This window comes from Phocoena phocoena, chromosome 2, assembly GCF_963924675.1.
Source record: "Phocoena phocoena chromosome 2, mPhoPho1.1, whole genome shotgun sequence".
In the NCBI taxonomy this organism is placed as follows: domain Eukaryota; kingdom Metazoa; phylum Chordata; class Mammalia; order Artiodactyla; family Phocoenidae; genus Phocoena; species Phocoena phocoena.
Genome location: NC_089220.1, coordinates 14,603,014 through 14,663,961, shown reverse-complemented (window position 1 = coordinate 14,663,961; position 60,948 = coordinate 14,603,014). Strand labels below are relative to the sequence as shown.

Sequence of the window (60,948 nt, the reverse complement as noted above, 5' to 3'; positions counted from 1 at the left end):
TTTTTTTTTAGCTTTTAGTTTCCATCATCTCTTTTCAGAATTTAACATGGTTGAAATGCCTCTGCTTTTTTGAAATTCTCTCTGTGCTTTGGCTTCATGAAGCCACACTCACCTGGTTTTCTTACATCTGCTTTCTTACATCTCTGACTGTTTCTTCTTGGTATGGTTCATCTTTCCTCTTTTCATTAGCTGTCCCTGAATGCTGGGGGTCTGCAGGGTACTTTCTTTGGCTCTCTTCTCATTCCACACACTCTCCATGGTGTATCTCATCCTCTCCATTGCCTTCAGTGAGCAGACGTATGATTAGATGAGTCTCAAATTTTCTCTCTCTCCCTGACCTCTTTCTATGGCTTCTGACATGTATCTGTCTCCAGTTATCAACAGAACATCTCCATCTGGCTGTCCCAGAGACACTTAAAATCATTATGTCCCATTTGAAGTTAATCCCTTTTTTTCTCAACTTATTCTTTCTCCTTCATTCTGATCTTGGTGACTGGCGCCCCCTCACAACCTGGAAACCTGGGAGCTAGCTTAGATTTCTCTTTTTCCTTAGCCAAATGCCCTCCACATATCCAATCAAGTGTCCAAGTCCTATGGATTCTACTTTAACATTTTTCGGCCTCTTCTGTCCATTCTCCTTACTCCCAGCTTCTCACACCTTGACTCCTGCCATATATCCTAAGCAATCTCCTGTCCTTCACTCTTAATTAGTCAAGTTGCTTTTATTCCCCTATAAAACTTCTCTGGGGGCTTTTCATGCAAACTCCACTGTATCATGTGTCACATTCAGCCCACCTTTGCCTCTTCTTTCCTTCCACACTTTCTTTCCTGGTCACATGGCTCCATGCTGTTGTAAACCTTTTCCTGAGCTGCTGACTGCAAAGCCCTTCACCAACCATGCGTGCAGAAGTAGAATTGCCCAGTCCTGTGTCTTCACTTGTATCCATTACCCAGATAGGTTTTATTGAACTTATTTGTTTACATGCATTATTTATTCTGTATCTCTGGCATCTCATAGTTTGTATTTAAAACCATTTTTTTTGCATCAACATCAATATCAACAGATATTTATCAAGCACTTCCTCAAATGGGAAAATGAGAACTACCTTCAATGTCTTTGACATTGTCTCAAAGTGCTCTATCTCTAGCATGTAATAAATCTTTTCTGACTGAAAATTGATGTGATCCCTGGTTGCATATATTGTTGGTTTCCACTCCAATGAGTCTGTATGGTCTTTGAAAAGACAATGTAGTTATGCCTTACTTGAATTAAATTGACTTGATCTTTACAACCTTCCCATAAAATATTTACTATTATCATCATCATTGTCATCATAACCCTGCTCCTCAGCAGCATCATCACCCCCATATTATACGTAGTAGGGAAATGCTATGGTGGCCTCTAAGTATACAACCTAGCAGGCTATCCCAGAGGTCCTGGAACTGAAATGCTCATAAACCAAATTAAGATGCTCAAATCATTTAGTTTGTTAAATCTACTTAAAACATACAGTGAGAAGCAAGAGGAAAGAGAATAGGTAGGTTAAGACATTTAGTGAAAGCAGGTAGAATGACCACACTACTTGTGGGTCACTTAAGGCTCCTATATCCTGACTCTTTGCCTCAACTGCCTACACCACAGATCGTGTGGTTATAAGAACCAGAGTTGAGGGCAAACAAGCAAGTTCAGAGGTGGAAGGTTCATGGTCCCAAAATGCTTGTTCTACCGGAGAGATGAAAAGGCAAGTATGCATGGCCACAGCTATAGCTCGGTGATGACTTGGTGGGCAGCAGTGCATGCTTTAACCACAGGATAAGTGGGCTAGAATGGGTAGATACTAGTGGGTGGCCAATTTGAGTTAGGTAAAGCTGAACCATGCTTTGTGAACATTTAAGGTTTTGCTTTCCATCACTATCTACAAATTAACACTCTCATTTGTTTCATCAGTTTAATCTACATTTAACACATAAGTGTCTATTATTTTTTCTTTTTTTTCTCATTAAACTTTTTTAATGGGTCTCAAATTCTGTGACAGATTTTTGGTCAAGTTTTTTCCATTAAAAAGTACTGAGTTTAAAAACTAATAACTTAAAACTGCCACACACAAAACAAATGGTCCACAGCACATTCTCCTTTCCTTCTGAAGGTTTTACGATGCATTGTTATCATTAACCAGTCTTTTGCTATTAAACTTAAATGGCCAATTGGACAAAGTTCTGGGGCCGTTCTTCCACCACTGATTAAGACTGGGGTGGCAGGTATTGGGGATAACATTCATTTAGCCCTCTGAGCTTTCTGTGCAGACTTGGTGACCTTGCCAGCTCCAGCTGCCTTCTTGTCCACTGCTTTGATGACACTCACAGCAACCGTCTGTCTCATGTCACGAACAGCAAAGCGGCCCAGAGGAGGATAGTCAGAGAAGCTCTCAACACACATGGGTTTGCCAGGAACCATATCAACGATGGCAGCATCACCAGATTTCAAGAATTTGGGGCCATCTTCCAGCTTTTTCCCAGAACGACGATCAATCTTCTCCTTCAGCTCAGCAAACTTGCAGGCAATGTGAGCTAGGTGACAATCCAGCACAGCTGCACAGCCAACACTGGTTTGGCCTGGATGGTTCAAGATAATCACCTGAGCTGTGAAGCCAGCTGCTTCCATTTGTGGGTCATTTTTGCTCTCACCAGCCACATTGCCACGACGAACATCTTTGACAGACATGTTCTTGACATTGAAGCCCACATTGTCCCCAGGAAGGGCTTCACTCAAAGCTTCATGGTGCATTTCAACAGATTTCACTTCAGTTGTCACATTGACTGGAGCAAAGGTGACCACCAGGCCAGGTTTGAGAACACCAGTCTCCACTCGACCCACAGGGACAGTGCCAATACCACCAATTTTGTAGATGTCCTGGAGGGGCAAACACAAGGGTTTGTCAGTTGGGCGAGTTGGTGGCAGGACGCAATCTAGAGCTTCAAGCAGTGTGGTTCCACTGGCACTGCCATCCTTATGGGTGACTTTCTATCCCTTGAACCACAGCATGTTAGCACTTGGCTCCAGCATGTTTTCATCATTCCAGCCAGAAACTGGCACAAATGCTGCTGTGTCGGGATTGTAGCCAATTTTCTTAATGTAGGTGCTGACTTCCTTTACAATTTCCTCGTATCTCTTCTGGCTGTATGGTGGCTCGGTGGAATCCATTTTGTTAACTCCAACAATTAGTTGTTTCACACTCAGAGTGTAGGCCAGAAGGGCATGCTCACAGGTCTGCCCATTCTTGGAAATACCTGCTTCAAATTCACCAACACCAGCAGCAACAATCAGGACAGCACAGTCAGCCTGGGATGTACCTGTAATCATGTTTTTGATGAAGTCTCTGTGTCCTGGGGCATCAATGATTGTCACATAGTACTTGCTGGTCTCGAATTTCCATAGGGATATATCAATGGTGATACCACGCTCGCGTTCAGCTTTCAGTTTGTCCAAGACCCAGGCATACTTGAAGGAGCGCTTCCCCATCTCGGCAGCCTCCTTCTCGAACTTTTCAATGGTTCTCTTGTCGATCCCACAACATTTGTAGATCAGATGGCCAGTAGTGGTGGACTTCCCGGAATCTACGTGTCCGATGACAACGATGTTGATGTGCGTCTTCTCCTTTCCCATTTTTGCTTAGGTTTAGCGGTGGTTTTCACGACACCTGTATCCTGGCGGCAAACCCGTTGCGAAAAAGCCATTAGTGTCTATTTATTCTATCTATGTTTAACGTGTCTTATAGGTTAAAGATGTACTTACTATGTATTCTTAACATTTCTTATGAATTTCATCCATCCCATTGTTCTTTAAAGCAGAGTCTAAAATTCTTAAAGCAGAATCTAAAATTCTTAAAGCATACAGAAAACACTTATTCTGTTATGAATGAAGCACATTTCTGAGGTACAGGGCCATTAAACCACTTGCCTAAGATCCTCACATTTAGTGCATGGCAGAAACAGGGTTTCAAACATAGGAAATCTAGCTCTAGAGCCCACTTTTTAATCACCATCCTATCTTGATTCCTAATTTGCCTGAGAAAACACAGCTAGCAAGTCTAATCACAAGCCCAATGCTCTTTCCTGTAACTACTCTTCATGTATAAGTACCCTTGGGGCAGATCTGTCTTTTTCTTCTCTGCATTCTTATCACCAAGCATAGGAGCTGTTGATCAAGAGAATACCTCATGTTACATTTCTATTTTTAAGTTTAAATGGCCTGAGTGATTCCAATTTAACATTCAAGAAAATTTAACCTTTTGCATTTAAAGTTACACTGTCTTCCGTATCTGATTTTAAACGGAATTAACCTAAAGAGATCCAGTTGCTAGAAAGCAAAAGATAAGGATCCATGAACTGAGATCTAGCTCTGATTGTGAAATTGACCCGTTCAAAGAGGTTAAGTTGTTTCTCTATGCTTCATTTTCTCCAGTAGGAAAATAGCCCTAGTAATTCTTATCCACCCCCTTCACCAGGAACTGTTACATCTACTATTTTTCCTATCACTAGAATGTCATTAAAAAAAATAATGGTTGGGAATTCCCTGGAGGTCCAGTGGTTAGGACTCCACGCTCTCACTGCTGAGGTCTCAGGTTCAATCCCTGGTCAGGGAACTAAGATACCACAAGCCACGTGGCATGGCCAAAAAAACCAAAAAGGTTTCTGCATTATGGATTAGTAATTATAAAATATGTAACAAAATCTATCTATATATTCATAAAATTAACTATACACATATTAATAAGATTAAAAAAACAAGTGTTTATAACCTTTTAAAGTAACATTTTATGCCACATTTGGACATGCTTAACAATCTGCAATGTGCTAAGATTCTACAGTTTTTCTCGTCCACTTGACTTTTCTGAAAGAAAAAAAATTAACAGCCTTCTGGAAGAAGCTAAGATGAATTACATGTTCTTAAAATTATATATATATATATATATATATATATACACACACACACACATTTTTTTCTCTAGGAAGTTGACGATAATCACAATGTATACAAAACCATTTAGAACTTATCACAGAGGTTGTTTAACCCTGGCTGCCCATTAGAATTACATGGGAAACAAAAACAAAACAAAACAAAAAAACCAATGCTCCAGCCCTATATCAAACCATTGAAGTCAGACTCTCTAGGAATGGAATGTGAGCAGCTGTATTTTTAAAAGCTCCACAGACATTCTACTAAATACTTGACCAGCCCTCTTCAAAACTGTCAAGTCATCATAAACAAGAAAAGTCTGAGAAACTGTCACAGACCAGAGGAGGCAAAGGAGACATTGATGACTAAACGTAATATGGTATCCAAAGTGGGATCCTGGAATAGAAAGAGGGTATTAGGGGAAAACTACGGAAATCTGAATAGATTGTGGAGTTAATAGTAATATACCAATGTAGGTTCCTTTGTTGTGACATATGTACTGTAGTAATGTTGTTAACAATGGGAAACTGGGTGGAGAGTAGATGGGAACTCTCTGTACTATCTTTGTAACTTTTCCATAAATCTAAATATATTCTAAAATAGTTTACTTAAAAAAATCTATCTAATATGGAACCAGGGTTGAGAATCACTTACATAGATTCCACTTACATTTTACCAGAAAACAAAAGGACCCTGTGAAATATCAAGCCCAAGTGCCAGTTCCAACATGTATGGTCCTAAAGTCCTGACCCCTAGAAACAGTGGGCTGCTGCATTAGAACCGGTTACATTTCTAGAGGCACCTCCAGGGAAGCACAAATGGACTAATTGTAATAAACGTAACTGGAATAATCACAATCCTGATAATTAATTGCTTCCAAGATACAAAAATTCAAGAATGACTGCTTAGTAAAGGAGAAAAAACTACTCACAACCCATTTTTTATTTTAGAAAGCTTTCATTTTGATATATATGAGATGTATATATATCTGGATTCAATATAATGTCTTCATTATGGTACCTTAGTGGTTTGAGAAAATTACGAGTGATTTATCTTTACTAAGAGCTGTTAGTTCGCTTCTTATCTGTAAAGGAGATTTAGAACTGATCAGAAAGTTCTTCAATATCGAGTTAACTTTTCCTCTCCTGCCTCTCTCACTGTGGTAGGAAGAAGGCAAGGAAAAAATATCCCCTAGTCCTCCATAATGAAGTCAACCTGGACTTAGCTTGGTCACACTTCTCTTTTCCTAACCATAAAAGATATTTGTCATCTGTGTAAATCTCTAGAGGAAAGTCAGAATTGTACCTGAAGAAATCACTCTGCACAAGTAAACATTTGACAAACAACAAGTACGTGGAGATGGTGTTTCAAAACCTCCTTAAAGATTTTTTTTTCGTACATTATTTTGTTTGGCAAAAATGTCACCGATTTATAATCCAGAACCCCTAGGCATCGTGGAATTAACAAATGGTATTAACAGTTTGTAGTCATCTGGATTACAATCCAGCTCCCTAACTCCACGCCACACTAGCTTAATAATTTCTCTGAGCTCATCTCAGTTTCTTATCTGTAAAACGAACGGTTTGGACTAAGCAAGCCTCAATGTACCTTTTCATTCGGACACCGAGATTGGGTGAGAGGGATTTAGAAAAACAGACTGGGAGTTTTAGGATTTAGGTCTTTGGGTTCTGGTGGGCGAGATGGTATTGGAGAAACTGTTCTCATGTTTGTGTTTTTAAAGTCGGAGGGATAAGTGATAGGGGTAAGAATGCCTGAAGAGTAAGAGTATGACAACGACCGGGCGTACGTTCAACTCTCGGGATTTCTCTGGGACTGGCAGAGTACGCGGAGAGTTCGGTTGCCAGGCAACCGGTCCTCCTCTGGGTGGGTGGAGGACCCCAGTTGCAGGTGTCTAAGTCACTGCCTCTTACTTTAGCCACGGTTCCTTCTTCTAGAAAATTAATGAAATATGTAGTCTTTAAAAGTATATGATTTTTAAAGCCAAGGTTTGGCAGTGCTATAGCTGAGTTCTACTCTAGGTGGGTTTTCGTTTTCCTATTCTCAGGCGCGACGCGGGGCGCCTCTCTGGCAAGGCCCCTGCCCCCGCGCGTTGCCGGGCAGGGCTGGACGCCGCCTGCTCCTCGCCCCCAGCCCTCCCTGAGCTGGGCCCTGGTCTTTCTCGGAGCCGCCATGGGCTCGGAGATGGATCCGCTGCTCCTGGCCTGGAGCTATTTTAGGCGCAGGAAGTTCCAGCTCTGCGCCGACCTGTGCACGCAGATGCTGGAGAAGTCCCCTTATGACCAGGTACAGGCCGGACCCCGTCAGCCCTGTGGATCCCGGCAATAAGGCTGAGGGCTCTGGGGGATTCCCAGGTCCCCGGGAGGGGTCTCCAGGGAAGAAGGCGCAGGGCGAGGTTGACCTTGTGGTCAGCACAGGCACCTGGAGTGAAACCCCCTGGAGCCTTGGCCGGTGGGTCCTTGCTCGCGGGACCCACGAGTGCTGTGCCACGACCGCCCCCTCCTCAAACTTCAGCAGCCCCTTTCCTTCAGACGTCGCTTAAAGGAACAATTTGGTGACGAACTTTGTTAGTTCCTTTATACTTGCATGTGGATGGGCTCTTAAGCTCGCTGCACGTACGATATTGATTTCTAAAACCATTATGTATAAACATAAAGATCTGTAACTTCCCACTCCCTGTTGAAATAGCTGCCTTTTTTTCTTTTGATCAAACATGTAATCCTTCTGCTTCATCTTAAGACTGTTGTCCAAGAGTGGGGAACCTTCGATGCTGGGGCTTGAGTGCAACTTGAGGCAAATAATGCAAATTAGAGGAATGAGAATCTAGGAGAGGATAAGATACATTCATTATTAGGAGGGAGGGATGGGAAAAAAGTTCCTGTAAAAGAAGGAAAGATGGCATTGATTATAGTAGTTTATTTAGGGTTTCTTAAATAAAGTATAATATTAAGTAAAGTGAGTGAAAAGGCTTTTATGCTAGGTATAAGAGAGGTACAACTCTGGGGGTCAGGTAGTTCCTGGAAGAGACAAAAAAGGAGAAAAAGGGAGAGCAGAACTCTGGTAGCTTGTGAGTACGTCTATTAAATGCAGAACGTACCCATGTAGTTATAGTTTCCCAGCTTTTCCTCTAGTGGTGTTGCCTTGGAGATGTTAGAAAAAAAAGGAAAATTGAGGGGGAGTTCCGTAAACTGAGGCGTGAAAACTGTCACTAGGCTCTGCCTTAGTGCCCAGCAAATGGATTGAGGATAACCTATGAAAGTGAATCTTTTGGCCTTCGGATAGATAGCACATCTCCCACAGAGCAATCTGTGTTAGTAGGAATGCTAAACTAGGTTGTGCTTGTGTTAGGTCACATTGGTTAATAGGACTGCATTTCCATAGACAAGCACGCTTCCAGATATGTTTCCTGGCATTGTAGTCCCACAAATGCTGCTTAAAAAAAAAAAAAAGGATTTCACCCTCAAATATGTTTGGGAACCACGACAAAATATGGACCCCTTTACATTTGTACAACCAAAGTTTGTTACAAGCTAGTGATGTACCAGACATTGTTCTATTTTTCCATTGAGTTAGGATAGTTTCCATTCTGTGTTCCAAAGAACAACAGTCCCAAGAGTGCTCAGTGAAAGAAAGTTTCCTCATTAAATGCATTTGGGAAATGTATATTCCCTACTTAGAGATTCGTACTAAAGGTTCTGAGGAGTTCTGCAGAAAGAAACTTTGCCTAATTTTGATGAATGCAATAGTTCTGAAACTTATTTGATCACTGATTCCTTTTTTGGCAGTGGGCGAGGCTCAGATATCTTTGTTGTTATCATCCTAGGGAGATGTTGTCACATTAGGAAATGTGTTATAGGCAAAGCAGCAGTGTTTTTATTAATGGTTAAGACCTTATAATCTTTTTTAAACCATTTTAAACCATTGAAGTATAGTTAATTTACAATGTTGTATTAGTTTCAGGTGTACAGCAAAGCAATTCAGCTATACATACATATATTCTTTTTCAGGTTTTCTATTATAGGTTATTACAAGATATTGAATATAGTTCCCTGTGCTATACAGTAGGTCCTTGTTGGTTATCTATTTTATATATAGTAGTGTGTATATGTTAATCCCAAACTGCTAATCTATCCACCGCCACCACCCCCCGCACCCTGCTATCCCCTTTGGTAACCATAGTTTGTTTTCCATGTCTCTAATCTTAATGATGTAATCATAGTGACATTCAGTACTGCAATTCAGGTTTAGTTTGTGCTAGACACTGTGATCAGGACTTTACAGTGTTCAATGACCTTTTATTGAGTGCTTGCTACTTGCCAGGGATATATTCTATAAATTATGTGTATTTCTTTGCTTAGAATAACCTTGCAAAGTATGTAACAAAGATAATAGGTAACATTTATTGAGTATTTACTCTGTGTCAGGCTTGATTCAGAGGGTTTTATGTGTTATCTCATTTAATCCTCAGCTATTTTAGGAAGTTGGTACTATTTCCCCCATTTTACAGATAGAGCACACTGAGGCACATGGTGAAGTAATTTGTCCAAAGGTACAAAGCTGGTAAGCCCATTCCCTTTGTCTATCCTGTGCTGCTTCTTTGGTGCTTATGTAGCCTAATTTTTCAAAACTCTGTGTTTCTGAACTTTTTCCAGTACATTTTCCCATGTGCTGTTCCTTTTTCAAGATTTTTAGCTAAATGGGAATTTGACATATCTGTGTACTTGGATTAAAGGCTCTGAGAAGTCCTGAGAAAAGGTAACCTGCCTAATTTTGATTAAGACAGTATTCTGAAACTTACTCGACCACTGACTGATTCCTTTTTTGGGGGAGAGGTACAAATTTATCCTGGGGAGATGTTGTCACTTTGGGAACTGCATAGGCAAAGCATCAGCGTTTCTATTAATGGTTAAGAAGGAGCTGTAGCGGAGATCTTGACCCCTTTCCTTGTACCTAGGGAGAACAGGGTGAACAAATTAAGAACTTCATTTAAAGTCTCCAAAATTAACAGCTAAACAAGGCAGTAACTTGGATCTTTTTATTTGGCCTCTTATATCGTTCCCTTTAGGCCTTGCTGGCCCTCTTGGAAAATTAAGACTTGTTACAAGGAATGGTTAGTGGATCTTATTTTGATAATGGTAGTGAAGAATAAAAGATACAGGATCATACTGGGAAATACTGCTGTTGTCATTGGTTAACCATCTGACATGGTTAAGATCATTATGGCAACAGATCTTGTTAAGTCCTGGCCTCTTCCACTGTCCTATTTATTGTGGATTTGAAATAATACTTCGTAATGTGATACATAATTTTAATATCCTAGAAATGTTTTTTTTTAATGTAATTCTTTGTTACTGTTTTATTGTTACAAGCAGGGGTTGATATGTTTAGCTCCTACAAGTATCAAAGGCTGCCGAGGAGAATCTACCAGATCTAGAAGAAATTTATGACATTTTTCCCCTTTCTAATCCTTTTTATTTGTTATGCTGAGATAGTTTATTTAAGAAGGAACTATATATATTCTCAGAATGACGAGTAGCACTTCACCAGGAACATAAGTTTTGTTTTTGTTTTGTTTTGTTTTTTGTGGTACGCGGGCCTCTCACTTTTGTGGCCTCTCCCGTTGCGGAGCACAGGCTCCCGATGCGCAGGCTCAGCGGCCATGGCTCACGGGCCCAGCCGCTCCGTGGCATGTGGGATCTTCCCGGACCGGGGCACGAACCCGTGTCCCCTGTATTGGCAGGCGGACTCTCAACCACTGTGCCACCAGGGAAGCCCGGAACAGAAGTTTAACTTGATGTTACCTTGCCAAACCGGCCTTTGGTTTCCTGGTTAGGGCCTCTGAAAAGTTTACATGGCTCACTCCTATTAGTTATTCTTTGATCCAGCCTTTAAACACTGCGCTTTTTCTCTGTATGCTTCTCTTAGCACCAATTTGTGCATTTTGTATCCAATTGTTATTTCATTTTGGAAATATTTTCCATTATGATTTCCCCAAGCTTAAAGCAATCCTGCTTTTTTCTTAATTAATTAAAAAGAATTTCAATATTTATGTTAGAGTGCTGATGCATTTAATGAAGAGCTTCAGGAAGCTTTAGGAGGTTCCTTTGATTAAAAGCTTGAAAATTCTCATTCTTTCTCTTAGAATATGAGTCCAGGATGGCAGATCTGTATGGAATGGCACAGAATCTGGCACACAGGTGCCGTCATTATGTATTTTGCTGAATGAGTGCCTTGATCGTATTCATATATGCATCTGGATGGTGTTATTTATGTGTGCCAGCTTCCACTCTGTTTATGGAGATCACCCTAATTGCCTGGTGGTCTTTGCTTCTCCCTGCCCCCCATCCTAATTCTCAGCACCATAGGTTCTTATATGTATTCACCTTTTCATACACATGTAATCGCATTATGGACATTCTTAATTCATTTCTTATCTCGAGGGTCAGTTTTTTTTTTTTTTTTAATCAGTTGAGCAAATTCTTCCTGGATCCCTCCAGGAGAGTGTTTCTGATAGTCATTATCATCATTGGTATTTCTTCACAACGCTCTTGTTTCAGTGGAGGAAGTTAAATGGAGAGACTAGCAATCTATGAAAAGCTAACGGTAATGTGATCAGAGCAGAGGCAGATGACTCTCAGCCCCTGCGGTTTCCCTGGTTTATCTTCATGTACCCCTTTAGCCTCATGGGCTTTTCTTTGAGGCTTCTACATTTTAAAGTAGAATATTTTTCCTCTGCAGCTTCTTGAATTACCATTGCTGTGCCACACAACTGATCTGATTACAAATGAGTGACTTTGAAGCAGTGCCTGGACACATGGAAGAGAAAGGAAATTAAAATATTTCTCCTGAGTGCCAAATGGATTCATTTTTGCTCTTGCTTTTTTTTTTTCTAGAACAAAAATAGCTTTTGTTTTTTATGTTAATATTCACTTTGGGTTTTGCTTATTTTTCTCCCAGATGAGGAGAACCTCTCTAAAGTGATTTGCTATTTGCTAATCTTTTTATAACCTGGTCCAGGGAGCTTCAAAAAGACGTTTTGGTGGTGATACATTAACCTTTTGGAATGAAGCCCACCTCTAAGACTATTTCTTCTACATTTAGTTCTCCTTTAAGAGATACCATTTTGGTATAGTATCATCAAAAATATTTAATTAGTGCCTTGTATTTTCTATTAGGACATGTGGATTTTATTTAGTTTTGATTCTTGCCAAAGTCAGAGTAGTCAGGTTGGCTGGAGAGGTATGATATACTGTGGACCAGCTTGTTTCCTTAGAGTTACACAATTTTATTTGGATACAGGAGGACTGAAGGGTAGGTTGAAGGTAATAACATGATGTTTGGGAAGGGTTCCTGAAAAAGATGGATTCTGAACTGCTTTTCCCAGATGCAGAATGGTGTGAAACAGAGGGCAGGGTCTGTAAGCATGAAGGACATTAAAGCTCTGATCAGTTAAGAATAAAGAAGGATAACTGGTTAATTCATCATCGTAGTTTCCCCATTTGACAAAAGACAGTAGGAACAATCAATTCATAGAGAAGTGCTATCTTTTGTCAAAGTTTTCTCTAAATCGTGACTAGAAAAGTGGTTAAAAGTTATAAGGCATAAAAGAGAGAAATGCAAAATGGCCTTCCATGCAGCAACATGACCTAGAGGGAATGCTTGCTTTTACGGCTCATGTCGGTCATCCTGATTAGTTGCTTAATCTGATTACTGTTCTTTGTGTTCCATATGTCAGATTCATGGCTTTAAAAGCAGCCCTGATTTTAGCTCCAGTATAATTCAACAGTTCATAAAACATAGAGGTAGTCGTTGATTTTTTTTAAAATATACTTAATGAGGTAGATTTCTGATAGATTTTTAAATTGTTAAAATCTGTGATTCTGGGAGTGGGAGGGTTAGCTGTTTATCCGAATGGGGGTAATTCACATTTTTCTTGCCACCCGCAATCTCTGCTTATAATGAGAGAGGAGGGGGTTATTACTGTCAATGGTTTGAAGGTGGAGAAAAGGCTGAAAGCCACTGGCTTAGATGAAAGGTCGAGAAGCAGGGGTCCCCAGTGAGCTGTACGTTAGTAGCTGGTTGAGACAATGATCTGGTGATCCAAGCCAAATAAACATCTTTCTGTATGATTATCTAATTTATTTCCTCATTGGGGCATGGAGACTTATAACCAGGCATTCTTTTGATTCTGTACTCTGCAGAGCAGTTCACGTTGCTGAATTTTACAGATTGCATTCCCACTTGGCTCCTTGGTCACTAGATTTCCCTAAACCCTCTGAAATGCATTCATTTCTCTGTTCTCTTACATTCTTTTCCTTCCTGTTTTTGCTAAATTCTGAATAATGACTCTGTAGTTTAAGAGCAGAGTTGGGCAGACTCATTAGCCAGAGTAAGCATTGGTGGCAATTTGGAAGTTGCATTCAGAATCATCTGGAGATTTGATTCCCTAAAGTAATAGCAACAACCTAAGAGAAAAAGCTATACCCTAGGGAGGAAGGAAGGAAGCAAACTACTGTGAATTGAAGTTTATGCTGGTGAGTTTTTGCTGGTTCTAGGCAGTGCCACTCTACTTTCCCTGTCTTCGTACTTTCACGGAGATTCAAAGGGAAGTTTTAATTTGATGTGCCATAACTGGGAGTCAGTTCTGAGTTCTGAAAAAGGAAGTAATAGGGAGTTGGGTGCTTTTCTGTTCATTATGTACATGTATTTATAAAGAAATTCTGTGTGGTTAATACTTCTTGTTGAAAGTACTACCACCTTAGACTTCATGAACTACTGTGGTATAAGAACTCTGAAAATTATGAAATAATCTTCAAGGTTTTATTTTTAAAGCTATCCTATAAAGTAGGCACTATTGCTCTAATTTGAGAGGAGGACTGGGTAATGGAGGTTGTTCAAGGTCATGCAGCTAAGTGGCTCCCTGTGGATCAAGCCCAGGTTTTCTGACTCTAGGCCTGGGCCTGATGCTTTCTACTCAAACTATGCTGATAATACCCATGGAAATAATTTGCTAGACCAAGTGAACCTAACTTGTGGTTTCCTGTATATGTGGATTAATTTAAATCATAAAAACTATAATTGAGAGAGACCCAGATGAAGGTCTTAGTGATTTAAAAATTAAATCACTAAATTTGGGCTTCCCTGGTGGCGCAGTGGTTGGGAGTCCACTGCCGATGCAGGGGACGCAGGTTCGTGCCCCGGTCCGGGAAGATCCCACATGCCACGGAGCGGCTGGGCCCGTGAGCCATGTCCACTGAGCCGGCACGTCCAGAGCCTGTGCTCCACAACGGGAGAGGCCACAACAGTGAGAGGCCCGCGTACCGCAAAACAAAACAAAACAAAACAAAATCACTAAATTTGCCCTGTCTCTAAATTAAAATATCCTGACTCTTTCCTCCATCGTTCTGCTGCTCCTGGTGGATCTCCAGACCAGCCATACCTGGCCTTGGTCTTCCCACACTCTACAGTAGTCTGCGTTCCGGCCTTGCTATGGTCTCATATGTAAAGCAAAGTGCATGCTCTTGACTGAGAGAGTCTAGGTTCAAATACTGCCTGCACACTTTGACCTCAGAATTATCCGTAAAATGGCCATGATAACATACCTACCTCAAAGGGTTGTTGTGAGGGTTAAGTTCATTAACACATGCTAAGTGATCAAAAAAGTGAGCTGCTATTATCTCTACTTAGCTAGAGATATTTGCAGGTGGGATTCTGTCATATTTTTCTGAAAGGATTGTTGGTAATCTGGAGAGCATCTGTGAGGAAAGTGTCCAGTGAAATTGGTGATAAAATGATGTTGAATATAGTTCATAGATCATTGGTACACAATCATTTCCAGAATAATCTCTCTTTTTACCCTGACTTCCTTACCTCTTATGTTCTGCTTTTCTGTCCTCCATCTAAGTCATCTGTGATTGGTCCATGCTTGAGTATGGCATTTAACACATTGTATTGTAATTTATTTAATTATGTGCCTTCCCACATAGAATGTTTTCAGTGCCTCTCGGGGTTCCAGGGATGCCAGGAGAATGTTGTGGAATTAACGTATTCTCTGCTTACTCGTGGTTAAGCCTTGCCTCCATCTTCCATCCATACCACCTCACCGGTCTCTACACCTTTCCATCCTCTCGCTTCTCGTTTTCTTCTCATTTCACATCAGGTCCCTAATGTTCTTTACCTGCCTGGTAAGTCGTAAGTGCGATCCTGCGGGGCAGGACGAGACACAGAGAGCATGAAGGCGTTCATTGGTGAACAGAGCGCTCTGAGGCTGAGCTGCCGGGGTCAGTTTGGGCCACTGGAGGAATCTCCCTGCAGACTAACAAGCGTCCAGCATTTACTTACTCTCCGTGGCTCTGTCTCCTTTCACTGTTTTCCTTTTCAAACACTGTCTGCAATCACCTCTGGTAAACTTTTTTACCTGTTTCTATATGAAACTTATCTTGTATCTCTCCTACACTTTACCCTTCAATCTTGCCTTATGTATCCAACTCGTTTTTTTTAATCTCCAAGGTGGGCTGGCAAGAAAGAGCTCTGGCTTCTTTGTGTGACCTTGAGCAAATTACATGACATCCCTGAATTTGTTTACTGATCTGTAAAATGGATAATAACACTTACCTGCCTCCCTGAAATGGTTGTTGTGGGACTCAAATGAGATAATGGGGGGTCATTTAGACACGTATACAAATAAACAGAAGAAAGAATAGAAGGGGTTATTTCTTCTGTCATCTCTTTGCCTGTATCAGTGTATTTCTCTAAATATGGATTGTGGGATCTATTCTTTTTCCAGCTCTTTCTTCTGCACGCTGGCATTGAAAACCTCCAATTGCTGTGTCTTCTTAGTTGCTGTTTTGTGTTCTGTTCTGATTGCCAAGTATTCTCTAACTCCCACCCCCTAGGGCTCTCACTTTCTAGCTTAGTTTAGCCTTTTCCTCTCTTGTTGCTACTCTGTGTCATGTGAAATTGCTTATCCTTGCTTGGTGACCAGATGGTTTACACATTGCTTGCACACATAATATATCCTTTAAAAAATATTTCGGGTATTCTTTTTGGATTTTAGAGCTGTAGAAAGCAAGGAAAGCAAGGATTTTTTTTCTTTCCTTTTTCTGTTTCTTAGTAGCTTTCCCAGTAAAACATGCTGCAGATTGAGTGTTCAGAGGCTGCTGACTGTAGATGTGAAAGTGTAGATCTTTTATAAATAAATTTGTTATAAATCTGTGTTTTTAACCAATGCATTTCTATTTAATTTTGGACAGAAAAAAACCCTGAGTTTATCAGCACCTGACCCTGATATATATTACATAGTCTATTTACAAAAATTTCTCGGCAGACATTGCAGTCAGAATTAATTTCTTATCTTTAGCCACTGATCCCATTATGTTTATGGGGAATAGAAGGGTTTATAGTATGTGGATTTTCCTCCTCCTCCTCAAGGGATTAATGTCTGAATGCTTTAACCACCATGAACTTGTTTTTTTTTTTTTTTTATGAACTTGTTTTTGAATATAAAAATAGCTTCCTTGGTATAGTTGTAAAAGTATTTTTAATTCCTGAGATACTGTGAATTCATTAAATATGTAAAGATCTCTTCTCTGTGCTCTAAATGAGGTAACAGTAATTAGAATTTTCTGATCATAGAAAATTTAGCACTCTTCAGTGGATAGGGTGTTACTTGTACAGAATTTGTGAGGGCACTTTTGGGGAAAGATTAAAGTTCATGTTTGGGTTTTTATTGAATGAGTTTGAATCCACCTACAAATACTTGGTTGGTCATTAAGACTTTTAATTTTAGATACTGTATCATCCTAAAAATGTTTACAACCTTCTTAATGCTTTCCAGGAACGAGATCCAGAATTGCCAGTGTCTCAGGTAAAGGTTTAGCTGCAACCTTTAGTTTAGAGAATAGTTTAATTACTATTGCTTAGTTGTTGCTATAGATTAGAAAATTTGCTGCCTATCTACTTGTGCTGTTATAAAATTAGCTATATCTACCAATCATTCTGTAGATATAAACTATTATATTTCTAATACTTTGTGTCGGTGGATGTAAAACTAGGGCACTCTACTCATTAAGACTTGTAGCTTAAATAGAAATGACCAATATTGACCTAGAGGATGAGAAAAATAAAGGCGGAGGCAAGGGGAGTCAGAGGCTTAGAAAGGGAGCCAAGATGTCAGGAGTGTCTGAAAGGACTGTGATGGATTGGATCATAGGTCTTGAGTAAAGAGTAGGCCGACTCTGCTTGGGAAGGTCTTGTTTTTAGAGAGAGGTGCCTGCCACTGTGAGGAAGAAAAGACTTGGTCAGACAGCCACATCTACCAAATGAACTTTGTTAGACATGAGAGGTTGCCAGAGAGACCTGCTAACTGGATGAGACAGTAGATGAGTGGAAAGGGAACCCAGGAAGAGGAGGTCTGGTTAGGGGGCCTCCTGGCCAGTGAAGCTTTTAGCCCAAGAGTGTTTCCAGTAAGTCTGGGAATAAGGAGAAGGGACGAGAGAGATGTAAATCAGAGAACTTAAATATTGTCAGGGGTTTGCCCTGCCAAACAAGAGTGAATTTTAAGTGTTTTTTAGATAAATAAACAATTTGAACCTCATGGGGTTTACATGTGTAATTATCAAACCTTTTAGAAGAAAGTAGTATACAAAATACTCTGATGGAGGCCTGTGTAGTTTCAAACAAACATGGTAAATAGGTTAAAATGTAGTACTCTGTTCTTTAAAAGGATGACATTTGTCATTGGAATGTTCATAATCATGATTTCCAAATTGATAGAGCGTGGAAAACTATTTTTTGTATAATACATGTACAAGTCATAAGAATCACCTAAGGTATAAATAGAGTAAGTAATGTGCCTTTTGTTTTCAGTAATTTTGGAAGATTTTGATTAAAGTTAAAATTAAATTAAAACATCAATAATTTGCATTGTTGGTATGGTTTGAAAACTTTCAGTGGTATTTGAAAGTTTCAGACCAGCACAGGGACTTCATGAAGGACCTGTATTTGACGTTTCCTGCTCTGTTACTATAGACTTAATTGGATAGTGATCTAAAAGAATCAGAAGGGAACAAGGCTGACTGGATTCTTTTGAGCTCACTATTCACACTTTTTGCCTTTCCTCTTTTGCAGGTTTTTATCACTTCAAAATAAATAAGGCTTTACAATAACAATTCAACATTTTGTGCCTAAATTTTCATTTTCATAGAGTAGGCAGAGTGTCACATGTTACTGATTCTCATGATGTCTAAATCAGGTTAGACAGACTGTTCTTTTGGTAGCTTTATTCTAAGAATAACTTAGTAAAATTGTTTCTTACCTGTCTTAAAAGGCTTTACATAGCCTTGCATTCTGTATTAAGAGGAACAAAACAGTGTAAACCTGCTTTACTCAGTCAGTAGAGTTTTAACCTTTTAATTTGTCTATTTTTATCACTGAAATTGGATTAACCTCACAGAAGGTAGCACAGGGAAGTCAGTATTTTCCTGATGTTAGCTGGCAGACAGTTGCCTCAAGAGTAATGTCCTGTATATAGACTAACTCAGCAGGTAAATGAGATGGGATTGTGTTTCGCAGATAAAAAAGGAAATAATTGATGTGATGATTACTCATTTAGATTGGGAGGATCTATGCTTTTCCCTTAAAAAAAAATTCCTAAGCATCTATTATATTTATCGATTTTACAGGACTTCCAATACGTAGGTATTCAAATTTATCTACATAAACTGCATGACCCTGTCATTTATTAACAACTTAGGTATTTCTGATAAAAACCAGTTTATAGTTTTATTCAGATTCAAGTGGCAGTGTAGGGTTACCAGTTTGCTTTGTTATGCATTTTATTTTTTAAAATTTTTATTGGAGTATAGTTGATTTACAATATTGTATGCATTTTATTTTAATCACTGATTAGTTTTGAACTTTAAAAAAATTTAAACAGGCAGAGGAATTTAGGGCTGTAAAACATGCTTGGCTTGCCTCCAAAATAAAATGTTTTCATTAAAATTCCGAGAATTGTTCCTGTTGCCCAGAGCAGTTCTTTGAATACAATCTGATGTTTAATCAAGCAGTGATACATGATTTTCAAGGTCATTTTTTGTTAGGATAGAAGGAGGAAAGTCAGGAAAATTAATATTCTCAAATACTGATGAAATTTAAAATTAAGTAATGGTGCAAGTAGATCTTATTGCAGATCTTTAAATATCAGAAATTCACATCATTATTTCTACTTCTTAATAATGAGGTTTTAGAAACTGAAACAAATATAGATTTACCTTTTTGAAAAAGTGAATTCTTATGGAATAAAATTTTTAAAAAAAGATCTTCCTATTTGGCTTCTGAAGCATATATTCATTTGGTTGGGAGGGAATAGTGGATTTACATTCCTATGTTTTGCTTAGCCTGATGTAAAATAATTTGCACCTTCTTAATATTTGAGGGGTTAGTAGAAGGATAGAAGTCAAGAAGCATGATGGATTGGACTATGAGATAACAGAATGGGTATGAAAATAGTTTTAAAAATATGTGCATGGGTAATTAATATCCAACTGTATAAATGATACTGTAATAATAAAAACTTGACTTTTAGAGAGTCAATTTAACTAGGACTCCAAATCATACTCCTGAAGCTTTATTAACTCCTCATCATGGCATACAGGTGGCATACAGGATCCCTCACTGGCCCCTGCCTTTTTCTCCAGCTTCTTCTTAAGCAGCTTCTCCTCAGCTGAACCTGATTCTTCTACCACACTCTTGTTTCTCCATATGAGCCCTCAAGCTGGCCTTCCTTTGCCCTATGCGCTCTACCTGGCACGCACTCTCCTGTCTTGGTGGTGGGGCAAACTGTCCTCCTTTACCTTTTCTTCCACCCCAAGGCAGCTGCGTGCCTTTCTTTGTCCTTCTATAGCATGTTCCAGGTTTTCGTTTTTACACTTTCCCCATAACACTGAAATTCTTATGAGCTAGAACTTGGGCTGTGACTTACTCATCTCTGTTCCCAGGACCCGGCATGCAGTAGGTGCTCCCTGGGAATATGGGAATGAACTAGTGAAGCCCACATCCTGCTTTACTGTGTGAACAGAGAATGCTGCCGTCCTTCCTCCTGTCCACCGGAGGTGCTCAGCAAAGAATATGCCCTTTTGGAAAATTAAAGCCATCAGATACTTGCAGGGCAATAGGAACTGTGAGGACTTAAATCAGGATTACTTATTTCCATCTTTAAAGTTAAATAAAACCGTTAGTCCAAGCCAGTGATGAGCGACGACTTCCTTGACCCCTGAGAATAGCTGTATCAATCTGGCAACTTTCCTAATCTTTGGTGGCTCCCACAGTTAGATGCAGTTCCAATTGGAACTGACTTTTTAAACAAAAGAATTAGTTCTTTGGGTCCATATTCTTCTCATTCAATTGGGTTAAATTTACACATAATGTTTGAAATATTTTATTCTAAGTTACCTGTTAAGAATCCAGTAAACCTCAACCAGAAAAGTATAAGACAAAACCCCAATAATCTAATCAAATGTAATTTCACTTGAGGAACCTAAATATATTGTGAAGACAGCCTTCTTTTTTTTTTTTTTCCCTGTGGTAGGCTGTCTCTTGTGATGACAAGCTCTGTGGACAGCTGATATTATATATATCTTTTTTTTCATTTCAACATTATTTTTTTAATTTATTTTTTAATACAGCAGGTTCTTATTAGTTATCCATTTTATACACATTAGTTGTATATATGTCAATCCCAGTCTCCCAATTCGTCCCACCACCACCCTTCCCCTCCCCCGCTCCCCCCACCACTTTCCCCCCCTTGGTGTCCATACGTTTGTTCTCTACATTTGTGTCTCTATTTATGCCCTGCACATTCAATCCCCTCTTGGCATCTGCTTCTGGGAGGACCTGGACTCACACAGGGGAGATAATACCTCATGGTGAGGACCAAAGGCAACAATGTAATTTCCTTTTGTTCCCATTAAAAGGAAAGCATGAAGACTTAAAAATTCTTTTTCTTTAAAAATTTTTAAAAATATACATTCCAATTACTTTAGCCCACAAAAGGATCTCTGCCTTCTAATTCTTGTAAAACCATTTTCCATGTAGCTCATTTGTCACATATCGTGCATTGCTTTGCCTTGTTATTTAATCCAGTAGGTGATACGTTCAGGAAAATTAGGATCCATGTCTTTATCTTCTCGCATTTCCTTCTCAGAACCTAGCCCAGTGCTACATAAGTAGGAGGTGCTCAATAAATACACGCTGATGATTCAGTGCATCTCGATATCCTTATGTGAGGACTCTCTGGTCCTCTTGTAGCCTCCATCTTTTCCTCCCTCGGTCCCTTGCCTTCATGCAGCATGCTTCACAGCCAGATTCCGAGTATGATGAGGCCTAACCCCTTTCCAGATTTCCCTTGCTGCTGCTCCCCCTGTAGTATAGAGTCGGTCCTATACTGCTGCCTCAAGTGTTGCCTTCTCCCCAAATCTGCCACAGGACACCAAGCTTTATTGCTCCCTGCTTCTATTGAAGCAGAAAGGTAAACTTTTCTGATAAAGTAGTTTTAAATATTTCACAAGGTATTTAATTGTGCACACCTTTACGTCTAATTTCTCAGGGTAAAGCAAAGCTGATGAGATATTTTCTGGGTTCCTTAATTACCTTTCCATTTTTTTCCCCACTTTCTAGCAGGTTTACTAGCTGATCTACTGGCTAGATCACAAAGCAACCAAGATTGTGTTGATTAGTTATTGGGAAGTGGGAAAAATTAATCCTAGTTCAAGTTAAAATTTTTGGAATACCTATTGTGTACACAAACCATAGGTGTGATGGAAAATTCAGAAGTGAACAAGGTAAAAAAGCTTGTGTTCTGGGGGAAGGGAGGGCAAACATATGCCCAAATAATTATAGTGTTGGTTGAATATAGTAAGTACATAATAATAGAAGTATAAAAGAAAGTGCTTTCTAAGAAAGACAAGAGGGAAGTAGGTTCAGAGTTAAACTATCAGGGAAGTCTTCACGAAGGACTTGGCCCTGAAGGAGAAAGGCAGAAAGAACACGTGGTTGTAGCTTTACTCATCTGTTTTCAAATTATTATTCTAGTAAAATTTTCTATAAAGATCTTCTTTCACTTATAAAAAGGCATGTTAGAAGACTACTAGGTAATTACCACACTTTTGTTTACTAGGTAATTGATCTATTGATTGTTTCTTGATTAATAATGACCTTGCCTTCTTGTATTAGTTCCTGGACATAGCCCTTTAAATTAGTATCATGCATTAAGTATGGTAAACATGTTTGATAAAAAATTAGATAATAATAAAGGATGGCTGATTTCTATAGGCTATGCACTACTTCTAATGCAATTTAAGATATGCTTTATCTTATCTATGCTTTTTAGGCAGCCTGGATTTTAAAAGCACGAGCACTAACTGAAATGGTGTACATAGATGAAATTGATGTAGATCAGGAAGGAATTGCAGAAATGATACTGGATGAAAATGCTCTTGCTCAGGTTCCACGTAAGTACTGGTTTTTCAGTTAAGTAAATGAAAAGCCATTAGGAGGAGGAATACTCTCTATGTGTACTTTTTTATAATAAAAATAAGACACATACATGCATGAAAAAATATTACCTCTATTCTGCCTTATAGTACAAAGGCACAATTATATTCTCTTAAACTTAAGGTGTGAGATTGATGTATAACTATTTTTCAGTAGAAGCTATATTATGCATTTTAAAATATTTTATAAAAAGGCATTCTGGGCTTCCCTGGTGGCGCAGTGGTTGAGAGTCCGCCTGCCGATGCAGGGGACACGGGTTCGTGCCCCGGTCCGGGAAGATCCCACATGCCGCGGAGTGGCTGGGCCCGTGAGCCATGGCCGCTGAGCCTGCGCGTCCGGAGCCTGTCCTCCGCAACGGGAGAGGCCACAACAGTGAGAGGCCCGCGTACCGCAAAAAAAAAAAAAAAAAAAAAAAAAGGCATTCTATCTGAGCTGCTTATCTAATATATCAAAGATTGTTTATCTGAGAGTCTAAACACAGGAAGCATCCAAACAACAGAAGTGTTCTAAAAAAATGATAATTTGAAAACATCACTTCATTGTAATAATTGATGATTTGCTCTAATGCATGATGTGAGGTGATGGAGTGATTTGCTAGGCAGTGACTGTCCATCAGGATCGTCACAGTGGCCTAGTCCCAGCTTGCAGGTGTGCTGCTGTGAATGGTATTGGATGATTACCATGACATACGGTATCTTGCTGGTAATTCGTTAGTTGTGACAGTTATCAGTCATTTATATATGTTTGGAAGGTAATAGCTGTTTTAATGCTTCAGTGGAAATTGAGAAAAAAAGTACATATGTTTCATGTTAAGATGTCTTTTTTCCCTATCATTTTGCTCTTTTGGAGTTAAAATATCTAAATTCCAAATATTGGGGATAACTGATCTTTTATTGGGAGAAGAAGTTTGTATGAAAAATAAACTATGCGTATAGAACTGTCATTTTGATGTGTTGGAGCTTTGGAGCCTGCCTGTCTTGAGTTTGAATGCTGGCTCTACTAACAGGTTGACCTGTTTATTTAAATCTCTAAGCCTTTGCTAAATGGGTTAGTACTACCTACCTTGCAGAATTAGTGTGGAGATTAAATGTAATAACAAAAGTAACATGATAGGTACTCAATAAATATTAATCTCAAACACATTTCTCTAGATACATTTCCTGTTACTAATGTCTTTTTCACCAGGCTAGCACATTTGTGAAAATTGCATTAGTGGACAGTTTTTACAGATCAATAAATAATATACAAATTGAATTTGCCATCTCATCTTATAGGTCCTGGAACATCTCTGAAACTCCCTGGAACTAATCAGACAGGAGGGCCTAGTCCAGCTGTCAGGTATGTTCAGTATACTCCTATTTCATTCCCTTTGCCACTAAATATTGACCAGGCTGCATGAGAATCTTCCTTTATTGATCTTCTTTGTATTTTAACAATTTACAATCTTCACAGGCCAATCACTCAAGCTGGAAGACCCATTACAGGTTTCCTTAGACCCAGCACACAAAGTGGAAGGCCAGGCACTATGGAACAGGCCATCAGAACACCCAGAACTGCCTACACAGCTCGCCCTATTACCAGCTCATCTGGAAGATTTGTCAGGCTGGGAACGGTAAATTCTGTCAGCTTTACCATAGCCTTGTATGACCAAAGTAATTTATGTTATGTTAATCATTTTTCACTATTTTTTTTTTTTTTTTTTTTTTTTTTTTTTTTAGTGGTGTTTTTTGGCCACACCATTCCCTGACCAGGGATGTAACCTGCACCCCCCTGCAGTGGAAGCACAGAATCTTTTTTTTTTTTTTTTTTTTAAGATGTTGGGGGTAGGAGTTTATTAATTAATTTATTTACTTTTGCTGTGTTGCGTCTTCGTTTCTGTGCGAGGGCTTTCTCTAGTTGTGGCAAGCGGGGGCCACTCTTCATCGCGGTGCGCGGGCCTCTCACTGTCGCGGCCTCTCTTGTTGCGGAGCACAGGCTCCAGACGCGCAGGCTCAGTAGTTGTGGCTCACGGGCCTAGTTGCCCCGCGGCATGTGGGATCTTCCCAGACCAGGGCTCGAACCCGTGTCCCCTGTATTAGCAGGCGGATTCTCAACCACTGCACCACCAGAGAAGCCCTTCACTATTTTTATAGTAGACAATTATATGGAAAAATTTTGAAGGTGATTCTTTTTACTTGTGTTGGCTTTATAATTTTATGCACATTAAACTCAATTTGTGTTTCAAGAGAAAGTTTCAGATTTCTTGTTCTATCATTTTTCCCCATAGGCTTCCATGCTTACAAGTCCTGATGGACCTTTTATAAATTTATCTAGATTGAATTTAACAAAATATGCCCAGAAACCTAAATTGGCAAAGGTATGTACTTAAAATTATTTTATGTTATGAAGTAATGTTCAAAATGTTATCATAACATTACAGGAAATGGATAAAAATTTGTGAAGAAAAGACCTTGTCTTGATTGAAATGGAAATGTTTAATTATTCTAATATCTAAAATTTCTCTTAGTATTGAGTTAAGGAAAGTCAATCAGAAATAAAGCATATATACCATTATAATAGGAAATTCTTTTTCTCCTAATAAAGAACAGCAATTTATAACAAAGAAAGCAGATGTTACCCATTACCCACCATCTTTGGGTAATGAAGTTTAGGAGATCATCTGTATGTGTGTGTATTTTTCTTTTTCAGCTTGGACTGTTCTCAGAAAAATAATTTTCTATCCTTGTAGGATTTTAGAACTGTCAAAAAGAAGATAAAAAAATGTTCTCTTTCTAATTAGTAATTAATCAGGCATCTCAATAAAGATTTCTTGAGCCAGACAGCAGCAAGCCAACTACATTAGTACTTCTAACCATTAAATGCTCCTCTAAATTAAAGAGAAAGTGAGAGCAAGAGAAAAAGTGATGAGAGTGAGAAGGGAGAGGGAGAGGGAGAGAAAGGAGGATGTTCGTGACCTTTCCAGTACAGAAAAGTTTAGAGGTGAGCATGGAATAATTCAGAGCCAGGAGCAGTTAGCGTCTGGAAATTGGTGTAAGCCTAGCTCAGGTTTTTAGCTGTAATCTCTATGAATTCTGTGCATGAGTGCTGAGCTCATTCCTATTATCAGTTCTACTGGTGTTTAACATATTTAGTAAATATTAAACACTCTAGGGAAAATGAAAAAGGACACTAGCCATACAGACTTGAAATTTAAATCAGGAAAAGGAATGCCAGTTGGCAAACAAGGAATCAGACTATAATAATGCCAATGATGTTTTTCTTTTTTTTTTAAAAATTAATTTATTTATTTACTTTTGGCTGTGTTGGGTCTTCGTTTCTGTGCGAGGGCTTTCTCTAGTTGCGGTGAGCGGGGGCCACTCTTCATCGCAGTGTGCGGGCCTCTCACTGTCGTGGCCTCTCTTGTTGCGGAGCACAGGCTCCAGACGCGCAGGCTCAGTAGTTGTGGCTCACAGGCCCAGTTGCTCCGCGGCATGTGGGATCTTCCCAGACCAGGGCTCGAACCCGTGTCCCCTGCATTGGCAGGCAGATTCTCAACCACTGCGCCACCAGGGAAGCCCCCCAGTGATGTTTTTCTTAATTTCTTATTTGATAGCAACCCGGTCAACTTCATTTAGCAAAATCATAAACTTTTACTTATTTCCCTTTCCTTTATGAGGAATATCTGATTCCTTATCTTTTTAGGCCATTTATTTGAGGTGGCTGAATGGCTACTTAATACCATTGTTGTTTTCTAACCAGGGAGTGTAGTCAGTAGAGGCATTTCCCTCAAATTAGGATGCTTCCAGGACAGACCTGGTCTATGTTACTAGATTTAGACGAGCTAGATTTTGCACTTATTTAGTGTGTTGTAGAAATAATGCCGGGTTTCTCTGTCTTTGGTCCCCAACTTGCCTTGACTTATCAGGACTCATTTCTAATATTGGCATATTGCTTGGGGTGGCTGGTGACTCCTTGACACTGTCTTGGGTGTTATAACATCCTTTTCATGGGAGTGGTAACACCAACTGCTCTCATAACTTTTTAAAATTTTTTTAATAAGAGAACAAATGGAGGATTAGGAATAGTTTTCTAAAGAGGGCCTCATCCTAATTTCTTTTTTCTTTTTTTGTTTGCCTTCAGGTCATCTCTGTTAATAATCTTGATATCTTTCAGGGGTGCTAGCCTCTTTGCAAGTATAAAATAATGGTATTATGGACAAATGTAGTACCACCAAGAGGTAGTCCGGTAAATGCTCATTTATCCAGATAGGTTGGGGGCAGTATTAGAATAATGATTCTCAGCCCTGGCTGCACATAGAGGCATCTGCATATTAAGGAAAAACTCCCTACTTTACAGTTAAACTCTACTTTGTTTTGGAAAGAACTTCCAGATTTTCCCATGTCTAAAGTGTCATCATTAATATCATAATCACTGTATAATACATGCAGTTTTATGACAGTCCTAAAGTTGGTCTTTTCATTTGTCTCTTTCTGATAAAATAGTGTGTGTAATATGAAAAAAATTGCTGAATTATTTGAGCTTTCCAGTTCGTACTCTGTGAAAACAGGAATCAGTTATAAGTAGCCTTATTTTAAAATGAATGGTTGTAACAAATGGTGGATAGACCCTTTACTTATAAGTCCCAGGCACTTTACAGTACTTTGTTATTTTGGTTCAATCTAGCTGCTGTCAACATGGCCTTTGAGTTTTGATATGACAATAAAGTACCTTTGTCAAAATAAAAGCTAATGCATTTTTTTGCATTTTTTTTCTTCACAGGCTTTGTTCGAGTATATCTTTCATCATGAAAATGATGTTAAGACTGTAAGTTTTGAATTTGCGCTATTTTTTAATGTGATTTTTATGACTTTGGGGATTTAGATTCTGAAATGTTCTATTTCTTACCTTATAAACAGATGGAATTATGAAGATTGGAGATTTACTGATACTTTCAAATCCACTGTCAGTTTCAGTAGGAAACTTTGTATAACTATAGAAGTCATAAGACTTGTGCCTGATCCATAGAGTAGTAGACCTCCATTAAAGGGCAAGATATAGATAATTGAGAATGCTGCGTAGTATGTTTGTGTTAAAGTTTATTTTTGATACTAATAGTTAGCATTGTTGATCCATTTTCTTCTTTGGTCCATATAGTGATTATAGGTTTGCTAATACATGTATTTCTGGTCTCTTTGTAGTGTTCCCCATCTCTTCCCCTTTAACATTTTATGATAGAAAATTTCAAACATGTGCAAGTGGAGAGTATAATGAGCCTGTATCAACCATCACCCAGCTTCAACAATAATCAATAATCAGTCGTCTTGGTAGCCTTTCAACGGAGAATTTTAAGGTTACATGCTCAGGACTTCTCCATTTGTGTCATTTTTCAACATACTAATATGCAAATGAGCAGTAACTTCACAAATCTTGTCCAATCAAATGTAGTTAATTCTACAGTGTCTAATGATAGTATTTTCTGTCATTTTCTTCTTCAAGGAAAAAACCTTATATATTAAGTATTCAGGAAGACAAAAGCATTTTTCTCAATTGTGTTTTCTATGTGTCAACCATTATGTTATGTACTAGGAAAACTAATAAAAATATGATATTTGTTCCTGCCTCTACAAGCCATATAATCTAGCTGAGGAAATAAAATTGACATAATGAAACAGTTAAAAAGGTAATTGCCGGAATGTGAAATTGGTACCGAAGATCAAGGGGAAAAATCAGGGGATAATATTAGTAAAAATCCATAAAATCAGTAGGATTTTTTGGAAAGGGTGGGAAAAAATGTAAAAGAAGGGTAAAAACAGGAGCAAGGTATGGAAAGAGAAATAAATAAACCACATTCTCAAAAATGGGGGTGTCAAAGAGACATTTTAGAGAAAGAAGTGACAGAACGTGATGCTAGATTTGGTATGGGAGACAAAGGAAAGACACAGCTCAAACTTGCCTCTTAAAGATGCTGGAAGAATGGCCGTTTTACTAACAGAAATGGGATTATTAGGGAAGGACGTCAGTTTGTAAAGAAGCTGAATAATTCACTAGAAGGCATTTTTAGTTTGAAATTGTGAAAGGCTATCCAAGTGGAGATGTCACTGCATGTATTGGAAGCTGTGACACTAAAATATAGGGGTCCTGGGCCAGATACACAGAGTATGGGAGCTATCGATAATGAAGTGATAGTGGATGTGGTCACATCGAGAAAAGAGAAAACTAAGGTTGGGGCAACTGAGAAACTATGCACATTTCTGTAAATAAAAGTCAGTACATGCCATTTTCACTCAATATAAAGCTGGTCAGAGGGTTTCAGGGTGATATATAAAATCATGTAGTTACACTGTCATTAAAAAGAAACATTCAAATACCATCCCATTTTATAAATGAGTAAATATTTGTAATTACTAGAGTATCATAAAGCTATATCCTGACTTTTTGAAGATTAATTCATTTATTGCAGAGACATTTATTCTTTCATCCAACATATTTTGAGCCACTACAGTGTGCCAGGCACTGTCCTAGGCCCTGAGATTACAAGGTGAAGCAATCAGACAAAATCTCTGCTCTTTTGGAGATTACGTTCCGGTTGGGCAAGGAATAGAGACAGTTAGCAAACTTAAAAATATATAAAATGTCATGGGATAAGCAGTATAAAAATAAAGCAGGGAAACCAGGTAAGAGAATAGATGACATGGGGGAAGATGTCCTTTTATATGGGCTGGGAGGTGGTCAGTGAAGTCCACTCTGAAAAGACATTTAAACAGAGACCTGTATGAAGGGAGACAAACCATATGGTTAGGTGGAGGAAGAGCACGTACATCAGAGACAACTTTAACTGCAAAGGCCCCGAATATTAGCATTCTTGGATTGTTTAAGGAACAGTGAGGAGGCCACTGTGGCTGGAGTGAGGTCTTTGAAGGGGAAGAGTTGTAGGCAATGGGTTCAGAAAGTTGACAGATCATATGCTGTTTATAGGTCATAGTGATGATGTCTTTATTCATCTTGAAGATGTTGTTCTGCATCTTGGCATTTACATAATTTTGTTGAGGAATGTTGTTTTTTCAGCTACATTGAAAAAATAGAATTTGTTCTACGGAAAACTGTATTTCTGCCTTTGAGTTCTTAATAACTTCCTTCCTCTCCCTTCTTGGGGCAGTATTGGCAATGTTGACAAACTGAAGGGGCGTGTGGGTTGGTGATTCTGGAATCTTTATTTCCATATGCTCTTTAATTTCGTCATGCTGAAGTTGTCGCAACTCTAACAATAGTGAAAGGATGACTGTTTTTTAAACTTTAGAGGTTGGAGCACTATTACTTAGGAAGGTCACTGGGACGCCCAGGTGGATGTATTCACAAACATGTTGTCGAGATCTGCCAAGGTTCCCTGTTCTTATGGACTTTTATAAACTTACGCCTTTTATTTATGACCTTCTAGGTCTTTATTAATATCTAGATATCGGATTGATTGACTTATTCAAAGATCCTTAAATATAAGTATATAGTAATTTATTTTAAAAAACCGGGGAAGACTTTAAAGAAATATAGCTCTCTGTAACCTCTTTAAAATTTTAATAGCTTTTAATTATGAATCTTATTACTATGACAGTTTTGTTTGGTTCTTAAGTTATTTTCAACGTAAGTCAGAAGTAAAGAATAGAATTAATTCAGTCAACAAATAATTCTTGAGTGCCTCTTAACCGCACAGTGACATTGCAGAACAGAGATTTAGAGTCCATTTGAAATAGTCACAAGTGGTTTTGTCTAGTGCAGCCCCAGTCTTCAAATGAAGAGTGATCATTAATATGTAATTTTTTTGACCATTTTTATTCTACATCAGTGATCATATTAATTTCCTTAATTGGTTTAGACAAACATGTGGGTCCTACATAGGAACCATATCTGAAAGCAAAATCAGCAGCCTGTAATCAGCACTAAGTCTAATCTTGGAAAAATTAGAAGGTGTAAAAAAAATTTAGAATGACATTTTTCTGAAAAATAGAAGGTCTGTTATATTAAACATGAAAGTGAATCTGATCTATTCGCTGGAACAGGTCTTTTAAAGGATTAAGTTAAAATGAATATATTCAGATATTTACAATTTACTCCTGAACTGAGCTGATTGAAATATGGTTCTCTGGTATTTCCAGAGATAACGGTAATTGAAATTATACTTTTTTTCTTCATTTTTCTCTTCCATTTTTACCTCTTGCTTGGGGGAAAAAAGAAAAATAAGCATATGAACATAGTGTGCTTTTAATTTCCATAGCTTTCAAGTAGAGGTGTTGATTTTTCAAGTCCATTAGAACCTCAGCATGGTGACACCATTCCTTTATAAATAGTTTGCACATTTAGAAGTCTCCCCTGGAGCGAGGGAAGATGCGGAACACAAGGAAAGTTATTTATTTTGCAGTAGGAGATTCAAGGAGCTCTTCTGGCATTCATTTCAGAAAAGAGTTAATATTAAGAAATGGGCAATAATATGGGATGCATTCTGAGATTATAGAACTGAAAATCTAAGAGTTACTTTAACTGAGCTGTTGGATATCATCATGATGTTAACACTGACTAAAGAATAAAAGGTTTTCAACCTTAAGAGAAAGAATAACAAGTATTATTAAAAAACCAGAATTCTTTTTAAACTAATAACCTGAGTTTTTATTCACCAAATCTTTATATGAGCTTCAGATTTCTGTGAGCTTTGAATTTGTATAAAGATTGACTTACTTTCCTCTTTGTCCAAATGATTTCCACTTTTTTGGTATAGAATCCTAATTCCTAATGAGATGTCTCTTGTCTGATCTTAAATAATCACTAGAAGGAACAAACTAGAAGACGTTAGAGAGAAAGGGATAAACACATGTAAAATGCAAAAGCAGTTAAGAAGATCTTTTTCAGTCTGCAGCGAATGAAAGTCTGACCTTTAGAATTACTGGCATGTGAGGTAATGTCAGAATAATGGAATGATGGTTGTTAAAAGACGGCGGTTACCCAAGTACCCCAGCTCCTTTCACTCTTCTTCATGACCCTGTTTTCAAACCTTTTTCTATCTGCATACTTGATCTTTCTTTATTTCTCTACACCTGTCGTTAAAGTGGGGCCTGCTGTTGGGCCTGCCTTACGTGGTAAAGGCTTGACTCCCACTGGGTTTGGAGGCATTTTGGTTGGGAGAGGGTAAAAACTGACGGATTTTTAAATACCATTTTCGTACCTTGTATATTAAAATTGTATTCAAATAGACTGTACATCTGCTTCCCTTTGATCACTGTTTACTTCTCATCTGCTGTCAGTCCTCTGGTCTGGAACTGATTATTTATTTAGGGAAGATTGGTGGGGCCATCTGGAGACATGAGCAGCTTGAGTTTCTGTCTGATTTCTAATGCATGTTTTGATTGATGCTAATTATATGGTTTATTTCATTATTTTTTGTTTCTGTTTATTGTTAGAAAAGAAAATCCTAATCTAAAATGAATTGTTTTTCAAAGGCTTTGGATTTGGCTGCCCTTTCCACAGAGCATTCTCAGTACAAGGACTGGTGGTGGAAAGTGCAGATTGGAAAATGTTACTACAGGTAAAATTTTGATTATTTGGGAAAGGCTTAGAAGCAGCAACATATTTTAGAGTCTCAAATCTGGTAACCTTTTCTGGGGGATAGATTTCCTCATGAAGAAAGGAGAACTGTGTCTTTGGCTTACGTGAGGAAGCATTTACTTAGCAATCACATGATGGCACTAAGAACTGACACCTTTAGAATAGTAAAATTTTAGAGCTGGGAAGGGGAAACTTTGAGACCATCACATCCAACACTCCTTTTCAGACGAGGAAGCTGAGGCCAGAGAGAGGTTGTGATTTGCATCAGGAACTAGTCAGTAACAGACCTAGGACTAGAATTGAGTCTGTTCGTTCTCGCTCCACTCCTCTTGGCTCTCAAGTCTTTCCTCCCTCCCTCCCTCCTTCCTTCTTAATTTTTATTGGAGTATAGTTGATTTACAATGTCGTGTTAGTTTCACGTGTGCGGCGAAGTGAATCAGTTATGCATACACATATATCCACTTTTTTGTTTTAGATTCTTTCCCCATCAAGTTTTTATTTCTACTGATGCCTCACGTCTGTAAAGTGCTTTATAGTTGAGATAGCTTGTCCACACATTACATTATCTCACTTAAATCTTATGGCACTTTGGATATAGTTGCTATTATTAGCCCTTTGTCCAGATGTGAGAAACTGAGCCTCAGAAAGATAAAGTGACTTTCCCAAATTCATGTAGCTAGTATGTGACAGAACGAGAATTTGAGCTCAGCTTTCTGATGCCCGTTCTTTTACTATTTGCACAATCCCATGGTGTTTCTCTAGGATCTAAATTGTCTTACACTAATTTACTTAATGTTTAAACACATTTTTAAGCAAATTAATTGAGAGATTAAAAAAGTTGTAATAATTTATGCATATTATATAGCAACTGGTAAATAGGATCTGAAATGATTGCTTGATATTGAAATGCACTTGGAGCATTTGAAAAATAGTGACAAATGAAAAATTATATTTTATAAAGATAAATATGTGTTTTATTATTCAAAAACAAGGTAGACTAGGTACTGTGAGTATCCTTCGATGGTTATTAACTTTAGTTATTAGTTAAATACTGTGAGGAAAAGGAAATATATAAATAGAATAAAAAGGATGCTTATTCTTCTACTATTGAAATTAAGACGATTTTCCATTTAGATATTTCACATAGAACTCTGAAGTATTTTTTCCTACTGTTAGATTGAGGAAGTATTTTCTGCTAAAAGGTAATTTTGGACAATTATAACATTAAACTCTTATGAATATAATTTCTGAAGACAAGCTTGAAATCTTGAGCTTCTAAGCAAAACTCTCAGAAATCTATAATAATGAGAGAAAAGCACAACTTGGATTCCTTCTGCCATCCATATAAGATGGCATTTAAATGAGTATATTTTGTCATATTAATTATTGTTCTCCTCTGTTCCTTAATAGCTTCTTGTCTTATTATGTATTCAGCATTCATTCATTTATTCATTTGCTCAAATGGCTTACATTTGAATGGAGGAGAGAGAACAGGAAACAATTATAAATGTGGTTCCCATTATGATAGAAGCAAGTGCAGGGTGCAGTGGGAGCCCAGAGAAAGATGTCAAGGATGGATTGCCAGAGGATGTAGCCCCATATTGACTTCTGTCTCTTTGTTCCTGATCATTAAGTTCTACTGGTTCTTCCTCTGCAGTATCTCTTACAGTTGCTCCACTGCTACCCATTCCCACACCAGTGCTTTAGTCCTGGCTTTTAGTGTCATTTGTTTGAATTGCTACATTAGGTACTTATCTGGGTTTTCTGCCTCCATTTTCTTGTCCCATCAATCCTTCCTGTATACCCCACTGTCAGAGTAACTGTTGCAAAAAAAAACAGCTCTTGTTGGATTCTTTGGTTAATCTCCATTATCTCTGAAATGAAGTCTGGATTTTAAGTGTGGCACCCATGACTTTGTCCCAGTCTACAGCTTTTCACTTTTCTGTTACTTCTCTCATTCCTTGTTGTGTTTTCCTTTTCAATTAAACCCAACAACTCAGCACTCCCCTGACATGCTGTGTACTTTCCTGCTTGTGTGCTTATGCTGATAGTTTGCTTCCATCAGAGATATTCCCTCACCCCCACCCCATCCTATCTAGCTGTCAAAATCTTGCCTGTTACTTCCCCGCTGAAACTTAGTTTGCTCCTCTGCTGTGCTATCAAAACACTTTTTTTCTCATTGGCCATAATGCAATTAAATTTATTTTACAGTATGTTTTGTTTCAACCTTTACTGGTGCCTTCAGAACATGGTTGTTATCTTCATTTTTGCAACTCCTTACCATCATTAAATGTGCATGCAGTTGATCCTTGACAATGTTTATTGAATTAAATTGGGGAGAAAAAGTTGGCAGTTGGTGGAGATCATCTCTGGACTCTGATTCTTTGATATTGTCCTGTGTTTGTGAACTTGACTGATGTTTTCATTATTCCTAGACTTTCTTTACACACGGTGGCCACTCCATTTCCTCTGCACAGGAACCCATGTGATAAATTCCTTTTTGATAGGGCTAGAAGAAATGATCTCTTAAGGGTACAGTAATAAAACACATATGACTCATTCTTTCCTTTCTTTGGTTTCCAGGTGGTTCAATAGCTCTGATTGCTTGTTTGCTTTTTAATTTGTTTATTCTCCATTTTTTTTATAAATCTATTTCTGTTTTCATATTCTTATTTTACATGTATCTTGTTATTGTAATCCCTTTTAAATCATTTTTCGAAAGAGACAACTTAGTTACAAATATAGACTCTCATGGATAATTAGGTGTTCATGGAATTCAGTGACTGAACTTCAGCCATGTGTTTAAGACTTGAATGTTCAGTTGAAGCTTTGTATATAAATATAAAGCCGTTCTTCAGAACTTCAGAGTTCTCTGATAACATTTTATGAATACTCCTTGTAAAAGTTGTGGGACCTTTGAAGCGCTAGGGGCTTCTACTACATCACACATCCTCTAACTTTAGGCCAGATTTTGGGGTCACTTTTAACCTCATTGTCCCACATTGTCCATTGTCCCACATTGTCTGTTGTCCCAAATAGCTGGGTATAGCCATGCCAGTACTTGAGGCTTAGGTTAGGAAAAAAGAACAAAGCTATTCTTTCAAGAATGAAAGTAACATAATGGACCATATTGTATGTTGTTTTGACTTTATTTTACAAAATAAAAGCACTGTCATAAAGTGCTAAGTAGCTCTTAGATGTCTGGGGATGAGTAGTTATGAGAAAGCCCAACAGATCTATTAAAGACAGGCTGAAGTGCGCTTTAATGATTGATTTCATTTCCCTGGGCAGAAGAAGTGCGTGTTGACACCAGAACAGTTATATTTAGGCAAGGAACAAGTCTGAAGTTCATAGACTAGATACAAAAAAAGGAAAAGAAAATGTTTGTAGAATAATAAAACGGTACAGCTGTTTTACTCGAGTGGCAATTACTGTTTACCTCAAAATTGTTTAAAGTTTAAAAATGGGTTTATGCAAAGTCAAAAAATACCTTGAAATAAGTGAAAATGGAAATACAACACACCAAAACTTACGGGATGCAGCAAAAGCAGTCCTAAGAGGGAAGTTCCTAGCAATAAATGCCTACTCAAGAAACAAGAAAATTCTCAGATAAACAACCTAACTTTACTCCTCAAGGAACTAGAAAAAGAAGGACAAATGAAACCCAGAGTTAGTAGAAAGAAGGAAATAACAAAGATCAGAGCAGAAATAAATGAAATAGAGATTAAAAAGACAGTAGAAAAGATCGATGAAACCAAGAACTAGTTCTTTGAAAAGATAAACAAAATTAACAGAACTTTAGCTAGACTCACCAAGAAAATAGAGAGAGTACTCAAATAAATACAATCAGAAATGAAAGAGGAGATGTTACGACTGATACCACAGAAATACAGAGGATCATAAGAGACTACTATGAACAATTACAGGCCACCAAACTGGACAGCCTAGAAGAAATGGATGCATTACTAGAAACATAAAATCTTCCAGGACTGAGTCATAGAAATAGAAAATCTGAACAGACCAAGTACTAGTAAGGAGATTGAATCAGTAATTTAAAAACTCCCTACAAACAAAAATTCAGGACAAGAGAGCTTCACAGGTAAATTCTGCCATTCAAAGAAGAATGAATACCAATCTTTCTCAAACTGTTTCACAAAATAGAAGAGGAGGGAACACTTTTGAACTTATTTTATGGGGCCAGCATTACCCTGATACCTAAACCAAATAAGGACACCACAAGAAAAGAAAATTACAGGCCAATATCACTGATGAACATAGATGCAAAAATCCTCAACAAAATATTAGCACATCAAATTCAACATTACACTAAAAGGATCATAATAATGATTAAGTGGGACTTATTCCAAGGATGCAGGGATGGTTCAATATATGCAAATCAACCAATGTGATACACCACATTAACAAAATGAAGGATAAAGATCACATGATCATCTCAGTAGATGCAGGAAAAGCATTTGACAAAATTCAACATCCAGTTATGGTAAAAATTCCTAACAAAGCGGGTGTAGAGCAAATGTTCCTCAATATAGTAAAGGCCGTACATGACAAGCCTGCAGCTAAAGTCATACTCATTGGTGGAAATCTGAAAGATTTTGCTCTAAGATGAGGAATAAGATAAGGTTGCCCACTCTCACCATTTTTATTCAGCATAGTATTAGAAGTCCTATCCAGAGACGTTTAGGCAAGAAAAAGAAATAAAAGGCATCCAAATCAGAAAGGAAGAAGTAAAACTGTCTGTTTACAGATGACATGATACTATATATAGAATATCCTAAAGACTCCACCAAAAAACTATTGGAACTAATAAGTGAATTCAGTAAATTTGTAGGATACAAAATGAATATACAGAAATTTGTTGCTTTCTGTACACTAATAACAAACTATCAGAGAAATTAAGAAAACAATCCCAATTACAATAGCATCAAAAAATAAAATAACTTGGAATAAATTTAGCCAAGGAGTTGAGACACCTGTACACCAAAAACTATAAGATATTGATAAAAAAATTGATGAAGGCATAAGTAAATTGAAAGATATTTCACATTCATGGATTAGAAGAATTATTGTTGAAATGTCCATACTACCTGAAGCAATCTACAGATTCAGTGCAATCCCTATCAAAATTACAATGGCATTTTTGAAAGAAATAGAACAAACAATCCTAAACTTTGTAGGGAACCACAACAGACCCTGAAGAACTAAAACAACCTTGAAAAGAAAAACAAAGCTGGAGGCATCACATTCCCTGACTTCAAACCAAATTACAAAGCTATAGGGATTGTATAAAGTAGATAACTAATAAGAACCTGCTGCATAAAAAATAAATTAAATTAAATTAAAAAAAAAGTTATAGGGATCAAAACAGTATGCTGTTGGCATAAAAACAGACACATAGATCAATGGAACAGAATACAGGGCCCAGAAACAAACCCATGCACACGTGGTCAATAAATTTACAAAAGAGGGACTTCCCTGGTGGCACAGTGGTTAAGAATCCACCTTCCAATGCAGGGGACACGGGTTCGAGCCCTGGTCTGGGAAGATCCCACATGCCAAAGAGCAACAGCCCTCGCGCCATGACTACTGAGACTGCACTCTAGAGCCCATGAGCCTCAACTACTGAGCCTGAATGCCACAACTACTGAAGCCCGTGTGCCTAGAGCCTGTGCTCTGCAACAAGAGAAGCCACTGCAATGAGAAGCCCAGGCACCACAACGAAGAGTAGCCCCCTTCACTGCAACTAGAGAAAGCCCGCATGCAGCAACGAAGACCCAATGCAGCCAAAAATAAATTAATTAATTTAAAAAATTTATAAAAAGTCAAGAATGTACAATGGGGAAAGGACAGTCTCTTCAATAAATTGTGTTGGGAAGTAGGACAGCCACATGCAAAAGAATGATGGATCACCATCTTACACCATATACAAAACTAACTCAAAATGGATTAAAGATTGAATATAAGACCTGAAATCATAAAACTCCTAGAAGAAAACATATGCAGTAAGCTCCTTAACAGTGGTCTTGGTGATGAATTTTTGGATTTGACACCAAAAGCAAAGGCAACAAAAGCAAAAATAAATAAGTGAGACTTTTTCAAACCAAAAAGCTACTGCACAGCAAAGGAAACCATGAACAAAATGAAAAGGCAACCTACCAAATGGGAAAAAATATTTGCAAATCATATATCCAAAAGGGGTTAACATCTAACATATATAAAAAAAACTCATGAAAGTCAATAGTAAAAAAAAAAAATCTGATTAAAGAATGGGCAAAGGCTCTGAATAGATATTTTTCTGAAGAAGACATTACAGATGGCCAACAGGTACATGAAAGGGTGCTCAACATCACTAATCATCAGGGAAACTCAAACCAAAACCGCAATGGGATATCACCTTACATTTGTTAGAATGGCTATAATTGAAAAGATGAGAAATAGCAAGTGTTGGTAGTATGTGAAGAAAAGGGAACCCTCATGCACTGTTGGTGGGAATGTAAGTTGGTGCAGCCATATGGGAAACAGTATGGAGCTTCCTCAAAAAATTAAAAATGGAACTACCATATGCTTCAGCAATTCTAGTTCTGGGTATTTATCTGAAGAAAGTGAAAACACTGACTCAAAAGATATCTACATCACCATGTTCATTGCAGCATTATTTACAATAACCAAGATATGGAAACAATCTAAGTGTCCATCAACAGATGAATGGATAAAGAAATATATGTAATATATATATATGTGTGTGTATATATATGTGTATATGCAATGGAATATTATTCAGCCATGAAAAAGAATGAAATCTTGCCATTTGCGATGGTATGGATGGACCTTTAGGGCATTATGCTAAGTGAAATAAGTCTCATAGAGAAAGACAAATACTGTATGATCTCACTTGTGTGAGGAATCTAAAAAAATAAGATAAAGAACAAAGCTCATAGATACAGAGAACAGATTGGTGGTTGACAGAGCTGGAGGGTAGGGGGTGGGCAAGTGGGTGTAGGGAGTCAAAAGGTACAAACATCCAGTTATAAAATAAACAAGTCATGGGAATGTCACATACAGCATTGCAGCAATAGTTAATCCTGTATTGCATGTTTGAAAGTTGCTAAGAAAGTAAACCTTAAAATTTCCCATCACAAGAAAAAATTCTGTAACTATATCTATATTCTGTAACTATATTAACAAAATGAAGTATATATTCTGTAACTATATTAACATATGTATGGTGACGGATGTTAATTAGACTTACTGTGATGATCATTTTGCAATATATGCAAATATCAAATTATTATGTTGTACACCTGAAATTAATATAATGTTGTATGTCATTATACCTCACTTTAAAAAAATGGGCTTTTATCTCAAAGCAGATGTTTTCAAAGAAATGTCATCTTCAGTTCTTCCAATCAAATGGAGGCTCTAAGCATTTATTGAGGTCATGTGACATATGTCAGCTGATCATAAGCTCTTTGGGTGGTGAACTGGTGTGACCTTGCTCCCTGGCAGCTATGAGTCCTGCTGTGACTAGGCTTCAGACAGACTCTACATACCATTTAAGCATTAGGCAGTGAATATGGGAAAACAGGAATCTTTTTCCTAAACTATATAAACATACATGTTAATGTGTATGTGTGTATAACACCACCTTCTTTGCTACATGCTTACTCTTAGATGTAATTTGTCTCTAATTCATATCCTCAAGGTATGAATAAATGCTGTAGTATTTATTTTAAATTGAATGTCTAATTTTTTAAATGGCTGTTCTTAGGTTAGGAATGTATCGTGAAGCAGAAAAACAATTTAAATCAGCCCTGAAGCAGCAGGAAATGGTAGATACATTTCTCTACTTGGCAAAAGTAAGTATTCTTAATTTGAGTGGAATTTGTCTTCTCAGCGTAAATGTTTAAATTCTGACAAGTGCATGGGGAGAGTTACCAGTTTCTTTAGGAATATTTGACAAGTTAATGTGTTCAGACTTACGTTTTTGTTTTTTTAATAATAAGGGAAAAGGTGAGAACACACAGAGAATATCCATCTCAGGAAAAATTGATTGCCGTGAAAAATAAGACAACACCTTTGAAATATTGCCCATTAGAACAGAAGAAAATGCCACAGGCTTACTACCCCTATGGATAACAAGCCCCAGAGAGGCACTTTTCTGCAGCACACTTGTCTCCCACCTAAGCAGACTATAGAGAGCAGGGATTGTTTTTATGTAGGTCCTTCACTTTTTGGCTCTGGCATTATTACAAAAACAATATTTCCCATTTACTGAGCACCTACTCAGTGGTAAGGTATTCTATCGGGTCTGTTCCATATGCAATTTAACCCTCATAGGAACACCACAAGGCAGATTTTAACATTTCCTTTGTACTCTTAAGGAAAGGGAGACTTAAAGAGGGTAACTAAGATTTTCAAGCTCACATGGCTATTTGCCAGCATTCAAACTCAGGAATTCCTGATTCCAGAGCTGACTCACTGCCCTGTAGTGCCATCCACAAACCACAGCAGAAGTGAAGGGCCATCTAGAATTTTCAGTATTGGAATAAAGTTACTTCTTTACCCTCACCAAGGCTACTTTAAAGGAACATTTGTTGAAGTGGTGGTTAGGATATCATCTTGCTATATCTTTAAGAATTTTTTAAATTTAAGAAGTGTGGTAAAAAAAAAAAAGTGTGGTAAAGGAGGTTGAAAAGAAGATGAGATGTAAAAGGAAGTGCTACTACTTTCTAAATATGGTATTGCACTAATACGTATAAAATGGATAACTAATAAGAACCTGCTGCATAAAAAAATAAATAAAAGAAAATTCAAAAAAATATGGTATTAACATTTGCATACTAAAAAGAAACAAAATGGAAGTTCTGCGATATAAACTTACTGTGATAATCTTAGTATGTTTATAGTGGTTTTTCAGAAATATTTGAAACTATCTGGTTCTAAGTATCTTCTATACATTATATGTTAAAATTCTTAAAGAGTTTTCTAAACATCACAGTAAACTTTTCTGACAGCTTGAAATTATAACTCAGGTCACAGTATTTGACTATCATCTTAATTGATAATCACTTGCCACGTGGTTAAAAAAAATGTACTTTTTAACTATTGTTAAATATGACTAGAGTCATATTTAATAGTTCTAATTTGACTATTTTTTCATAAGTTGATTTGTTCAAATCCACTGTTGCCTACGTGACTATATAGAGGTACAATTTACTTATTTTCTTTAATATGTGAAGGAATTATTGCTCAGTAATAGAGACCAAGCAGATTTTAGGAACCACATTATTTCTTAAAATTTTAGATTGTTAATTTAAAAATTATTAAATATTTTATATTACTTGGTATATGGAATTATATACTCACTATATTTTAAAAAGCAGTTCAGAAGCATATAAGGTAATAATTGAAAAGTTTTCATCCATACCCTTCCCTCTAATCGCACACTTTAGCAGTAAACACTGCAAGCAGTTTTCTGTGTATCCATTTGGGCCTCTTCAAAGCACAATCTGAATGTTTAGGAAGAAACAGAGGATCCAAGATCATGAAGTAAAAAATGTCATAATCTTATGTTTCTATACATAAAACTATAATTCTTTTATTTTAGAAATTCCTAATAAGTATATGGTTTATCCACGCTAATGTTCCAGTTACTAATTAAGCAAAAACTATCAAGTGCCAGCCCTCTCAACTCCCTGACCCTGTACCCTACAAATCTGTTTCTCCTCTATTTCTGAGGGTCCTTCTCCCAAACCGCCATCTCCAGAGGCTCTCCCCGGCTGCTCCTTCTCAGACCTTCTTCCATGGGTCGTCCCCTGTTTCTCCAGCATCTTCAAAATCAGCCTCATAATTGGTCTTTAGTGCCAGCCTATAGATATACTTATGTCTGTTCCATCCTAGAAAGATTTTCCCTTGATCCTTTCTTTTCTAGTCCTGGCCAGTCTCTGTGACAATAGTAAGTCCACAGTAAGTGTTTGCTGAATGAATAAATGAATGAATGTTTCATATACAACATGTGGAGATAAAAGTATAGTATCATTATTGGAAATTAATCCAACAGATTTCTGAAATTTTTTTACTATAATATCTAGGAGATAATTTGTTACTAAGCAATAATTATAAACTTGTCATAACAAATGCTATTATTTTAAGAACCAGTACTTTTATCGAAATGTATCTTGGTTTTAGGTTTACATCTCATTGGATCAACCTGTGACTGCTTTAAATCTTTTCAAACAAGGCTTAGATAAGTTTCCAGGAGAAGTAGCCCTACTTTGTGGAATTGCCAGGATCTATGAGGTAAGGTTCATATCCTTCAAAAAGTTGATGTAAAATTGAGGTTATATGCTACTTAAGTAAGGTCATAGTCCCTTGGGGTCTTATAAAGGATAACAGTTTATAAAATTATGATTGTTAGCCTGTGATTTACCAACAGAATAAGAGATTTTAGTGTATGCATTAGTCAAACTAAGTTTTTATTATGAAGTATTTCAAACATATAGAAGGGTATAGAGAATGGTATGAGATAGGGATTTAAATGTTTCTAATTTCAAATATCTTTTAACATAGAACAGTTCAAATAAAGGTCTGCCTTTCAAATGAATAAACAAAAGGCCCCAAGAGAAATTAAAACCACAACCAAATAAAATTAGCAAGGATAAATCATTTTAAACAAGTTTCTGTACAGAACAAGCAATGAACAATAGGCAGCACAACATGTTCATTTAGAAGAAACAAGACCAAAATGAAAGTGATAAATTAAAAAAAAGAACATAAAGGGAAAGAATCCCTCCAGAGAAAAGTATGATAGACATGCAGAAATCCCTTAAGGCATATGTTGTGTAGGCTGCAACGCTCAGGAACAAACTTTAGTAATTAACCCTCAATCCATTGTCACATAAGGAGAAAAGGAATACACTGGAAATCTTTGTATGGTAAACCTTATTTGAATTGTTCTATGTTAAAAGGTATTTGGAATGAGAAACATTACCCTAGGAAATATTATTCTTGTGGTCCTTGAACTTTACTGTGAATAGAAGTGACTTTGGGAGTGTTTTGAGAGTGAGGCCCATTTTCTGCCTTCTGAATCAGATGTCCTGGAAGGTGGGATGTACATTTTTGTCTGCTTAGCAAGCTCACTAGGTGATTCTGAAGTATAACAGAGTTTGAGGATCATTGCAAAATTCATTTCCTTATTTGCAGTTTTGTTTTAAATAACTAAAAATCTAATTAGAGTTAATATTCTGTGAATTGGTTCAAAAATAACCACTAATAGCTACTATAAAATCACTTAAATGATACCACGGCTGTTTATACACTTGAAGTGACATTTATATGCTTGGAGATATTATTTAAAGGACAAAAATAGAATCTGTGTTTATTCATACATATGAAAATTTATGTGCTAAGATTGTCTATTAAACCAATTGGATTATTTAGTAGTTTAGAAATAGAGCTGGATGAGTAATGATTTCTTATACTAAAAGAACCCATTGCTACCAGGTGCCTCAAAGATTTAAAACCATGAATGTTCCAGAAGAAAATACAGATGAATTATCTGTATAAACTTGGAATGGGGAAGACCCTCCTGAACATGATACTAAGTCAGAAAGCCATAACAGAAAAAAATTGACAAATCTGAGAATGTAAAAGTTAACTTTTCTATATTGTAAAATCAAAAATACCAATAAAAGCAAACCCAAACAAAAAAAGGTAAAAATATCCAACAGGGCACATATTTGCCATACCTGGGACAGAAAAAAGGGCTTCTTTTCATTTCCTCAGTTTACACATTGCTTAACAATTGCTGGGTTTCAGGTGGTTTCCAATTGATGGAAGACAATTGGATGAGAAGACACATGCCTGTGCATACACACACTTATAAATTCTCATTTTGGTCAAGCGTGTAAACACGGAAACTCGGTATTTCCTCAGAGCAGTTGTGGAGGTGAGATCACAGTGTGACCGTTGTTGTCCTTCCAGCCCACACAGTGGCTGCTGACCGTCTGCACGCCAGTAAAGTCCCCCCAGAGACGAGACAACAGCCAAACCCCAGCTGCATTTCAGCTACCCCGCTGCCCTTTCATACCGGCGCCGGTTAACACACATCTGGAACAACTCAACCAAACCATCTGTGCTTCTCCTCTGAAGGGAATGTTTATAAACACAGGGCCTCGCTGGGTTTTGAGCTGAATTCAGCATCAGCACAGGTTCATTGCATTCAGAAGGAGAAAACGGTCGGTGTCCAGGGATCCCCAGGCTACAGTTGTGTCTCCAGCTCTCCTGAGCCCAGGAGGGTGGTTTCCCATCCAAGCCCCTCATACACATAAACCAATAATAAAAGGACAAGAGACAGGATAAGAAAACTGGCAAAAGACACGAATCCACAATTCACAGAAAAAGAAATGTAAATACCTGGTGTGTTGAATGTCTAACCTCAGTAATGATTAAAGAAATAAAAATTCAAACAATAATGTCATTTTTTACTTAATCAGGTTAACAAAGATGAATAAGTTCCGTGGCATTTAAGGTTGTCAGGGGTGTGGAGGAACAGAGGTCATGTATGAACATTGTTGCTGGAAGTGTACATTGGTACAAGCCATTTAGAGGCTATTTGTAATTACTTATGAGATTTTTAAACATGCATTTAAATTTATTTAACATCAGCACGTATTTTATAATAACACGTTTGAAAAACTGCATGTAAGGTTGTCAAAAACATGTTAGTTTCAGTCTAAAATTCCTAGAGAATACATAAATTAAGTCCATGCCCATCAATCAAGTATACAAGCATTCTAAAATGTTCTTTTTTTTCTTTTTTATTGACGTATAGTTGATTTACAATATTATCTTAATTTCAGGTGTACAAAACAGAAACAGACTCACAGACATAGAAGACAGACTTAGGGTTACCAAAGGGGAGAGGGAGTGGGGGAGGAACAAATTAGGAGTATGGGATTAACAGATACAGACTACTAAAGTAATTTTATAGAACTGAAAGCCTTGAAACAATTGATCATTGAGGCTGGAGTCTTCTTTGAATTGGACATTACCACCTGTTTCAGACTGAGTCATGTCCCCTCCCCCTACCTCACAATTCATATGTTGAAGCCCTAACCCCTAATGTGAGGGTATTTAGAGATAGGGCCTTTGGGAGATAATTAGGATTAGATGAGCTCACGAGGATAGGGCCCTTGTGATGGGATTAGTGCCCTTATAAGATGAGACAACAGAAAGCACTTGAGCCCTCTCCCTCTGTCTGTTTCTCTCTCTCTCATGAGAGGACACCGTGAGAAGGTGCAAGCCAGGAAGAGAGTCCTCACTAGAACTTGACCATGCTGACGCCATGATCTTGGACTTCTAGCCTCTAGAACTGTGAGAAAATAAACTTCTATTGTTTAAGCCGCTTGGTCAATGGTATTTTGTTATGGCAGCCCAAGCAGACTAATACACCAAGTTTGGCAGCTGTAACACTGAATGAAGCCTTGTACTGTGGGGTGCTGTTGCCCTGGAAACCAGATAAGTCATGTTCAGGGGGCCCCATGGTTCATGGGGCCATTAAGGCTCACTGGTCAGGTCACATCCTGAGTGTGAAGATTATTCTTTGGAAGGAGAAAGTCTTAGTCTGCTCGGGCTACTATAACAAAATACCATAACCTGGGTGACTTAAACAACAGAAATTTATTTCTCACAGCTCTGGAGGCTAGGAAGTCAAGACCAAGGTGCTGGCCATTTCAGTTCCTAGTGAGGGATCCTCCTGGTCTGGATACCTTCTTGCTCTATCCTTGCATGGTGGAGAGAGAGATCATCTCTCAGGTGTCTCTTCTTTAAGGGCACTAATCCCAATTATGAGGGCTCCACACTCATGTCTTAATTACTTCCCAAAGGTTCCACCTCTAAATACTATCACATTGGGGATTAGGGCTTCAATATGAATTTTGGGAGGACACAAACAGCCCATGTCAGGGAAGGACTTATTGTACGTATAGGGGTGGGGATTACAGGGTGGTGAGTTCAGATACTCATTTGTTGTTTCCTTTTAGTTTTACAAGGCTTTTGTTTTACCAAAAAATAGAAAATATACTTCTATTGAAATTATTTTTTATACTTTTCAATTGGTTCTTGTGTTCTTAAAATATTAACGTGGAAGAGTTGTGTATAAAAGCAGTGTAGAATTCAGGAGAAAATTAACTCAGAGTTAACTAACAAATGTATCAACATCCCTGTGTTTTGAAAAAAGTTTAGGTATTTTTCAGCTATAAGCAATGAATGAAAAAGCCTCTTCTCTTTAGGAACCAAATCCTGGAAGCACTTTGAATAAGAATTTCAAATATAAAGCATGTGAAAAAATACATATAAAGCATGAGTTTGGATCAATCTGTGGACGTTATATCAGGGTTTTATGGGACTAGTAAATAACACTCCTGTTTCTCCAATTTGAGAACCAACTGAAAAATAGATACAAGATTCACATAAATGGAGGATAAACCATTAATTTTATTATTGATAAAAGCAGAATTGGAGCATGTGGCTCTAGATTATGACCAAAAGGACTTAATATTGTTCTATCTCTGAGTTACACAGACTAATCCATCCTGTCACAGACATGAGTGTACCCTACCCAGGAGAGCCTGCTCTACACAGCAGGGCAGAGAATGTGGGCATCTTATAGGAAAGTTGACTTCTAAAGAGACCCAGAAGGGGCTGAGACAGCCATACTCATTTGCCTCATGGGAATGAGGGAATGAGTGGGAAGAAAGGCCCCCAAATCATTCTAATTATCAACATTTCTCAAAGTGTGGTTCAGAGATTCCTGGGGAAGTCCTTTCTAGGAGTCTATAGGGTCAAAACCATTTTCATAATACTAATAGTATTGATGAAATTGGTGATAAATTTAATAGATGTAATTTTTTAATTGAGATATAGTTGATATACAATACTGTATAAGTTATAGGTGTACAACATAATAATTCACAATTTTTAAATGTTATACTCCATTTATGATTATAAAATATTGGCTATATTTCCTGTGTTGTACAATATATTCTTGTAGCTTATTTTATACATAATAGTTTGTGTCTCTTAATCCCCTGTCCCTGTCTTGCCCATCCTTCCTTCCCTCTCCCCAGTGGTAACCACTAGTTTGTTATCTATATCTGTGTCTGTTTCTTTTTTGTTATATTCACTAGTTTGTTGTATTTTTTAGATTACATATATAAGTGACATCATATAGTATTTGTCTTTCTCTGAGTTATTTCATTATGCATAATACACTCCAAGTCCATTCATGTTGTTGCAAATTTCACTCTTTTTTATGGCTGAGTAGTATTCTATTATGTGTGTGTGTGTGTGTGTGTGTGTGTGTGTGTGTATAATCACATCTTCTTTATCCATGCATCTATTGATGGACATTTAGGTTATTTCCATATTTTAGCAATTGTATGAACTTTGGGGTGCATGAATCTTTTCGAATTAGTGTTTTTGTTTTTGTTTTTTTTAGATATATACTCAGGAGTGGAATTGCTGGGTCATATGGTAGTTGTATTTTTAGTTTTTTGAGAAACCACCGTACTGTCTTCCACTGTGGCTGCACCAATTTGCATTCTGACCAACAATGTACGAGGGTTCCCTTTTCTCCACATCCTTGCCAGCATTTGTTAGTTATGGTCTTTTTTTTTTTTTTTTTTTTTTGCGGTACGCGGGCCTCTCACTGTTGTGGCCTCTCCCGTTGCGGAGCACAGGCTCCGGACGCGCAGGCTCAGCGGCCATGGCTCACGGGCCCAGCCGCTCCGCGGCATGTGGGATCTTCCCGGACCGGGGCACGAACCCGTGTACCCTGCATCGGCAGGCGGACTCTCAACCACTGTGCCACCAGGGAAGCCCAGTTATGGTCTTTTTGATGACAGCCATTCTGACAGGTTTAAGGTGATATCTCATTGTGGCTTTAATTTGCATTTCTTTGATGATTAATGATATTGAGCATCTTTTCATGTGTATGTTGGCCATCTGAATGTCCTCTTTGGAAAAATATCAATTCAGGTCTTCTGCCCATTATTTAATTGGGTTGTTTATTTTTTGATGTTGAATTGTATGAGCTGTTTATATATTTTGGATACTAACCACTTATCAGTCATATGAGTTGCATATATTTTCTCCCATTCATTAGGTTGTCTTTTCATTCTGTCAGTGGTTTCCTTTGCTGTGCAAAAGCTTTTAAGTCTATTTAGGTCCCATTTGCTTATTTTTCCTTTTATTTCCTTTGCTTTAGGACAGCGGCCCCCAACCTTTTTGGCACCAGGGACCAGTTTCGTGGAAGATAATTTTTCCACAGATGGGGCGGGGGGGTGGTTCAGGTGGTAATGCGAGTGATGGGGAGCAATGGGGAGCTGCAGATGAAGCTTTGCTCGCTCGCCCACTGCTCACCTCCTGCTATGTGGAGCAGTTCCTAACAGGCCACGGACCGATACTGGTCCATGGCCTGGGGATTGGGGACCCCTGCTTTAGGAGACAGATCCAAAAAAATATTGCTACAATATATGTCAAAGAGTGTTCTGCCTATGTTTTCTCCTAGGAGTTTTATGGTTTCTGGTGTCACATTTAGGTCTTTAATCCATTTTGAGTTTATTTTTGAATATGGTGTGAGAAAATGTTCTAATTTCATTCTTTTACATGTAACTCTCCAGTTTTCTCAGCACCACTTATTGAAGAGACTGTCTTTTCTTCATTGTATATTCTTGCCTCCTTTGTGGTAGATTAATTGACCATAAGTACCTGGTTTTATTTCTGGGCTCTCTATTCTGTTCCATTGATCTATATGTCTGTCTGGTTTTGTGCCAACACCATACTGGTTTTGTTTGTTTGTCGTTGTTTTTGGCTGCACCGTGCAGCTTGCGGGATTTCCCTGACCAGGGATCCAGGGATTGAACCCGGGCCATCACAGTGAAAGCCCAGAATCCCAATCACTAGGCCACCAGGGAAGTCCACCATACTGTTTTCATTACTGTAGCTTTGTAGTATAGTCTGAAGTATGATTCCTCCAGCTCTGTTCTTCTTTCTTAAGATTGTTTTGGCTTTTCAGGGTCTTCTGTGTCTCCATACAAATTTTAAAATTATTTTTTCTAGTTCTGTGAAAAATGCCATTGCTATTTTGATAGGGATTGCATCAAACCTGTAGATTGCCTTGGGTAGTATAGTCATTTTAACAGTATTTATTTTTCCAATCCAAGAACATAGTATATCTTTCCATCTGTTTGTGTCATCTTCAATTTCTTTCATTAGTGTCATATAGTTTTCCAAGTATAGATCTTTTACCTCCTTTGATAGGTTTATTCCTAGTATTTTATTCTTTTTGTCGCAATGGTAAATGGGATGTTTCTTTAATTTCTCTTTCTGATAGTTTGTTGTTAGTGTATAGAAATACAACAGATTTCTATGTATTAATTTTGTATTCTGTAATGTAACTGAATTCATTGATGAGCTCTAGTAGTTTTCTGGTGGTGTCTTGAGGAATTTCTATGTATAGTCTCATGTCATCTGCAAACAGTGACAGTTTTACTTCTTCCTTTCCAATTTGGATTCCTTTTATTTCTTTTTCTTGTCTGGTTGCTGTGGCTAGGACTTCCAACTCTATGTTGAATAAAAGTGGTGAGAGTGGGCATCCTTGTCTTTTTCCTGATCTTAGAGGAAATGGAGAAATCTTCAACAAAATATTAACAAACCAAATCCAACAATACATTAAAAGGATCACACCATCATCAAGTGGGATTTATCCCAGGGATGCAAGGATTTTTCAATATTCGCAAATCAATCAATGTGATACACCACATTAACGGATTGAATACTGAAAACATATGATCATCTCAATAGATGCAGAAAAAACTTTTGAGAAAATTCGGCATTCATTTATCATAAAAACTCTCAAGAAAATGGGCATAGAGGAACATACCTCAATATAATAAAGTCCATATATGACAGACCCACAGCTAACATCATACTCAGTGGTGAAAAACTGAAAGAACTTCCTCTTAGATAGTTGTTCATTTGTTTGTCTTCCTACCAGATGTAACCTCCTTGAGGACAGTACAGCTGTCTTTCCGTATCCAGGGGGGATTGGTTCCAGGACCCCTTGGTTGCCAAAATCCATGGACACTCAAGGCCCGTATATAAACTGGCATAGGATTTGCATAGAACCTACCCACATCCGTCTGTATACTTTAAATCATCTCTAGATTGCTTATAATACCTAATACAATGTAAATGCTATATAACTAGCTATAAATACAATGTAAATGCTATATAAATACTTGCTAGTGCAGCAAATTCAAGTTTTGCTTTTTGGAAATTTCTGGAATTTTTTTCTGAAAATTTTTGATCTGTGGCTTGTTGAAATCGTGGTTACAGAACCTGCAGATACAGAGGGCTGACTGTAATTTTATCTTATTGTTCACATTGTGTCCCCAGGGCCTAGAACAGAGTCTGGCATATGGTAGGCTCTTAATAAATATTTAATTGAATAAAATAATCTAAACCAGTCAGAATAAAAATAATTTCTTGTCCAATATTAATACAGTATTGTTCTTCTGTCTTGATGGAGAATAGGAAATGAACAATATTTCATCAGCCACTGAATACTACAAAGAGGTTTTGAAACAGGACAATACTCATGTGGAAGCCATTGCATGCATTGGAAGCAACCATTTTTACTCTGATCAACCAGAAGTAGCTCTCCGGTTTTACAGGTACACTTTACATTCAATTTGTAGAACTGCTTTCCTATGAAATAGTGATGCAACAGTAATAAAGATGGAATGAAAATGTAGAGAAATAATGTTTAGGCCATGTCTATGAGACTAAAAATTCAAGCACCCAGATGTTTTATGAATATTAAAGCTATATCTAATAATTTGGAAATGCACAAGTATTTGGCATCTTGCAGAAACACACCTGGATAATTGCCTGAGTTTTAAACACCTTGTCATTGTATAAATTGGCCGTTTTGTTATCCGCCAATAACAGGTTAACAGTTCCTAGAAGCACTTCCACATCACTGCCTCCATTAATACCACTGTACATAATATCAAGACCCTGAAGGTAAAATAGTCATGTGATTTGCAAAGAGCAGTGGGCCCCAGGCCCTAATCCTGATGAGGACCTTAAACAGGATTCCGGTTTTGTGAAGTATTGTCAACTCTTGTCCAAATATTTTTTCAAAATCTAAACAAATTATTCTCACTGGTTCTTTGAACACGTACTTATTTTATCCTATAGATGGTTCCTGAAATTAATTTTTAAATTATGATTTCCTCTTTAGCCCCTGGGTAGTATACAAGGAGATAACTGGCAGCTGACAAGAGTTCTTTCCAAATATATGTTGAAGCAAAAAACAGTAATATGAATGTAGCCTGTGCACATACAGCTGACTCCACTCGCCTACCCCCATGGGTTCCTCGGGGCAGCTGGGGTGATTTTCATATGCTTATTTGAACTCTCATCCTTTGGGATTAATGACACATAGAAGCAAAATGAGGTTCTTGAGCTGCAGTGTGAAAGCTAAGTGGATAACACGGGGATCCTCTGACAATCTTGTCTTCCTGAGTAGAAGCTCATCGGAGGTCGTTAGATGCAGCTAAACCACACAATACAAATAACCAAAAACAGCATCCAACTCAGCTGAAAACTTGGCGGTAAATGCTAAACACAGGCCTCAAATTTGACTAGAAGCTCTTAGAAATTTACCTACAAGCACCAAAGCTGTATGAGGCAAAAATGTGTGGGTTTTACTTTATGTGACTATTTATTGATTATTTTGATTCTCTAACAAAGCTTTTGGGGAAAAAAAAAGTGATGTAAGTTATTTCTGACCTTGCCTCTGGATGCATTTCCTATGACTAGTACCATTACAAAAGACATGCTTTTGTATTTGCTCTAAAATATTTTTCATTTACTATAATACTTTGTGTTCTTTGGAGGGTATTAAAAATTATAAAGTGAATTCATTTCTAACTTCGTAAAAAATATGTCTTAATATTTATAAAGTTGGTCTGACACCAAACTATGTGTGCTCTTTTTCCAAAAGGCGACTCCTGCAGATGGGTGTCTATAACTGCCAGCTTTTCAACAACCTGGGGCTCTGTTGCTTCTATGCCCAGCAGTATGATATGACTCTGACCTCATTTGAACGTGCCCTTTCTCTGGCTGAAAATGAAGAAGAGATAGCTGACGTCTGGTACAACTTGGGACATGTAGCTGTGGTATGGTGTTTCTGTAATATAATTTCTGTAATAGAGAAGGTAGCCACATGTTAGTTTGAAGAAGTTTTCAGATATTGGAAATCCAGGTTTGGTTACAGTCTTTGTAGCAATTTGGAGATTGCTAGGGGTCACTGCCGCTCATTTTGTCTTCTTAGGTTAAATCCTCTTATGTACAATTCACACTTGACTCCTGTGTTGGTACTATGTTGTTTATTCTGTGGTGGCCACAAGATTTGTATGAGGAAAGGAGGACGGAGGTGGCAGGGGGAAGTGAATGGATTTGTGTGTACGAGTTTGTGCTTTTCTTTTGTAGGGAATAGGAGATACAAATCTGGCCCATCAGTGCTTCAGGCTGGCTCTGGTCAACAACAATAACCACGCAGAGGCCTACAACAACCTGGCCGTGCTGGAGATGCGGAAGGGCCACGTCGAACAGGTCAGTGAACTACTGGGTTACTGTGGACAGTCTTGTTTCTTCAAAGAAAAGCTGTCACGTGCAGCTCTCTTTACATTATAATTTTAAAATGAGTTCTGGAGTCTGACTGGCCTGGGTTTGATCCCAGCTCTGTCACGTGTTAGCAGTGTGACCTTGGACAAGTTACTTAACCTTTCAGTATCCAAAATAGAGCACTTGATTTTATTAGGACAAATCTGCACCTCCCCAGGCTTCCCTGTCTTCGTGAACTGTTCCACCACTCACACCGCCCCACATCCGCCATCCAGCTGCTCAAGCCGAAATCCTAGGACCCACCCTCGAAACCTGTCTTTTCTGAGTGCCTTCCCTGCCACCCTTTGCCTCCGTGCTGTGCAGTGAGCCCTGTCAGTTCTACCCCCACCTCTTCAGTCCTCCCCTCCCGGCTCCCTTCTCCAAGCTGCTCTCATCTCCTGCCTGGGTGGCTACAAGGGTCTCCTAGCTCTTGCTTTTGTTTCCACTTCCATCAGCAAGTAGGCGCACCCTATAATACATCTCCCTCAGAGCATCCCAGAGCAGGGGTCCCCAACCCCTGGGCTGAAGCCTGTTAGGACCCCGGCGGCACAGCAGGAGGCGAGCGGCGGCTGAGCGAGCGAAGCTTCATCTGCCATTCTGCATCGCCTCCATCGCTTGCATCGCCGTCTGAACCGTGCCCCCCTCCCTCACCCCCGCCCGTGGAAAACCTGTCTTCCACAAAATCGGTCCCTGGTGCCAAAAAGGTTGGGGACCGCCGGCCTAGAGGATATTTTTTAAAAACAAGATTATTTGATTACTACATTGCTTAGCATCCTCCAAAGGCTTCTCCCTGCACTTGGAATAAAATTTGAACTTCAAACCTTAGCCGACCGGGCCCCACCTAACCTAGCCTCTGGGTCCCGCCAGACTGTATCTTTTGCCACTACTCCTTCACTACTGACTTCCAGAAACATTAGCTGCTTGCTGCTGGGCAGTGCCTGTTCTTACTGTAGTGCCTTTGGAAAATACTTTCAGATCCTGAAATGACTCTTTTCTTTTTATCCTTCAGGTCTTAGCTTAATTACCGCCTTTTTAGAAAGACCTGCTTGAACATCAGTCTAAAGGAGCCCTCAGGTGCTATCACATCTCCTACTATTTTTTTCTTCACAATACTTAACATTTTACCAGATATTTTCATCTTTATGTGTAGAGTGTAGAATGCTAGCTGCATGAAAGCAGGGACCCTCTCTGTCTTCTAACTGCTATATTTTCAGTATCGAAAACATTGCCTGACACTTGGTAGGTGCTTAGTATTGGTGGAATGAGTGGATAATAAATAAAATAGGGTAATAACAGTACTGACCCGAAAGGTGTCCTTGTGAAGATGAGCAGATCGTGCATGCAAAGCCCTTGGTGTAGTAAAAGCACAGGATAGATGCTTAATAAATTGTTTTATTATTACTGTTATTATTTACATAACAAGTTTAAAATTCTGAATACACTCATACAATATTAATGGCAATCAACATCGATAGATATTACATTCTCTGTTTTACAGATGAAGAAACAGACTAGAGGAGGGTAAGTAACTACCCAAGGTCACAGACGTAGTGAGCAGCATGCCAGGATGTTAACCTCCAGCCTGGTCTCCTAAGCACGTTGATAAACTTAATAAAACAAGCAAAGAAACGTCACTGGATGCTGCCTTTGTTTCACAAAATTTTCCCGAAGTAAATAAGATGGATTTGTATTTTTTAAACAAAAACTAACTACCCTAAACTGGGAACTTGTTCTGTCATAGAACTTTGCCTGTGTCCATTTGAAGCAAGTGTTCTTTATGATTTTCTCTGTTTCCATGTTGGTGATTTTCTTTCCCTCCTACCTACTGTAGTTTCTCCAGCATACAATTGATTTGAAACGTTTTGGTGAAGGGTTTCATTATTATTAAAAATTATAGCTCAATTAAAAAAAATAACAAATCATAAAACAAAATTTAATATCCACTATCCTATTTAAACTATTATTTATTTTCCATTAAAAAAAGATAAAAGAATTTGTCCTCAGGGTCATACATAGAAGATCGGCTACAAGTTGAAAGGCTGTTCGGCAGCTTGGAATGCTGAGTTTGTGATCTTAACAATGAGTGTACGGGCATCTCGTGTCTCTCAGTGGTCTCTGCAATGTGTGATCCTTTGAGTCTAGAGGGGACAAAAAAATGATGTGAATTTTGTCTTTTGAGTACTTTAGAGAACAGAAAGCTTGTCATTGTCAGTCGCCTTCAGTTGTCATTTTCAGGTCAGCAGTATAATAAATGCTTGCTCAGTGTCATCCAGCACAGAAATTGGGGATTTGAATTTACAATGGTTTTTTGGTGGTTTTTGTTGTTGCATTAGAGAACAGGTAATTAGAAGCCTACTAAATCAATCAACATCAACAAAAACTAGATTAATAAGACTTTTTAGCATTGAGAGCATTATTTTTCAATTGTACATCATACTGAAATATAAGCTTTGTAAGATCAGTGTTTCTCACATAACTTTTGGATTCCATCATTTTTTCCATATTTTGAAGCATTTTATTATTAATATAATTTTGACAAGATATAGGTAGTTCCTGGTTATCAGTAAGTTGTATTTCATGAGGAATTCATCTTATTTATTACAGGGTTATGTTTATTAAAGTCCTATCCTGGGTAAAGTATTCTTTTACCAAAATAAACAAAAAAAATCACAAATACAGTGCTAATATATGCTCATATAGCTTTGGTTTCTCTTTTCTTTCCTTTTTTTTTTTAACACAGGCAAGAGCACTGTTACAAACTGCTTCATCTTTAGCACCCCACATGTATGAACCGCATTTTAATTTTGCAACGGTTTCTGATAAGGTATTCTCTTTCTTTGTCAATTTATCATCTGACCTGTTTATTTCTTGCTTTTAAAAAAATGTGCAGTTAAATAAGGACATTCTACCCATAACTTCTGAGATTATTTTTTTCAACACTTAGTTATTATGTACACATATGTCTTCACTTCGAGGGACAGTTTAATACACTTTAAGTATATTTATCACTGAGTACTAGCTAAACGTAACACCATTATAGATTGCAGAAGAATTATTTTATGTTTTCAAATATGACATTTAATCATTGAAAAACTATTCATTAACTCCTGGTTTGGGAAGGATTTAGTAATTAGCGTTTGCAGCAAGGAAATCCTGTATATTATTTGTAGGTCATATTGCCATCAAGTCTGGCATGCTGTAAAATTAGGGATATTAGTGAAAGCTGTTTTAGCTATGAACAATATGGGAAAAATGCAGCCACTGATACTGTGTTACAAGTCAGTTAACATCCAAGAGCTAAAAGGAATCATGTGCCATTTTAACAATAAGAGGAAACAAACAAAAGTCATCTAATGACTTTTACTTGGAAACCTTACTTTAACATGGAAGGTGAGTTTTGAGGATAAGGAAATGGCTAAAAATGTTTGCTGATGTAAAGACTCTTTCTTTATAGACCAAAAGACATTATAAAAATCATTTTTCATAGCATGAATGTGAAGTCATTTGCACTTTCATTTCTGTTTTAAAAATAAAATAAGCTGTTATTCATAAGTTGTCATTTTTGAGTGCGTGTTAAGTGCTGGCCACTGTTCCAGGTGGTCTCTGAACCGCTAATTCTCTCAACAACCCTGCAATGTAGGTAACACTTACCTCCCCTACTCATTTTTTCATGCAACTGATGTTTCATTTGTTGAGCCTCTGCTACGTACCGGGCACTGTTGTCGGCACAGAGGATGTTAGCAATGAGTAAAACAGAAACCTGTACTTCATGCAGCTTATATTCTAATGGAACCCAGGGCTTCTGGAACTTAAAAGACTTCCCTGGAGTCCCATGGCAGAACTCATGCCCAGCTCCCAAGGATTCCCACATATTTTCCACTGCACTGTGTTGCCACTTAGTTAAGCCACAAAGAAGCCTTGATTACTTTCTTTCAGGACTATTATTACATTTTAATAATATATAATGCAAATGAAATATTTCTTTAAGCCTAAGGCTACATTTCCATAAGAGAAAATTGCATGTTGAAAAGAAATGCTATGATTTAAAAAAGGAAACTTACGTTTTTAATTCATATGCATGTTACCAAAAAACTACCAGAAGTGAATGATCTAGATTTGTTTTGGTTTTTTTTGGTGTGTACACACTAAAAAGCTTTCTCTTTGTAGAAATGTATACATGAATCAAGATACATTCATATGGATTCGGTTACTGTGTGTGTTTTCCTTGGGGACTGGACTTTAACACAAAGTTTATTGAAAATCAGATATGTCGGGCTTCCCTGGTGGCACAGTGGTTGAGAGTCCGCCTGCCGATGCAGGGGACATGGGTTCGTGCTCCGGTCCGGGAAGATCCCACATGCCGCAGAGCAGCTGGGCCCATGAGCCATGGCCGCTGAGCCTGCGCGTCCGGAGCCTGTGCTCCACAATGGGAGAGGCCACGGCAGTGAGAGGCCCGCGTACCGCAAAAAAAAAAAAAAAGAAAAAAAAGAAAAGAAAATCAGATATGTCCTTTATAAACTTTTAAAACCAGGTTATCTGCCCAACATTACTGTGTTAGCAACCACTTAAAAGCTCCCAGAACATGTTATTGTATCTTAAATACAATAGTTTTTACTTGAATTTTCTGTCTAAAAGATAATACCCTAATCAAAATATGTCATTGTCTGTGGTACATTACAAATAGTTTTCTTACCGAGCTGGCTGTTTTAGCATGCAGATATCAGTTTATTTTTTTTTTTTTTTTTTTTTTTTTTTTTTTTTTTTTTTTTTTATGCGTTACGCGGGCCTCTCACTGTTGTGGCCTCTCCCGTTGCGGAGGACAGGCTCCGGACGCGCAGGCCCAGCGGCCACGGCCCACGGGCCCAGCCGCTCCGCGGCACGTGGGATCCTCCCAGACCGGGGCACGAACCCGTGTCCCCTGCATCGGCAGGCGGACTCTCAACCACTGCGCCACCAGGGAAGCCCAGATATCAGTTTATTTTTATGATAACTATCAGTGACAGGAAAAGAAAACACAGGTTTATGAATTCATATCTAGACAACTGTAATAGAGCAGAAATTATTTATTAATTGGTTATTTTACTTTTCTCATATTTTTTCAAGATTGAGTTGTAATCTAGGTGAAAAAAATTTTAAATCAAAGTAGCACAATTAAGCAATTCACCTTGGGTTTCTGCATTGTGCAGATACTATGTCTTTTTTTTTTTTCTGGTTCTCATTCTGTGGTCTTATTCTGGTCTGGTCTTTCTTACAGATGGGAGATCTACAGAGGAGCTACATTGCTGCTCAAAAGTCTGAAGCAGCATTTCCAGATCACGTGGACACTCAACATTTAATTAAGCAGTTAAAGCAGCATTTTGCTATGCTCTGAGTTTTCCTCAGACTAAAGATATTCTTAGGGAGGAACATTATGCAAGGGAAAAAGTAGTGTATATATATATGTGTAGTACAGACCTGTGCTTGATATTAGCGAGGTGACATAAGGAAATCTAAACCAGAATGTTTAAAACTTTATAATAATAACTTTATAAGATAATGTTATAAAAGACAGGATTTAAGCATTTGTAAGCAGATTATGAAACCTCCCACATTATACGGTAGATGTTTGTTTATAATGTTTACAAAACATTTTCACGAATTTCCTCAAATTTTTATGAATGCACATTTTTAATGTCCTGGCCATTAGCTATCATGTAGCTTAAGAGGTCTGAAATCTGCCTTTAAAATTGCACTTCTATGACTAAAGGTGTATATACTTATCCTTGGTAGAGACTTTGGAGATTAAAATTTGTACTTAAAGCTATTTTTTATCAAATGCTTTGTGAGACACTCTACTTTTTCTTATATATTATGCTTTAAAATAAATGTGTATAAAACACCGTCATTCCGTTATTTTTCAGGAGTTTTTGTTTCAGTCATCTCAGTTAAAAAAAGTTTTCCAGAAGTCCAGGAGTCTTAGAAATCAAGTCTTTATTCTAATTTTATTTGAAATGATATATGATCAATTTTGCTTTTTCCTGAGAAGCTGTTTATGGGCTGTCATGTTGTCAGTATAAGAATATCAGGATTAGAAATGGAGTCATAGGCCAGAAGTCCCCTGTGGTCAGCCCTGAGAAGGCTAGGCTGGACCCAATACTGTGCGTTGTACAATCCTAGACAGGCTCTCCTCTCCAGTATTTAGTGGAATTCTCATTGAAGTGTTCATACAACGAAATGCGTTAAAGGGCCAAGGCCGCTCACATTCATATTTTGGGCTTTGGGCTCTATCTCTGTTACTTTACCTTTTTTTAACTTTATGAAAACTATTTTACAGGTATTTATTTGTTTCTGTTCAGATTATACAAATAGTACTACTTAGCTGACAGAACACAAAAAATGTGAATTCAAGGAATAGATTGTTTGAGGCTGGAAGTAATTTCAGAGACTATGTAGATGAATCTCTCCGTGGGACAGGAGGAGGCCACGCCCAGAGTCACACTGCTGGTTGGTAAGGCTGGAAACAAGACCTGCTCCTGCACTTCAGGCTTGAACCTCCCCTGGTTCTCCATGATACGCCAGTGCTCGTTCAGCTTGCGAGAATTTCCTCAAGCGCGATCAGATTTCCTAAACTGTATGCAATATTTAGGTTCAAATTTTATATTGTGAATTATTTTCTTAGTTAATTTAAAATAAGAACTAATAACAGTAGCTAGCGTTTACTGAGGGTGTTGTATGTACCCAGCACTGTTCTGGAGCACTTGATATGGAGTAATTCATTTAATTCCCATTGCAGTCCTACGAAATGCTGTTACTCCCATTTTACTCATGAAAAAAATGAGGTACAGAGCAGTCAAATTACGTGCCCAAATTCTAAAGCTATTAAATGGCGGAGCTGGGATTCAAATGCACATTTAATACAGTGGTTAAGAGCACATACTCGGGAGCCAAATGCACATTATTTATAAAGGAATGGGTATAAGGGTAACAGCAGATTTCTGTGTGGCCCTGGAGTATGTGTTCTTAACTACTATGTCAAATCTCCTCTTAGTGTTTCTCCTGTAAATAAAGCTACTGTTGTTTAAAATGAATGTTACATGCATTAGTAAAGTTGAATTATAAGGGACTATTAACACAGCAAAAAAATTAATGAGCCAGCATTCCTAAGGTGATATGGAGAGATTTTTGTCTTGAATTTATGTTAATTCAATGTGAACACCAATGCAAAGAATGAGTCAGGATGGCTAAGGGCAGAATGATGACATAACACTGCATCAGAAGCTACATATATTTTGTAGCAAAATTATTTCTGGACCGTATAACTTCTGGCTTCTGTGCCAACGTTTCTATATCAGGAAGGTTAACAATTGTCTTCTACCATGATTAAAAAAGTGTTCTATCCATATATAAATTGTTCAGCCGAAACTAACATTATTGGGCTTCCAGCTGATGAAAACGAGATATGGCAAGAAGGCTGCCTACAATGAATAATTGCTGAGGTTAGAAGTTCTTCCTTTCCAAAAGGGTCACATCTGAACCAGTTCCCTATGGTACCACTGTTCTTTTACATATCTGAATGGTATTTCCCTGGATCAGATCACCCATCAGGATATAATTTATGGCCTAGAAATAGGAAAATTAATAAAGATAACACATTACTATAGTTTCCACCACCAACTCTTTATTAATATGAGGGCTTTAAAATTTTTTTTATTTATTTATTTTTGGCTGCATTGGGTCTTCGTTGCTGCGTGCAGGCTTTCTCTTGTTGCGGCAAGTGGGGCCTCCTCTTCGTTACGGTGCGCAGGCTTCTCATTGTGGTGGCTTCTATTGTTGTGGAGCATGGGCTCTAGGTGCGCGGGCTTCAGTAGTTGTGGCTCGCGGGCTCTAGAGCACAGACTCAGTGGTTGTGGCGCACGGGCTTAGTTGCTCCGCAGCATGTGGGATCTTCCCGGACCGGAGCTCGAACCCGTGTCCCCTGCGTTGGCAGGCGGATTCTTAACCACTGCACCACCAGGGAAGACCAATATAAGGGATTTTTATCAAGAGCTTTCAGCTGGAATTGAATTTAAGCATTCAGAAAAATAACAAAGATTTTAGAACTACCACAGGAGGACTCAGTCTTG

At 38.0% G+C, this 60,948-nt stretch overlaps 1 protein-coding gene and 1 pseudogene across 5 annotated transcripts; one reads left to right on the top strand and one right to left on the bottom strand.

Annotated features, from left to right (window-relative positions):
- Positions 1 to 2,275: 2,275 nt before the first annotated feature.
- On the bottom strand, positions 2,276 to 3,664 carry LOC136117900 (elongation factor 1-alpha 1 pseudogene; annotated as a pseudogene).
- A 3,483-nt stretch (positions 3,665 to 7,147) lies between these two features.
- Positions 7,148 to 58,217, top strand: TTC8 (tetratricopeptide repeat domain 8). 5 transcript variants are annotated; one of them, XM_065871193.1, is made up of 15 exons: positions 7,148 to 7,261; positions 16,812 to 16,841; positions 22,362 to 22,482; positions 23,800 to 23,863; positions 23,978 to 24,137; positions 24,792 to 24,881; positions 27,284 to 27,328; positions 31,987 to 32,072; positions 39,879 to 39,966; positions 42,299 to 42,409; positions 50,708 to 50,847; positions 52,185 to 52,359; positions 52,673 to 52,795; positions 55,587 to 55,670; positions 58,101 to 58,217. In XM_065871193.1, the coding sequence occupies exons 1-15, from the start codon at positions 7,148 to 7,150 to the stop codon at positions 58,215 to 58,217; spliced, it is 1,548 nt and encodes a 515-aa protein (XP_065727265.1). The 5 variants fall into 5 exon arrangements, with proteins under 5 accessions (XP_065727265.1, XP_065727266.1, XP_065727268.1 ...); XM_065871194.1 differs by lacking the exon at positions 16,812 to 16,841; XM_065871196.1 differs by lacking the exons at positions 16,812 to 16,841; positions 24,792 to 24,881.
- The last annotated feature ends 2,731 nt before the right edge of the window (positions 58,218 to 60,948 follow it).

Excerpts from the sequence above, each read along its gene's own strand:
- TTC8 (XM_065871193.1), top strand. The coding sequence starts at position 7,148 with ATGGGCTCGGAGATGGATCCGCTGCTCCTGGCCTGGAGCTATTTTAGG. Across the intron at positions 39,967-42,298 it reads CATTTCTCTACTTGGCAAAA|GTTTACATCTCATTGGATCA; the intron begins GTAAGTATTCTT and ends TCTTGGTTTTAG. Across the intron at positions 42,410-50,707 it reads GAATTGCCAGGATCTATGAG|GAAATGAACAATATTTCATC; the intron begins GTAAGGTTCATA and ends GATGGAGAATAG.